This window comes from Dermacentor variabilis, unplaced genomic scaffold, assembly GCF_050947875.1.
Source record: "Dermacentor variabilis isolate Ectoservices unplaced genomic scaffold, ASM5094787v1 scaffold_12, whole genome shotgun sequence".
Taxonomy (NCBI): domain Eukaryota; kingdom Metazoa; phylum Arthropoda; class Arachnida; order Ixodida; family Ixodidae; genus Dermacentor; species Dermacentor variabilis.
This window is the reverse complement of record NW_027460280.1, coordinates 49,253,866-49,317,229: the sequence shown is the minus strand read 5'-3', so window position 1 is coordinate 49,317,229 and position 63,364 is coordinate 49,253,866. Positions and strand designations below refer to the sequence as shown.

Here is a 63,364-nt window from a genome sequence, read left to right as displayed (position 1 = left end):
GCGTTAAAGAAAGGAAACGCGGGCCAGACAGATGACGATTATTGTTGTGGGACAAGATACGCCCCAAAGGGTGTAAGTTTTTCTAAGAGTGTTGTTGTGGGACAAATATACACCTCAAAGGGTGCAACCGTTTTAAGAGTGCAGAACGTGCGCTCCTCACCACTGGTACACTAAGAAAAGTTGACACCCTTTGAGTGGTACACACTAAAACAAAATTACACCCTTTGGGTCGTATCTTGCCACAACGATAAACGTCATCGGTCTTGTCCGCATTTCCTTTCTTTAATGCTGCGAGCCCAGTACTTCCCAGTAACAAACTATGCACGTTATCAGCATGACAGAGCATTCTCGACAGGAAAGTAACGAGCGCAGCGTTTTAAAGAAAGGAAATGCGGGCAAGACAGATTACGATTATCGTTGTGTGGCAAATATACACCCCGAAGGGTGTAAACTTTTCTTAGAGCATTGCCGACAGCAAAGTAGCGGGCGCGGCGTTTTCAAAAAAGGAAATGCAAGCAGTGCAGATGACGGTTATCGTTGTGTGGCAGGTATACACACCAAAAGGTGTAAACTTTTTTCGAGTGTACTCTTAAGCAAATTTACACCCATTTGCCACACAACAATAATCATCTGTCTTGTCCGCGTTTCCTTTCTCTAACGCTGCGAACCCGGTACTTCCCAGTCACGAACGGCATGCGCGTAATCAGTGTGACGCAGCATTCTCGACAGGCAAGTGGCGAGCGCCGAGTTTTCAGGAAAGGAAACGCAAGCAAGGCAGATGACGATTATCGTTGTGGGACAAATATACACCCCAAAGGGTGCAACCGTTTTAAGGGTGTACCCTCTAAAAAACTTGCACCCTTTGGGGTGTGTATCTGCCACACAACGATAATCGTCATCTGCCTTGACGCGTTTCCTTTCTTTAATGCTGCGAGCCCGGTACTTTCCAGTAACGAACGGCATGCGCGTTATCAGCATGACATAGTATTCCCGACAGGAAAGTAGCGGGCATGGCGTTTTCAAGAAAGGAAACGCATCAAGGCAAATTACGATTATCGTTGTGTGGCAGATACACTCCAAAGGCTGCAAACTTTTCTTATCTATACACTCTTAAGCAAAATTACACCCTTTTGCCGCGCAACAATAATCGTCACCTCTATTGTCCGCATTTCCTTTCTTTAACGCGGCGAGCCCGGTACTTCCCAGTAACGAACGGAATGCGCGCTATCAGCATATGACAGCATTCCGGACAGGAAAGTAGCGGGCGCGGCGTTTTCAAGAAAGGAAACGCAAGCAAGGCAGATGACGTTTATCGTTGTGTGGCAGAGATACACCCCAAAGGGTGTAACTTCGCCTAACACTCTTAAAACTGTTGCACCCTTTGGGGTGTAAATTTGTCCCACAACAATAATCGTCATCTGCCTTGCTGGCGTTTCCTTTCCTGAAAACTCGGCGCTCGCTACTTTCCTGTCGAGAATGCTGCGTCACACTGATAACGCGGCGCCGTTCGTGACTGGGAAGTACCGGGCTCGCCGCGTTAGAGAAAGGAAACGCGGGCAAGACGGATGACGATTATCGTTGTGGGACAAGATAAACCCCAAAGGGTGTACATTTTTCTAAGAGTGTAGAAAAAATTACACCCTTTGAGGCGTATCTTGTCCCACAACGATAATCGTCATCCGTGCTGCCCGCGTTTCCTTTCTTTAACGCTGCGAGCCCCGTACTTCCCAGTCACGAACGGCACGCGCGTTATCAGTGTGACGCAGCATTCTCGACAGGAAAGTAGTGGGCGCGGCGTTTTCAAGAAAAGAAATACAAGCAAGGCAGATGACGATTATCGTTGTGTGGCAGATATACATCCCAAAGGGTGTAAACTAATTTTTTAGACTGCAGATGACGATTATCGTTGTGTGGTAAAAGGGGGTAATTTTACTTAAGAGTGTAGCTGCTTTATTTTTTACTGAAAAGGAAAACTGTTTTGCTTTACCAAGTACGTTAGGTACGGTGCCTTCATTTCAGTTTCATAGGCAAAACGTTAAGTTTACGTCACGTTACGAAAGCAAAACAGCCATCAACTCCAAGCGTCGCGCCTGCATCACGCTTCAAAGAAAATGGCGGAATGTCATGGAAATTGAGGAGAGGCCCTACCCCCTCCGCGCGCTAGGAGAAAAGTGTGGAGGAAGGGATGTAGTACGTTCTCTTTTTTGCTGATTTTTTGTTTCTTTGCCGTAGCGGCCACGCCTTTCGGGCCACAATGGCGGCTTTGTTTTGGTTCTGTGCGCTCACACGTGTTGCTCCGTAGGTTTCGTACCGTGGTAAAGGCGCCGTGCGGGCAGGTTTGCGTTGGTCTTCGTGTTTTGTTGCGCTGCATTATCTGGACCGTGCACTCTAAGAACAGTTTACACCCTTTGGCTTGCCCCTTCTGCCACACAAGAATAATCGTCATCTGCCTTGATGCGTTTCCTTTCTTTATCGCTGCAAGCCCGGAACTTTCCAGTGACGAACGGCACGCGCGTTATCAGAAGGGGCACTCCAAAGGGTGTAAACTGTTCTATGCTGATAACGCGCGTGCCATTCGTTACTGGAAAGTTCTGGGCTCGCAGCGATAAAGAAAGGAAACGCATCAAGGCAGATGACGATTATTTTTGTGTGGCAGAAGGGGCAAGCCAAAGGGTGTGAACTGTTCTTAGAGTGTGCTCTCCCGGATGTTGCTGTGGACAGGAGGAACTAAAATTCGTGAAATGAACGCGCATGCAACGCTGTACGCAACGTACCGCGCCACGGCAATGGCTACGGACGAAGGAATATCCGCGGGAAATTTTGCCCTTTTTCGCGGAATCATGCTAACGTGTAGTATTGCAGCGGAGCGCGCGGGTCCGAGCAGCGCGGTGTGTTTTCGCGAGAAATGTAAACAAGAGAGGAGAGCTGGCCCGGTAGGCGGAGCAACGCCATGAGCAACGCCAACTTCGGGCTTCACTTTAGCTTCACAAAGAGTGACGTCAGGGCCTCTACTTAGTTTCCTTTACAGTGTTCTAGAAGTCTAGAACACTGTAGTTTCCTTCCTCCGTGCGGAATATCCAGACTAGAGCCAACGCCACCTTGGCTTTGATAGAGCCCCAAGTTGATCCTGAGACGGAATACTTTCAAAATAGTTTATTATTATTCAGGCATTAAGACGTTGTGGGGATAGGTCGCATGTTTCCAGATCATTTACCTTATAAGCGGTTTTTTATTTTTAAGTTGCAACCATTTATGTTGCAGGTTACAACGTTGAACCAGTTACGAAACTGTCTACAATGTAGAGTTGACTCGTTCAACTTATTTTAGCGCGCCAAGGTTGTGTCACTATGTTGGCTAGAATGTACTAGAGTCTGCTAGAGTTGTAGGTGTTCTGTGTGTCGCAATGGTGTCGTCTGTTGCAAGTACTTTGCGGCCAGTCACGACCTTCTGCTTGTATGTTGCTATAGCGAGTGCCCAGAGTGGAAACGGAGCCCAAACGTGACCTGTTGCAAATAAGAGACTGAAATGCATCTAGTTATCCGTCATCTTCTCGCGATATTCAATATGTTTCGAGACGGAAAAGACAGCGAGCAAGCCTTGCTGGGCTGGAGTATGTTGGATCACGACGACAGTGCCAATGACATCTACGATTTCGACGAGTATTCGAGCTCGTCACGGCGCTTACCTGAAGATGTGCATTCGGATGTCGTTCATGCGTCTCCATCTGCTGATGTGCACTTCTTCGTTGAGAGGAAGCGAGATTTGCAAACCCGTACGGTATCGGCGTTACGATTGTCGGAAGCAAGAGCGGAACCGACTGGCGACCCTGCGACACAACAAAAGCTACCGAGCGACATGCGCCACTTAATTCCGAATACCTTAGCAAGCGCTTCATGGGACACTGGCCTCGAAACTAATACTTGGAGATTGTGTTTCGTAAACGATAGGACGCAAGGCAGCAGTATATACGGCAGATCGGCACGCAGAAGGCGAAAGACCTGCAATTTTCAAGGTAACCAGTGCGTGATTGATGAAAGCAGCAGCGACGATTCCGTAGAAGGCAGCAGTCATAACCAGGATAGGGCTACGCGAGCCCGTATGGCCATCGACGAAATAACCGAAGACGAAATAAACAGCTCAGTTGACGCAGAACCAACAAGACTACAACCGTTGTGCGCAGGATCGCCGATTTCACAAAACGCTGTTCAGTCTGCTTCCAATGTTTGTGATGCACAGTTCAGCAGTATCGAAAGCCCTGCGCCGAGGCAGTTCGCTTTGAAAAATGGATTTGAAGAACGTCTTTTGGTCTCCAGGCAGAAGGAGAGCGCGGACTTGACGCTTTGGAAATTCTACAAGGAAAATGCTAACTTTCCAAAAACATTTTCTCGTGATGCTCCTGAAACAGTTACGGCGAGGATACTTACCTTAGAAAACGTTTATGGTATCGCCTACTGTGCCTGTGAGGTTGACAGCCTCGCACATGACATTTCAAACGTGTGCCTTACACTTCCATTGGAAATAGCCGAGCGCGAAAAGCTTGACCATGGTGCCGTCGTACGTATTTATCCTCCGTGGAGAGAGCACACGGTTTTAACTTATCCCGAAAAAATAATTTCGGGTGTGCAATGTTTCGAAGTTCTGGAAAGACATTAGCTGTACAGTATAGATTTAAAAATGAAAGGTGTTGATGCCATTAATGTATAGTTTTAAGGGGACACGATTATTATTTATGTACCTTTGCAAAAGTTTCTGTAATGCCAAAGTCTCATTGACGACAGGCTTAATACGGCCCTGTTTTAAGTTTGCTTCATTATTACAGAAGAGCTGTTATAACACTGAGCAGTTCTCAATTTTAGAGCAAAGCTTTCTTTGCCTAACACTCCATGTTTTGGTGTATGTTCTGCAAGTAATGTTGCTGACCAACAAGTAGCGAGTCCACCCGTTTTGTGTCATCCAACCTTTAAATAATGAAATAAAATGTATGTATAGTGTTGGCTCATACGTATCTCTAAAGCACACATACCTCTCAATGGAATTGTGCACAATATTAAATGGCTTGTTTGATGTGCTTATATGTAGGCTACCCGTTTGTTAGTCAATTAGGTATGTGCCACCATTACTTCGACCTATATAGCACAAAATTCTGACCGACTAAGTAGTTTGAGCAAGTGCCCTTCTGTGTAATCGCACAATACATCACGACAAAGGCTATGCCATAATCTTGGCTCGTACATACCTCTAAAGCAGCCGCATCTCTTAATGGAATAGCACAATAGTTAATGGCTTCTTTGATTTTCTTGTATTTGGTCTGCCCCACTTTTAGACCACTGGGTATGTGCCACTGTGCCCATTCTTGGAAATCCCCCAGAAAGATTATGGGCCGCTGTGACACAAGGGGTATAGAAGCCTTACTTGAGACGCCTGTCATACTTTTCTCTGGTACTCACCTCTCAGCATTTTTCCCTTCACAGGCACGTTGCATTGTTTTCTTCCTTGCGACACAAGAGTGCTAATATCTACAGGTAACAAGGCTGTGCGTGACCTCCACTAGTGCTACTACCTCACTAACTTAAACAAGCTTTGTGTCAGCTCTTCTTTCAATAGTAGTCTTAACTTTTATATGATGAATAGTTTGCTGTCCACAACCCCATTCTGCAGCACTTGGTTTACACTGTCATTCCAAGCTTACTTCATTTGGATATATCTTATAAAGGAAATAAAAGCACTTGAAAGCCAGAGTTTTAAGGAAAAAAAAAACTTTCAGCTCACGAGTTGATGGGCTAGTTTATTAGACATACTAAGGCAACAGCATAGGAAAGACAAAAGAACACAAGAACGTAAAAGTGATGCCACAAACACTGAACTGAGTTTTATTGCTGGTGAATTAGAATCTGTAAATACAGAACATCTTTGTGGTAAGCATGGAAAAAAAGCAGCATCACAAACAATTATATGTTACGATTGTAATAGTCTATTGCAGCATGCGGCCAATTTCTATAACTGCACAGAAATTCAAGTTTATTGTGTGAAGCAGTATGCAGAATAAACATGAAAATCGGTACAAAAACAGCTTCGTCTGCGTTTTACAAAAGCAAAAAAGCGGCACAGACGCCTTAATCTTGTAGCCTTAAGATTTTTTCGGTTTCTAAAATTTTGCACATAGCTAGTTTTTTGCTAGCTTCTACTCACTATCCTTGTCTTATAAAAATATGGGATACAGCCACAGTCCCTGCAGTGAAAGGCTAAATGCCCTGAAACGGCTCTCATCTCCCCCGATTTGCTTGAGACAACAGCCCGTTTGTCGTACATACTTTTTTTTTTTTTTTTTGCATGACAGTGGAATCGAATAAACTATTTTCACAGCAGTGTTGCTGGGTGCAGCCTTGGGCTAACCTGCTACGGAAAAGAGGACATCCATGCCAGCCCTTCTGCCAGCCTTCTTCAAATTACGGGAGAGGCAATGCATGTACGGGATAACTTTCTTTTTCCTTTTCCTGAAACTTCAGTTTTACAGCTGCCAGTTTTTTCTACACTTCAGGAAGTTGTTTTAATATAAATACAGTATAGAGCATGCTATTTCAGGGCATTGTCTTCCACTGCAGTCACTGTGGCTGAGAGTTTGAAAAGACTGATTGCAAGTGGAAGCCAGAATAAAATTATGCCTGAAACTTTAGAAGCTGCAAAAATCTTGAGGTTACTGGACACTTGTGTCAGCACCCCTCCACCAGTACATTTGCAAAAAACTTAAATTCCCATGCAGTTATAAAATTGATATATTGTAAGGCTATAAAACTTTTTGTATTCATGCTGCTGCTTTGTTTTCCATGCTCGCCACAATGATATTATGTACCTATCACGTCAATTCATCAACAATAAAACTTGGTTGTTAGTTCAGCGCTTTTGGCATCAGTTTTACATTCTTGCGTCCTCTGGCCTTCCTACACTGTTGCCTCAGTACTTTCAGCTCTCTAAATATGTTTTCTGATTGGTGGCATTTTTTTATGCTTCATGCAATGACATAAAAGTCCAAACCACGTTAATGCTTTATTTGCTTTGTATACAGCAACACAAAATTCCATGGGGTTCCAGACCATGAAGAAGGAGTTGTGAAAACGACACTCATAAAAAGTTAATATTTTTTAACCTTGAAGTTAATTTGCTATGCACACAGTTTTGCTAAACACATGCAGCAGCTTTACTTACTACGTAACAACACCTGCCATAACACATTATGGAGACCATGCGATTACCGTATGGAAGCACACTGCAGAGGTTTTGATGGCCATAGGACCCACATTATAGATAATTTAATCATTATAAAATAATTTTACAAACGTACTTGCATAAAGATCTATCCACATAGTAAACATTTTCCATTTTCACGTGATTCCATACAGTAGCAAAAACCACATCACTTCTAATGAATAGACTTTACAATTAATCCTGTGATTTGAACTGACACAGTGCAAAATAACAGTGCGTAAGAAAGGGACAGACAATGGCACTTTGGTTGTTAGTTGGCGCCGTTGTCTGTCCCTTCCTCACATCCTGTTATTTTGCGCAGTCTCCGCTCAAGTCATAAACCAGCGAGCCCAAATGTGTTCGCTTCTGCCATTAATTCCAACTGTTCTGTTCTGCTAGCACAGGTGTATTGTGAAAGTTTTCTTGGTCTCAAAAGCCCTGCAAGTGCGCAGGTAATATGCGACGTTGAATTTTCTAAAGACATTTTTGCTTGTGCGTTTTAGCCTTTCATTAGTTGATAAGTTTACGTAGAAAAATAGATTTTTCCTACAGGAATGCTTCTGAAAGCAGTGCTGCATATTTACATGGTAAATACCCATCATGAAAGTTGGATGGGTCCCTTACAGCAAAATTTTCCTGCAATCATAAGATTTTTTTTTCCTTTATGTGATAAAGTGGGGAGAGGTTCCAACTGGCGTGAGAATCCAGTGCCGCGACAGAACAGAATTAGTGAACAGACGAGGATGCGGAATACAAGAGCCATGGCTAGGGACTACTGGCTCATGCTAATAAGCTGCAACTTCCCCACATTGGCGTTCAAAGGACACAGTTATGCAACGGCACACAGCTTAGACCTGTGGGGGGTCTGCAGCACATGGTGTGCAGCCGACAGACCAGGTAGCATTGACACGCGATGAGTACTTAGGGCCTGGAGCACACAAGTTTTGGGAGTAAGCATGTCTCAATGTCAGCAGCACTAGCAGCGCATGAGTGTTTGAAGCTGAGCTATCTGCTTTTCATTCAATATGGCAAATAACACAGACGATAAGACAGGAGACACAAACAGCTAGTACTGTCATCCCAGAAGTCATTGATGTGGGCATAGGGTGGCAGCCAGCCATAGTGCTATGGGAGGCTCCTGCTCTCCACATAGGGCATGTATGTATATCACATATGCCGCCATGTCAACCTTAGGATCGGCCTTGCCACTTTGTAATCAGTTTTTTCATACCGCAGTGACAGCTGAACTACTAAACTGCTGACCTGCAATCCTGTCGTTTCCCGTGCAAGGAAGTGTGGTTGCTAAAACTTATTCTGTTAAAGATAACAAGTCCCATTCGGAGCCTAGGTCCTACTCGTTACAGGCAGCCTTCTGCATAAAAGGCTTGCCAACCGCAATGGTTGGCTTCTCCCCTTGTAGGCAGCTTCACGTGGCGCGAGTCGCTGCTATGGCCTCTTAGCAGAGTGTCGTTTTTGAGGTGTGCCCTGGTACGCTTTTTGGAAGCCAACCTGCTTGGAGCCTTGAGGACATGGAAGATCTTGGGCGACTTCAATGTAGCCTGCCCTGCTGTCGCCACGTTTGGTGCACAAGCGAGCGAGGTGCTACCTGTTATGGCACTGTACCATTGCCAGATTTTGTCACAGGACAATGCTATTGTCCTTTCAGAAGTGGTTGGTAATCTGGGATCCCAGCAGCAGGATAGACAGCGTATAAAAATCAACAGAAGAGGTCAACGAATGCACTAGCAATTGTTGTGACCAGGTCGCTGGGGCATCAGGGCCCTTTGGCACAAATGTAAAGCTCCGCCTCGCACAACCACACACTGTAAGGCATGGTATACAGATTCAACCTAACTTTGGATGTCTCTTCGCACAAGACATATTAAAAAAAAAAAAAAAAAAGTCTGCACACACATTCATGTGCACGAATCATTCTTCTTCAAACACTTTACAGTAATTTCACATTTGTTTCCATTTTCGACAAAAATGTATCATGCCATGGTGCATGCCTTTACCTACCGTTACATTATTATTTTTTTTTTCAAGACACAATGACATGCTTCACCATGTTAAGTTATTCAGTAGTTGGCAAGCATTGCTACAAATAGCCAAACATAAGTGGGCAGTTGGCTTTCTGCTTTGCTACACCCCAGGAAAAGGGTGATACCTAGTGCAATAAACAATGTTGAAGAGCTGCACTACTCAGCAATGTTTGTAATTTGCCAACACGATTAGCACTTGCCTTCCCAGACCCTCTTCAATTTGAACCTTTGCACAAGAAAAGACCTGTGCCTGCACAGAGGCATGCAATTATTTGAGGTTTAATCATCTTGTGCCTTAATCACACCTTACAATCCCATATCAAAGCACTCAACACAATATCCGATTTTCTTGGAATATTCAGTTATGGCTGAAATATGTTATACTATGATTATTAGATCTTGCCTACGTGGGATACGAGGGAATATGGTGGCTACCTGCTGGCGATTTTGTGTGGCATTTTTTTTTTTCCAGTTGCAGAACTATCATCTACCACAGGCAGCATAGTTGCTCTTCAGACGGCGCACTTACTAAGCAAGCAGGCAGAGCAACTAATTTTTCTTTTTTTGCATTAGCTGCAGTATTCTAATCAAGGATGCATTGTTTTGGGCTGTCTCCAGATTGTTCACCTTGTCTAGCGTAAGTATTATTTTGGTATAGCCCATTATATTAGTCACTCAGGTATTGAACAGTACTATACATAGCTTCACATACTAAGATTCTTATTGTGAGAGTTCGTGATGGTACTGCTGTTTTTGGTTTAATTTCTTACTTGTGTGATCACTTTTGAACATGTATAACCAGCCTGATGTGTTGTCATGGTCTTTTTCTATACTCAAACAAATTGCGGCCTACCATGCCTGACCATTTGCAAGGAGCCCAATAGAATGCACTTGCAAAGAGAATTGCAATGAATATGAATAAAACTCTGACCATTTTACCATATTTTTCTACATTTTGGAAACAGACAAAACGGTTTGGGCATAAATATTTAAGTCTGTACCTTTCAAACATTTGTATTTGATTCTAAAATTTTACTAAAAACCTGTTGTGAAAAATGATGGGAATACAACCAAACAAACTTTTTACTTGGGAGATATACCAGACTCCTTACTTGTTAACACAGTCAATGATTGGCTGGCTTATACATATGGTACTTATTGTATTATGAAAGCTTGCAATTATTTCCATTGGCATATTGAAGCTTATGCTTATTCAGTGAATTTGCTTTACCAAGAAACAGTTGAATCTACAAATTAAGCATGGCTGGATGAGGTTGCAAGTTGCCATCATAGTTTCCATGTTCTTAAAGGAGCATTAAAAAGCCCTATCCTCAGCTTCAGTTATTCAATGTTCAAGAATGGTACTACTCTTGCCATTGGTTTTTATATTGTGCGCATCTGACAATGTTTTACTGCCCATGTGACTCACGTGGGTGGTAATATACATATAAAGCATGTTATTGCTCATCTATTAAAAAAAGTAGTTAAATACACAAAGAAAAACTGTAGGCTAGAAGATAAGGCAAACATGCCAAAGAGGGTTGTTGTCATACCTTACATCTATCAACTATCTTAGAACTCAAGATATATATGAAACTTCTTGGGTATGCAAGCACCGTAATCAGGTCTTAACATTTTGAAACAAGCACAATGCACAGAGCATATGGCTCTAATGATACCTGATACTAAATTGTTGTTCCCCTGTAGAGAGCCTCTTAAAGAAAGTAGAACACCCCAATGCTGGAACCAACATCACTGACAAGTTGAAGTGGTGTTAGCTGCATTTGAGTAACACTTGAATCCTTCACATGCTTATTGACACCAGTGTAGCCAATGAATAAATAAATGAGTGTAGGCTCCTTCATCACAACAGTGCTGGCCGTTGTAGAGCAACACCGTGCCTCCCTGTTGACATGTTTCACTCCAGGAGTTCATATTTCTTCTAGCATTCTTCAGATACACTTAAAAGGTTAAAAAAAAATTAAATTACGGGGTTTTACGTGCCAAAACCACTTCCTGATTATGAGGCACGCCGTAGTGGAGGACTCCGGAAATTTCGACCGCCTGGGGTTCTTTAACGTGCACCTAAATCTAAGTACACGGGTGTTTTCGCATTTCGCCCCCATCGAAATGCGGCCGCCGTGGCCGGGATTCGATCCCGCGACCTCGTGCTCAGCAGCCTAACACCATAGCCACTGAGCAACCACTGCGGGTAAGTGTAGCTGTGTGCAATTACCACATGTACGTCTGCCTCACAATAGAAGCAGCCAGTGCCGCAATGAACAACCTAGCGACGGAAGGGATTTCCGACAAGCAGGGAAACTTTACACAATGCCAATTGCAGGAACAAATAGCCAACACAAGTAGAGCGAGGGTGCAGGCACCAAAATGAAACCTGGCACATTGGGTAAGGGTATACATTGTGGGGAGAATGCAGCAGCAAATTCGCTGCTATGTTAAATTGCTGCAAAACATTGCAATACCTAGGGAAAACATTCACTAATGGATGTTCTGTAGCCACCAGCATATAAATTATTGTGCCAATACGAGTGGCTCAAGGTACCTTTACATGCCCAAAGATTTTGAGGTGGTGTGCTCTGAAATAAATAAATAAATAAAAAAAAAGACTTGTTACAATAGAACTGTGCCCACAAAAGATCAATGACCAGGCACAATGATGCTTCCATTCTCTGTACCAACATTGTGCATGGTGTCCTGCTGTCTTGATGTTTCTATACCAGCTGTTTTGGAAGACTCAATTATTGAACACAATGTGTGGAACATCAGGATACAATTTTTTCAGCAACATGTCATTCACGACGGCAGATGTCGGGATCTGTGAAAAAAAGTTATATTAATAGGCTTAGGTGCACATAGTAATTGCAATACTGAAGCCAGCCAGTGCGCGAAGCACACGCATTTGCTAAAAAACTTGTGCTAGTGCCACTATGAGTTTACACAATATGTGTGGCAAAATGCAAGTTTCCCGCTATGTGGAGTGGTTACCCATAAAATTAACAGACAGGCAATATTTACGGTGAAACCTCGTTAAACTGTAGTTGGCCAGACCTCGGAAAAAGTACATACTAAACGGTAGTACTGCTTAACCGAAATAGCATGAGATCGGCAACTTGCCTGTCAGAAATGGAACTCGGAGAGAGTGCGCTGAAAGGGGAAAAACACATGCAGTATTTATTTCGCGTAACAAAAGTGTTATTTTCGTTTGATGCCGTGGTGGCCTAGCAGCGATGACAGCAGCCTCAAACTTACTGAAGCTACGAGCCAGCTTTTTAGCCAGCCCCTCTTCTCGGCAAACACTCGCATGGCAGATTCCTCATTGGCATTACGTATTCTCCATGCACACACGTGGTAGCGCTGCAGAAGTCATGGGGCACCTTTTTCATTGAGGGGGTACTGTTCTCATTGCGACGATTGCATCCATGAGGCTGACGTAACGCACAGCTTCTACCCCTGTCGGGCCTGAATTGCCCGTGCCGTCACTTTCCGTGCCGTCCTCATCACTGTCGCTAATTGACACTTCGGCAACAGAGGCAACGATGACGAAAAGTTGAATTTCGTAGCCGACATCTCTTCGCGGTCGCAGCAGCGCCACCGAGCAACTTCTTCACATTCCAAATGCCACACACCGTAGTCAACGCAAGATCCCTGTCGCGTGCCAGCTCACACTTCTTCGCGTCACATTCGATAGCATGAACGATTTCTAATTTTTCTTCTATGCTGAGCACCCGGCGTCTTTTTTATTCGAGCTTCAGCATGACATGAGTCCTTGGTTGCACGACGCCACAACGCTCTCTGGCACGGCGCCGAAATGATGTTGATGTGGCTTCATGCACAAACACGCAGGGCACTTGGAGGCCGTTCCAATCTTTGAGGCTTGTTGTTCTGCCGGCCTGCCTGATGGAGACGACGCACTGCCGTGTTTGTGCGACGAAAAGTGAAAGACTGCGTGTTAACCGATACGTACGCAATAAGCCGGTACGGTTTATGTGGATACAAAACACATCATGTTCAATGGCCGCTGAGTCAGGGATTTGACTTTACTACTTTTTAAACAAAACTACTGTTTAAGCGGGTATGGTTTAACGAGGTTTTACTGTATAGCTTTTAGAAAGTATAAACCTCACTCTCAAGTGCATTCTCGTTACTTTTCACACTTTGCAGCCACACCTGTCATTCTAAATAAAGCTACTTGTGCTGAAATCTTCCACGCAATAATCAACCGAGTCAGCAACCTATATGCCACCTTTCTTATATTACTCATTTCTGTTACATTGTGGAGTTGCCATGAAACTATACTCCGTTCCACCGTTACTTGGCAAATGCAGAAGGCTGGAGGCGCTGTAGGCCAACAGTATTGTGGTGGAATGGCATGACTTCTCCCAGTGTGTCGCTCTGCCCACCGCTGCAACGGGCCAAAGTGGGAGCTGTCAGGAGCAGACATTTGCAACACGTGTCCAAACAATGTAATGTGTGCACTGCTTGTGCCTGTGTATTTGGCGACCCTTCCACCTTTTCCGTCAGCCAAACCATCGTATTATTAAACTGAAAAACTAAGCAGGCGATGCCACATGCCAGAAAAAATGTGTTAAGCAAATTTATAATTCATAACGTGCTGATGCACGGTGAGGAGGACAAGAATTTTTTTCGAACAATAACTGCAATAACAGAAAAAAAAAAGAAAACGAAAAACATGCAAACTATGTTTTGTAAACTGTGTTCAGAAGTATATGGCTCTCTTTAGCATAGAGTGTGGAGGTCCCACAGCCTTCGCAATTTGCCAAGTTACAGTGAAGCAGAGTATAATTTCTACTAAATTACTAGAGGCAACCGTCTTTTTTAAAAAAAAAATTATGGGGTTTTACGTGTCAAAACCACTTTCTGAATATGAGGCACACCGTAGTGGAGGACTCCGGAAATTTCGACCACCTGGGGTTCTTAACGTGCAACTAAATCTAAGTACCACGGGTGTTTTCGCATTTCGCCCCCATCGAAATGCAGCAGAGGCAACTTTGGTGCTACAATCGTTCAGCTCAAAGGTGAAAGATGGGTAAAAAACTGTTTTGTTTAATCTTTGTGGTTTTGGCATCACGGTTCTTCCGGCTATATTAATTACACTTTACATACCTTTAGTGACTTAAACTTATGATCCAGTCGAACCTCAATACAACAAATTATCGGATAAATGAAGTAAATATAAACCTTGGTTGGTCACGCTTTCTTTCAATAGAATATTTTCCTGCCATAACGAAACCGTAAATGCGAGATCTGACATGGTATCGGTTATAGAGAAGCAAATTTTTGTTTGGATGAGTCTTAAAATATTTTGGTAGCAAAAAAAATGGAGGACGCTTAAGCTTCGCCTTCAAGAGTGGAACGCGACAGCGTTCCCGTCGACCCGCCAAGGGGTATTGGGCTACGGCGCAGCGACAACGAGCCCCGCATCGGACGCGGTGAGCGTCAAGCAACGCAGCGTTCGGCGCGACAACGAAATGCGCGCCTCAGCAAGCGACGCACGCCTGAGCCTTCTAAGGTAACACCGCGTTCACTAGAGGCGCTTTTGTACCGCTTTGAAGCATCGAACTCGTGGCTCAGTGGTAACGTCTCCGTCTCACACTCCGGAGACCCTGGTTCGATTCCCACCCAGCCCATCTTGGAAGTTGCTTTTTATTTATGAAGTGCCTGCCGTGATTTATCGCTCACGGCCGACGCCGACGCCGACGCCGACGCCGACGACACCGGCTTTTCTGCGACACGAGCTCCTTAACGCTATCGCGTTAAAATGTCAAATACAGTCGCCTACCGATTTTTCAGATTTACCAGCGGCAGTATAACAGCAATAACCAAAATTTCAGATACTACATGGTGTTTCGGGCATAAAATGCGCGCAATGCCGTAAACATGGTGGCCACGAACAAGGTTGCCCCTATGACGACTAGACACGATATCGCAACTTTGGTTGCCGCCTACTGACAAAGCGGCACTGGTTAGCTGGCCCAAAGGCCTAGCATTGCAGCAGGCCGGGTGCCTGATGATAAGCCATCGTTGGAAGCTCGCTGTCAATATGTTTGCATTCGCAGGCCTTATCGATAATTACGTGCAAGATGAGACATGTACAGGCCACATGCAGTCCCCTCCATGTCCAAAATGTCTGATGGCGGCTGCACATTTTAGAGCGCAGCTCTTGCCCATTCCTGCGGTGAGCAACAGCATTCCTCATAACTGAGCAAATGAGCACAGCGAAAATGAAAGGGCAAACGCAGAGCGCATCAGGGATGAAAGATGGCGATAGCAAAGATAATGCGAGGAGGAAAGCGGAAGAGGATGGTATGGCGAAAGCGTGAAAAGTGTATGTGCTTCACAAAACAGGCTCTGTGGCAATGATGGCTATGAGATGGCACGAGAGTAGCTTAAATCATCTGTTCACCAATGACGCCACTGATACCACATACAGGGTGTCCTAACTATCACGCATCAAGATTTTAAAATATGCAAATGCCACGTAGCTGGACAGAACCAAGCTAATGTTGCTTGCCATCGCTTGGAGAGAGAGAGAGAGCGATTTTCAAATCAAGAAGATTTGACTCCGGCGTCTCTTTAGGGGGTCTTGGCACCTGCCGCGGACGCGGTTCCGAGACCTTGTCTCGAAGCGGCTCCCTCGGCTCGCTGGACGACCCACAGTTGTGCCGTCAGGTTCGAGCTGAGCAGTGCAGTCTTCCAGTGCGAGCGGAGACTGGCGGTGGAAGAGACGGAGATACTCAGATCGCTTGGAGATAGATTATTTTTTGCATTCCGCCTAACTACATAATTGGTCTTAACTTCTCAAATATAATGAGATGAAAAGTGTCAATGAGGAAATTGTAGAAAACATGAAAAATTTCTGATACAGCTTTCTGTTGCTTAATATATATATGAAAGTTTTTCCAAGCATGAAAGATGCCCACGAATACATGCAAAGTTCCTCGAGTGGCCAGCCGCGCAGTTCTGTCCAGCTACATGGCATTTGCATATTTTAAAATCTTAGTGCATGATAGTTGGGACACCCTGTATAAAAAAGCGCTGCTTGAGCAGAGGTATGTCTGCGGTGGCTGCTGTGAATTGTACCCACCTCGCGCCACACTTTGCTCTGTTTGCAATGTGCTGCACAAGACAGATTGTCTGAGCCAGCAAATATATCGCAAAATGAAAACATGCATAGAGCTGCGCTCAAATTTCACATTCGGGAGTATCGTAATAGTCTGTGAAAACTTTTTAATGTTTGCAATCGTAGAACTTATCTGTGATTGCGCATGAGATATGACAGCTGTAGTAGGAGCGTACAACTTCACGTGCAGTACCCTCAGTGTCGGAAAAGTCTGTGAGCAGTGTGCACATTTTGGCCAGCAGCTTGGCTTGGTTGGGCTGCAATGGTAACACCAATCGCATGACTGAGTATTGGCAGCGGTGAAGCGCACATGTAATTTATTGTTCTTTCCATGCCTCACATCGACACGGCAAGATGCCGATGGGTTATCAAAATCTGCAGTAGAACCTTTCCTGGTTTGTTGGAGGTACCACACTTTCATTTCTTTCACATAGACTTATGTTTGTTTTTTTGCCAATACCTGTATGCTTATAACAAATACAGCTGAACCTCGCAATAATGAAATCGGCGGAGAACGCGAAAATTCGCTTTCATGAGAATTTCGTTGTTGCCAAATGAGACAGCACAGATAGGTAATGCTTCGCATAACAAAACTTTACTGTCAAAATTCCGTTAGCCTACTTTGCAAGGTTTGCTCGAGGATAAAGGCCGCATTGACAGTACAAAGTGTGCCGCATGCATCGAACAGCAGTGGCAGTACTGTCGTAGCGCAGTATTCTCGGTCAATCGCTTTCGGAGATGCCATCACATTGGCAAGATCTTGCGAAACTCTGCACCGGACGCAGAGCAACAGTGCATGCAGCAGCATTTCTCCAGCGCGTAGCCACCATAGGCACCGCATTGCACGTAGGCACCGGCGTGTCCGGTGCCGAGCGCCAGAGTGGTCGTGCCTCGTGTACCCGAAGGCAAACTATTAGGAAAACACCCTTTTCGCACAAATCTACGGCCGGCACCGAGAATCTGCACGCGATGCCTGTCAGGTGGCACCAGAACCAGTGTTCTTGAAGCAAGGGATGCGTATTCCCGGATGATCACTAAATCATGGCCTGATGCGCAACGCTCCATATGCTGCGACCACCATCTCAAGTGCCGTAAACAATTCCATGTTGGTGGGGCGTGGATTTCCTTGTCCTTGCCGCATTTTTCTCACCGAGGCGCACATTACACAGTGCACTGCCGCGAGCGGCGATTGTTCTTAAAAACGGGTGTTCAGTTTCGCCTCACGCAATTGGCCTAGGCCTCGCTCAGTCGTCAGCCGCAGGGAACGCAAACTGAATGCGCGTTTCGAATAACGATCTACGATGTCGGTAGCAACATGCGCGCCGCTTGAAATGGGCGATCAACAAACAAGATGGTGGCCATGACTTGTTTCCAGCGCACTGACCAGTTCCAGCACGTGTTTTTTTTTTTGTGAACAAAAATGGCGGCACCTACACAAGTGTAATGTGGTGGTATTTTACACAATTTTAGGGCAAAACAATCGCATTTGAACACATTTTGGAGCCTGCTAGCCTTACGTGAGTAGGTAATATGCGGAGTTACGTTCCAGCAAATTTTGTTGACACAGGATTACAGTACAGCGACATTTCATTGCCGAGAGGTTCTAAATGCATTGAATCCTATGGGCGTTCGCACGGGATACTAAAAGGTTTTGTTGTCGCGAGAATTTAATTGTTGCGGGATTTCATTATTGCGTGTTTCGACTGTATCAGATATATAACAAAGCGATTTTGTGTCTGCTGCAACTTCATATAGCGAGGTTCACATGCGCGCGCACACATGCACAGACACAATGAAGGCAAAAAGGTTCTGTGCACATGCATAATCATTAGAAATTCTTTCATTTACAATGCAATCTTTTGTTATATATGATCACTTTGTAAAGTCACAAAGACATTTGAAGCCAAAAGGACAAAGTTTAGGCAACGCCATGTACAACCAATGATTTCCATGCTGGCCATAGTAGCAGCTCCATCTTGTGCAGCTTAGCATACATCAATGGGGAATTCTGGACACACCAAAGCAGCACGCCTACAAAACTGTTTTGTACCTGCAACATACTCTTCCATACAGTAAATGCAAAGCTATGGCCTTAACTTTAGATGAAACTGTCCATCCCATTTGAACATACCAACTAATGAGCTGAAATCTTCAGCACAAAGGCTTGTAGCTACATTGGTCAACACTTTCCGTGAGCTGCATATCTACCATCACTCAACATTAATACCCATGGCACGGAGGCACAAGAAATAACCATTCAATGCTTTGAAATGTAATGCCATTCACTTGGTATCACGCAGACATATTTAATGGCATTAAAACCATGCCACCTGTCATACAGTGCGTTCTCATAAAACTGCTCAGCCATCGAATGCACACTCCCACAACACACTTTTGAAGCAAACTAAAATTTTAAACAAAGTTTGCCTATCAGTGTTCTAGCGGTGCTTCTCGCACCTCTACCAGCAAAATTTTTTTTTATCTCATACAGCATATACCGCTCATAGCGCAAATCGCCGGTGTCGCGAATATCCTCACTATAAGTAGTACCAAAACATTTTTTCAAAGGCTGCACATATGCATAGCATGTAGACCAAGCAGCTGCGCATATCCGAGAATCGATGCATGCAACCGGGATCTTTACATCCGTTTAAATCTACAAACATTGAAAGGTTAATGTCCAAGCACCTGTGGTCTTTGCATGAAGCAGACAAATAATCTTCATTTATAAAGGAAAGTCACCGGCTAATTTTTTTAGGCCATCTCAGTTATTCGAAATGCCCCGCAACACTGCCACCAACTCCACAAATCTAATGCAAAACAGCAACAAATTTCGGACGCAGTACAGTGTCTTGTCCTATTGGTAGGACTGATCGGTGTATGCGCGGTGTCGAAAACATAGCGACCACGGACCAAGTTGCCGCCATTCGAGTGTTGCCCGTGCCAACCCATGCCCTCACTTTCGTTGTCAAGGTAGAAGTTTCCTCTGCTTTCCAAGTACCATACAGCCACGGCAACACATTTTGTTGGCTCTGCACCAAACTGTAACTTTGGTCGCAGACTCCAGACGAGGCGCGCTGGTTAGGTCTAGCCAGCGGAAAAGTTTCCAACAATATCGGCTCCTCACATAGACGCGCATCGCCACGTGTACCCTGAAAACATACTGAAACCGCGTTCAGTGCCGAGTGCACCGCTGGTAAGCACCCAAGCGGTCTTCTCTATCGCCTAGGCAACAACCGCGCCAATCGCATCGCGCTGCCACAATTTTTTATCATTCCTTGTTTGTTCGAGTCTCCTCCATGTCACCCTCATTGCGCTCCTCTACCATCGGCCGGCACATTGGTCAGCGGGATTTTCCAGCAGAAGCCGCATTATAACCGGTATTTTGTCTCGCGCGGCTGTATTGTAAGCAGTATACATATACATGGTTCTATGGGTGGGTAAACGGGAATCGGGAAAAAGCGGCGTTATAGCCTGTTCTGCACTAGAAACAGTTACGTTATAAGCGGTCTAAGCTGTACTGCAATAATGCGCATGTAACAGCAACTTTAGATACAGAAAAGGTGCTAGACGGGGCTAACATTTTCCATGTGGCACAGACATAAGCACAGATTGCTCACACTGTTCTGTGCAGATGGCTTTAGGGAGAAAGGAAATGTTAATCACGTTCTTGAGAATGTAAAAGCCCCTCTTTGTGCAAGCATTAAGCATAGAGCAAAATGCTTCCACATACAGGCATGCTGGTGCATCAGATTGAAGAACAAGCTCCACATCATGGAGCAGACTTCAAAGTGCTTTCCCAACTCTCCAGCATGTGCACTGCCTTTAATAACTTGATATTCTACAATTTAGGAACAGCAGGGGAGGTATTCTGTAGGAGTCCAACTAGTGGACTGTCCATTTTGGCCGCTGCCGAGTGTCGGGGGGCCGCTTGCCTCTTCCTTGCTTGTAGAGTTGCATCCAATCAGCAGCGGCTAAACTGGACAGACAGTCCACTAGGTGGACTCTTACAGAATACCCCCCCCCCCCCCGATTTGCACAAACCTGGGTGGGAAAAATGCATCCATGTTGAGATTGACAGAGTAAAGAAAAAAAAGAAAAAGACTGGACAACTTGAGGACACTGCAGAGTACTGCACCTCTCACTTTTTTCTTCTTACATCCTAAAATCAACTACATGGCTGAAAAAAAAAGTCCCATCTATATGTTAAACTGCTTATAACAAGCAGACCCTACATTTATGAACATTATTGAAAATATATGGATCTGACGAGTCAGTCTTCAAGATAAGGAAAAAATGTACATGGTATGCATGTGAAATGAACAAGTACTATGCTTCGTTTCATACATCAGGTGCAACACTGTGGAGGCTAGAGATACTTTCTGCAATGGCTACGTTAACATTTAGAAATAGTTCCGTGTTTTCTGACCGATTTCTGTGAAAATTTTCTTTAAGCTCAGTTCTGAATGAAAAGAATTTAGCCTTAGGAACGAACAAATCATGTGCTGATATGGCTGCTAGCACGTTTTAGATCAATTTGCTTTTTTTTATTATTATTTGCAGCTCGTTGCAGCAACCTTATGTGAATGCTCACATGAGCAAACGCTGCTGGCGGGCAGCAAAGCAGAAATTAAATGTGCGGAGCGATAAATTTTGGTGACCGTATTTCTTGCGTAGCTTCCACCGCGTTCCACGTGATGTATGAAATGGAGTATAGTACTCGACACAAAAATGCAGAGAGTGAATACAAAATCCAACATGCAATAACTCTGAACAGTCGACTGTACAATTGCAACTAAAGAAAGCCATAATATGGAGTGAGTGAACCGTTTATTCACACACAAAAAGAAAACCAAAGAAATGAAACAATTTCTGAAAAGCAGCATAGTCTACAAAAAGAAACAGAACAGATAACTTGCAAGAAGCTAGGGCCAGCAGGCAAGACAAGTGAACAGTTGCTACAGTAGGCACCAGAGTGAGTTCGAAAGCACAAAAGCAGAGGAAAGTTGATGCAAGAAAAAATTTAAAAAACACGAGCAGCGGGTATCCAACAAGGAACAGTTCAGTGCTGTCACCCACTGCTTGGACCGAGGCAGGCCACATCCTCCAGGAAGCAGGTAATGGTACATGAATGAAAATAAAATAAAACGTAGCCATAATGTACTGGGCACAAGGCCAGACATCAAGAGATACAAGGCAGAAAACGTCACATCAATTCAGGTGAAAACTGAAAGGTAGTCTATTTTACGCTATTTAAATTGACAGTTGAGGTATCCGATGCAAGGTTCAATGTTGGTTTGTTAGACGCTTGCAACTTAGAGCAAATGATTAAAACAATATTTGTCATGCTAAGGACAACTAAAGCAGTGCACAAATGTGCTCTGGTCAAGTTGGTCCAAGTCATTCAAGCTGCACCTGTTATCCTTTTCATTCTTGTACCATCCTGGCTGGATTCATACTCTGGCAACTGCACACCCTCACCATGAGTTAGGGCTAACTGCATTAAGGTCGAAGTTGGTGACAGCAAAGCGCGCTGGCGGCTTTTTCTTGGGTTTCAGCCGACTGCCATCCACCATGGGAACACCCACTGCCGTCAAGTCTGCTGCCACCACGCGCCGTACCAGTGATGGAGAGCTTTGTGGCGTGGCAGAGGGCGTTGTGTGGGCAGATTCACTGCCCGAACCGCTGTCGCGCCCCAGGCTCTGTAAGCTTGATCCATGGTGGCTCAGCACTTGGTGCCGCAAGGCATCCTCGGAGGCCAGTCGAGGCAACTCGCACTTGCTAACACCACTCACCCGGATGGTTGGTGCCCCTGACAACACAAAAATGTAGCTTATGTATTTTCCCATACTGCATAACTTCTTAAACTCCAACTAATAAACAGTGGAGGCAGGGAAGAAAAGCCACTGTGCTTTGGAACAATGCATTTCATTTTCGCCATTGCTATGTTATGCACCAAGTAGTTGGTTTTGGAAATAAGAGTGGTGCTGCAGCATCTGTGCTAATGACAAGGAGTGAAAAGAAAATGTCACCAAACACCAGCCCAAGGAATTTATATTTGTTCCCAGAAAGCTTTCAGAATGGAGCATGAAGTCCACAACTTTTACAACACACATTATGACCTGTGCAGTTATTTTTACATCATTTGAAAAGCAACCCAGGCTTTTCACTTGCTTTGTTCACACTCAAATTATGCAAGCCGAGCCATAGAAAAAAAGAAATTACATTTAGCTGAGCACTAGTGTAATGGAATGTTCACGAAATTAAATTACCCTAAGGCAAGGCCTCAGCACTAACGGGCAAATCCACTTAAAAAAAAAACACTTATGTGCATTGTACAGCAGAGCCACAGAATCAAGGCCTACTATCATAAGAGAGAGTCATAAAAATGAGTAAGCGCATGTTACCGTATAGACTCGTATAAGGGCTGCACTTTTCTCAGTTTTGATGAAGTGCGGCCCTTACACAGGTCCGAACGTTTCCCTCAAAATGGTGCTAACGCAGCCTTCACTTGTGCACACCCCGGATATACCATTGCATCAGAGGCCAACGTGCAGCTCTCCATGTAGTAGCGGTACGCGGAAGTACGCAGCGTGTGAAAATTCGCAGATGCACGTGCGCAGCATCAGGGCACCGAACGCGATCGCTTTTCCGTTGGAAATTTTTTTTCCAAATTTTGGGCTGCTGAGCTGGGGGTGCAGCCCTTGTACAGGTGCTACCCTTACACAAGTCAACACGAAACCTTGAAAGAAATTAAGTGTCTTACATGGTGCAAACTTGCTTGCATTTTTGAACTTGTGGCAAATGGGCCGTCAGACCCTTCATGCGCGAGATTTTTTCATGTTCGGAGTGCTGAACTTGTCTGCAAAAATGCAGGAGAATATGAAACCAATCGCAACGCATACCGTAGACACGCCACTATGGCCTGCCTACATAATTTTGTTTTGATAAATTAACGTGCTCAAACACAAAAAGCTTTCACAAAAACAGTTTCCAAGTTGTTTTACTTTGTTTTCACCGAAGCAAACTGATGCCAAGAATAATGTAGTCTTTCACTAGGTGCTTGCAAATGTGAAAATCGCAGCTACTGCACACGGTGCATGTGAAATGGCAATGCGAAGTTCACATTTGCGGAAATTGTAGCTGCAAGAAATGGATTGTAAAATTGCACCATGTGAAACAGGCTTTATGCTTGCAGTCAGCACCAATGGAACTACTATACGGTGCTTAATGGCCAATAAATATGTGATATGCGGTTTAGGTGGCCTTCCATATGGAATATCGGTAAGAAAAGCACAAGGTCAATTTGGCAAGCGGCAATAAGGTTTCCTGCAACAGTATAAAACCCTTGCGAAATCATGCCTTAGTGGATTAGTGTCTCACATTTAGGCGCCCGACTAAAACGAGCGTTTTATTTCACGTTTTGTTCGAATAGTTCACTAACAGATTGTTAAGGTCCATGCAGTGTACACACCAGCAGGGGTCTGTGAAGCGGGTGTAGTAGTTAAGCGGGAAAGTGGCATGTCGCGGAGAAAGCCCGACTCGGTCTCGGGAGGGGAGCTGCACATGTCATCCAGATTAGCCACCGTGTTGAGTCTGTCCATGTGGCTTTTCATCCAGCCGGGCATCAGGGCCCTGCGGCCCGGAATCTGCTGGCCAGCCTCGGTGCTCATGTTTACCGTGCCGTTAAAGCTGCATAAAAAACACCACGCGAGCGGGTTAAAAGACGGAAACAAGCGTCAAGAGCAATTGATAACACCAGTTGTCAGACCAAGCGCTCACGGTTCGACACGCACTACGTATGGTCAAAAGCGAAGATCAATCAAATTCGCAAGCGGAGTGACAGACGCTAAACAGCGCCAATACAACGTTGCGCAATATGCATGTCACTAGTGTCACATCCGTCAACATGCCCTTGAGCAAGGTTAAGACAGCAAAACAAACAGCCTCGCAACCATCCTTTCTAGCCCTCGCGCATTATAAGGCAGCCAACGACGGAAAAAATAGCAGAAGCGAAAAATATACTGGCTGCATAACTGAGGAATGGATTCCCTTTGACACTGGTCGGATGCAGCACACATTGCAAGAGAGCACTAGTATACACAGTAGGCATTGTCAAACAGCCACTACGAAAACGCTAAACGACGCACTTCGGTATACCCAGCGAAGGTCAAATTTGCACTACGACATAATAGAAGCACAATAGAGCACTGCCAAGATTGCACTGGTTAATTTTGCATGGAAGTTGCATGAAAACCCGCAAAGTCCACCTTTCTTTTTACATCAATGGATGGAGATAACCAAGATTAGGGTTACGGCACTCACTCGAACGTTCATCCTCACCAGCCGCGCGACCGAACAAATATAGTAGCACACATGTACTCACCGAGGTTTGAATGAAGTAATGCATGCTCAACTACCGATAAGGTTTCATAATTTGACGAGGACTTCTAATCAATTTTATGAAGAGCATAGCCAGGAAGTTCACGGAGAGATTTCGATTGCCGATGCGCCTCTAGGGGTCCAAAGTGCGCACAGGTGCGCATGTGCACGAGTCATTTACCAGATTCCGTGCTCCCAATGAAAGACATGCAAAAATAAAACAACTTGCTCTAAATAATTCTATAAATTGTTATTGGCAAATAAGTATAAATATTTTTTTAACGCAGTGAAAATTTTGCAGGGGAAGCGAACCGTGCGTGCCACGACCTACTCGTGGTGCGTGCGCTCGATGCTAGCGGCATCTTTGGGTTCCTCCAGGAGCTTCTCACAAGCGCGTGATTGCTCGCAGTACATTCGGAGCGATCGCGCGCGAGCTGTTATCATGAGCAGTTTATTCAAACTTGCGAACGCGAGTGTCCCGCGGAAATCTTTTCTCATTGGAAGCTGCGTTATTGTGGGTGTGGCGACGTGCTTAACTCTGCGCTACTATTGGAAACGAAGATCTCGAAAGTATTATAGCAGCGTGGAAGAAACGGTAAGGAAACGACGTGTGAATTGGAAACTGCAATAATGAATGAGATGTATTGAGAGTTTCAGGTTTGTTGACCTGTGGTGCCTACAGGAGTGTGACTTGAGAAGTTTAAAGAATAGCTTGTGTTGTTCATTATGGTTGCACCTCAGTTTTTTAGGTGTTTTTCGCAGTGTTCAACGCATGCAGCGTGCTCGCGTATTTCCATATCTCATGTTAGAAAAAGAAGTTCACTAACTTTTCTGAGCGGTTGTCTTAATTCGTTCCTTGATTGTGTACATAAACACTGTTGAGCGGCGTTGAGATTATAGTGCTAAAATACAAAAGCGAAACCGCTGTTGCTTCACTCGTGCAGCCGTTGAATGTGGCCGAAATTCTTTGCTATTAACTTCCCGCTACACTTTTATTTGAAACAACTTCAGTACTGTTTTAAACTTTCAGCTTACCTAATGACCAGTTGCTATGGGCCAGTAGCTGTCGAGGTCGCCGATTCGTTTCCTAGCTGCGAGGCGACTCTGGTAGCCCTGCAGATGTCGGGTCCTATACAGGAACACTAAGATCAAGATCCCTCTATGGGATGTTAAAAATCCCGCCATTTACTCTAACAGGTGAATATTTTCAGTGTGCAGATGGAGGAAAAAGAATCCTTGTCTTGGGACTAGACGATGCTGGTAAAAGTAGCCTCTTGTTGCACTTGTCAAGACCAGACGCGACGTCGACACACCCGCCGCCAACAGAAGGTTTTAACGTAGTTTGCATCAACTCTGAGAACGGTTCATCTCTGAACTTTTGGGAATGTAAGTTTCGAATTTTCGTGCCTATTGATCATAGTTTCTATAGCTTCTGAACTAATAAAGTGCTTGTGATGTCCCAAGCTAAAGAACTTCAGGCTACTAAACTGCATAGTCCACAATGGCATCTGTTAAACAAATGGCTTTACTTTTAGGTGTAAAACCTACTCTGTTGCAAAGGCACTTTCGATCTGCATTGAACCAGATTGCGAACGTGATTGCAACGAGGAAGGTTGGAGTTCAAGCATGCTTGAAAATGACCATGTGGCAGTGCTCAACATGCCCATTTGACAGGGTGTTGCATATATTGCTTATAGTCATTTGGGCCTTGTCATGTTGTTTGTTGATGAAATAGCTCTAGTATAATAGCTCATTTCTCCGCAGTAGCATTGTTTGTTAATAGCACAAAAACGCTGACATTTCTTTTTCTTTTCTCAGTGGGTGGCTCTGAAACAGTGCGACCTTACTGGCCCAACTTTCTTCATGATACTAGTGTTCTTGTGTACATGGTGAACTCTGCCGATACCCAGCGGCTGCGCTCTTCTGCTCACGAGTTCCGCAGAATCTTGCAAGATGAACGCCTACAAAATGTGCCGATTCTTGTGCTTGCCAATAAACAGGTTTGTTTAATGCACCGCATTTATGCCTTGCTTCTTTGTGAGTAGTGCGGTACTTCATAATCAGCCCTTTTGCATAATACGGGAAAACAATCACTAAAAATGAGTGCATGCAGAATTTAACAAATTGTTTAGTGCTGGGGCATTATTTGGAACATACTCAAATTGCATTGCGTGCACCGTATATCGCTTTTCACAGCTTGTTACAGTGCTTGTGAAATGTTAGCAGTGGCAGAACACATGTTATATCCAAGCTCCCAACTTTCCAGATTTTCATAATTATAACAACGAAGCCAGAAAGCATTCATCAATTTGTGAATTATCAGATTGGCTAAACTGTAAAAGCACATGTCATTGGGGGCTTTCAACAAGTGTGGTAAAATGCTATCATTGCAGCGACCGTGGATATCCGTTCCCAAAAGTGCAGCGGTGATGGGCGTTATTTACTTACTGCTTTGAAATCTGCAAAATACAAAAACGTGATATCTAAAAGAATATATTATACAAGCGCTGTTCTTGCCACCCCAAGGAGAGGTCCATCCCTATTCCATGCTATTAAAAGGTCCACTATGGCAGTCTACTGCAAAATCGAGATGCAGCAGGTTAATTGAAACACAGTCTGTGAGAGGTCTTTAAGTTTGAAGATTTCACTTTCTTTTGTAGCAGGAAACAGAAACCTACTATTTTCATAAGAACAATGGTAGCTTGACAATTCATTTACGTTGAACTGTACATACAGTGAGTGAAACTCAAGACAGTTGTTGTTTTGCAGTTCAGAACATTATTATTGCTTATCTGTTGCCCTGGGCATGCTGAAATATACATTAGGTGTCAGAAGGCTTGTACACAGCATCTGAACATTGTTTTTTTTTAAATTTAGCTTTGTATTCTTTTTTGCTGTTTGTTGCACCAATTTAATAAAGAAATATAGTATCCCTTATATAGAATGCTAACAATTCTTTTAGAGTTCCTCACAGTAGCAGATCAGTAATGAAGTGGATTAACAGAACATTATCACTTGCTTTTCCAAAATGAGATTCTGTGGCACTTTTGCTTGCAATCATGATGGCCATAGACAGGCGATGGAAGTTGCCTTAGGTATCACGAGGAAGAGGAGGAAGTAGAGAGAGGAGGCAGGGATGCTAACCAGAAATGTGTCTGGTTGGCTACCCTGCTCTGGAGGATGGGAAAGATAAGAGAGGGAGGGAGGGGAGGGGGAGGAAAACTGTGGTGAGCTCACGCACGCATGCCGAGGGCCTGAGCAAGTCAAAGGATTCACAAAACTTTTGCCTCCACTTGCACAGCTTTACTCCCTTGGCCACACATGGATCATAGTATGTTGTGTGTATCATAGGGTCGTCATGGTAGAGCTAGAAACATTAGCTGTCAGTTAATGTCTCCTCACTTGATCTTGTGCCACACATGGATCATAGTATGTTGTGTGTATCATAGGGTCGTCATGGTAGAGCTAGAAACATTAGCTGTCAGTTAATGTCTCCTCACTTGGTCTTGTGCCACGGTTTTTATCTTTGTCGCCCGATTTAGCAATGACTGATATAATTTTCTTTTAACGCACAGATCAGCACACATGACAAATAACAAGGGCTTAACATAAATTGAGAAACAACATGGCTGCTAGTCAAGCTCCCACCCTGGTTAAAACAAGGGCTTAACATATAAATGGAGAAACAACATGGCTGCTAGTCAAATTTGTGCCCTGCTTGAAAGAAGACATACAATTTTACCTTAATGACTTTCAATTATAGACAGGCTGTTATTTTTCCCTTTGAATTACCCTCCACTCCCCATTTCTTTAACATCTTTAGGATAGAATACACTGATGTTGTTTTAAAAGCAAACACAGAAACATGCACAGATTTATTTCTAAATATAAAGATTTAAAATAAGGAGACCAGAAGCCTAAGAGCTTTGTATGTAAATCATAGTATATCTTCAATGAGAAAAGTTATGTTGCACATCAGGAGTGAGCTTGCTGATCTTCGGTTATATTAAAAATAGTCAGTCTCCAGTGTGAATCATTATCAACCCTATCTCCATTTTTCAATTTTACCTTATTTGATGTGTAGAACATGGCTTTAGATGGATAGTTCACAAGTACCTCACTACACGTACTTGCATGGCGCTCTTTAGCCACAGCTGGCCTTTGCACCACAAATCACTGCCACATCATCATCACAAATACCTTGCTAGATGCCTCAGTTGCTTATTTGTTAGATGATTCACATGATGAAACCTTTATAGAAGTCCTTGTGAACACCCCCTTGAAGTCTCTTGATAGTGCCTTTTTGTCTGTGGACCATGGTTTGAGGAGGGTTGACTTGTTGAATTTAATTTATAGCTAGATATGTACTTCTAGAAGACATGAAGCTAACTGCATTGTGTTGTGCATTTTTCAGGATCTGCCGGGAGCTAAAAGTGTGGAAGACATATCAACCATACTTGGATTGGATGAACTGAAGCAACTCAACTTCAATGTTCACATTCTGCCTCTGCAGATGCCATCAGACTCGAGTTGCCAGAGCACTGTAGCTGAAGCAAAGCGCAAAATTCTGCACTTGTCACGAGGGTGGAGCCCTATCTTGTCACTGTGAAGCATAGCACGTGATTTCCAACATAGCATAACTTATTCTCGCTTACCGGTGGCAGAGAGCACACCACGGCTAGATCTGACCAGATTGGAGTCAGCCCTGCTTAGTTCCACCTGCTGGGGGAGCCTGGGCAGTGCACAGCAGAATTGTGCCACTGGCCAGAATGACGCTTCACTAGAGTACAAATGGTGCAGGTTGCTTCAGGTGATTGAGTAGTGTACTGGTTACACGTTTTACTAGCCATGTACTGTGCAACTTAGGACATACATTGGCCTAGCAATTACAACTGTATGTTAGCACCAGCCATGTAGTCCAGATTATTTTTCTACCATTCCACATCTTGCATACATGCAATTTTTGTTTTAACTTGTATTTACAAACACTAGCTTTACAGAATAATTGAACGTGTTTTGTCCCACTTTCTATATGTTTGTTCTAAGCTTACTTAACTGTGATGAGTACTTTGCTTGTAATAAATATATTGGGTCTGGAGCATGCCCAATGATATGTGTCCATCATTGGGTTCGTGGGTTATGCAACTTCCGTTATTAGTCGAGGCCACGAGGATGGTCATACTATGTGGGCAATGTTGCTGCACCTCTATTTGCCTGGAGGTTATCAGCTATGTGAAGATTGAAGGTGTTGTAATTAGCAATTTTCATTTAAAGAAATTGACACACAGGGCTGTTCTGCAGACATGTATAGTTGCTATCCATTTATTCCAGCTTTATTGCTGCTGTTGCTGTTGCAGCAGCACAAATCTTGTAGCTTTTAAATTGCTGCATATATTAAGGTTAAGCGAAATTAACTGACTTCCGAGAGAGTGTGGCATCTGCACAGTTAGCTTAAAGGGGTAGCACAGACATTTCATCTTGTGCAGCTGCCAACTCTAACCATGGTGTAGGGCCTCAGTTTGAGATGCACACACCAAATTACATACACTCTTACACTCCGCCCTTCATGCATTCAACACAGGATAAGCATCATCCTCTGCTGTTGCTTCTCTCAGTGAGGAGCACTTTTCTGACCCTCTCCCGTATTACCGTATTGAGTGCCTAACAAGTTCAGCTTTCTGCAAGACAATCACGGTATGACCTGCAACCACTGCACTTGGCCATCAAACCAGTGCGTCAGCGGTTTGTAATACCATGCATTCACCACCTCCATTTTTTTATGTGTGTAGAAGTCCTGCTCAACATGCCAAAAGCTGTGCTCCACTTGGTGCACAATTTTGAATCAGTTCTTTTTAAATATGGTATAATTAACCATTTGTTGCACGTTAAAAGAACCGAGGCCTAGCTCATCCCATGATTAGTCTGCTGCTAAATAAAAAGAAAAACAAAAATCTATTGTAGTGATTCCTTCAAACCTTGAGGATAGCAACAGTAATTCCATTAGATCTAGAAATGTGCACTTGAATTTCCTCTGTGCATATAAAATGTTATGTTGAATTTCATGAACTTTGGCCTAATTCTGATAGCCCCTTTGATTACTGCCAAACCTTTCAACCGAGTTTGGGTTGTAGTTGAAGTGCATCAATCCATGTAGCAATAATGGAAATGGGTACTTGAGGCAGATTTATTTCGTGCACCATTGGGCTTGTTTCTTGGTACTGATGTTACCCAGTAGTAGTACTAGACTGCACATGCGTTTTTAATCAAGCTTCCTGCCACATTTCAATATAAATTTTGCTAGCGCTCCTTGTTAGTGATCTCAACAATCATTTGAATGCTGTCTGAACTTTATGCCCATTTAAGATTAATGCCAGTCAATTGCATTCAGATATGAAATATCTCTCAATTGCTCTTAAGACAAGCCAACTCTCCATTCAGCTGTTGGGTCTTTTTACCTGCACAGAGGAGCTCAAGTTTCCAAGACCAAGAGACCACAGGGGCGCTGCCCATATGTTTTAGTGCTGTGCGACCAGGGCATCCACATAAATTCATCGCTGCAAGCAGCCATTTCTATCTGCAGAATTCTCTCATGCCTGGATTGAGACTGGATTTTGCCTGGAAATTGAGGACAACGCAACAAGCTATGGAAAGAAGAATGATGGGTGTAACGTTAAGGGATAAGAAAAGAGCAGATTGGGTGAGGGAACAAACGCAAGTTAATGACATCTTAGTTGAAATCAAGAAAAAGAAATGGGGCATGGGCAGGACATGTAATGAGAAGGGAAGATAACCGATGGTCATTAAGGGTTACGGACTGGATTCCAAGGGAAGGGAAGCGTAGCAGGGGGCGGCAGAAAGGTGGGTGGGCGGATGAGATTAGGAAGTTTGCAGGGACGACATGGCCACACTTAGTACATGACCGGGGTGGTTGGAGAAATATGGGAGAGGCCTTTGCCCTGCAGTGGGCGTAACCAGGCTGATGATGATGATGATGGATTTTATGGCAGCAGCCTTCAATGCCTATTCTGAGTGAATGTGTGACACTGATGTTAGGGTAGGAGATGAACGTTTCAGCACAATAGCAAACAATGACAACTTAGTTCTCAGGTTTGTTTTCCAGCCATGGTGAGGGAGGGTGCAGAATGCAAAAATGCTGTATTTTTTTTTTTAGATTTAAGTGCACATTTAAGCCCTTGTAGATTAATTTTTGAGGGAGTAGTGACGACATTTTCACTTTTTTTTTTTTCTCCAAACTATGAACCAGTTTCGGTATTAGGAGGCTGATGTGCCATGATACTTCTGTGATTGCTGTGGCTGGCACACAAGCACAGCCAATAGGCACGAATGTTATGTTTAGCCATATTGCTGCACAATGTCTCCAAACTTTCCTCTGTGTCACATTGCCACCAGGTACAGCATTGCAATGCCAACTTTAGTGTGAAATTCAAAAATTTTACCATTGCTTTTATACCTTCATACATGCTAAGAGTCATCTTTTTACATGCAAGAAGCATGTGGTGATCTCTACGACTTCAAAAATGTGTCGGCACTTGTTTAAAACCTCAGTGTCACCAGATGTCGAGATGAGCATTGCGGTGGTTGCACATGCAAGTGCAGCTTTCCACTCTGTAGGATTCACAAGTAACTCCAGCCTGCATGCAAACACATTTAAATGGCACATTGTATGGTACACACAGACTTGCAACACATTCATGTGCTGGCAAGAGGGCTTCATCTATCCACTCCTACAGGTACGGCATACTGGGCACATGATGCCACACAGTTTATTGCAATGAAAAGCGCTTCATGAAGACTTTTGATGCATACTGTACATGGTCTCTTGCACAAAAGTACTACACTCCTAGATGTAACACTGATTCAATAAAGTATGAAAAACATTGAACCAGAACACAGTGGTGGCATTGTACCCCTTCATGTACATCTATTGGTTATGGCACCACTGCTGTAAACCTTGTCACATTGTTGAAGTCTTGATTGAATGCAAAAATCTTAGTTGTCTTCTAAAAGTATACAGTGCACAGCAATATGAAGGGCCTTACAACATATATTGAAGGCAATACACATTAGGCACAAGACTGACGTTGGGCAAAACCAGCTTGTCAGATTGTTAAGAAGCTAATATTTTTAGCAAATGTGCTTTCCTTTTGCTCTACCAACTCCTCTGCACTATGTACACTTTTATTACGGCTCCAACACCGCTTATCCAACTTCTTCCTCATCGTCAAGACGTGCATGATCAGTTCATATGAATTAATGTTGGGTCAAAATTTTGCATTGACATTGCCTTTACTTGAAACATTTTGTGATGGTAGTCTGTACTTGCATGCTGAAGGGGCCACTGTGCAGGCAACAGCACTAGAGTGCCAATATACACACAGATACATTGCCTTACATGCGACAGTGGAGATCTGTCATGCTACCAATACACTCCAGCTTAGACTGCCACAATCATGCAGATTCTACCAGTGGCTCTAAATTGGTTAGTGTGCAGGCTAGCTCCTGTCACCACTGCCTTCTTGCGTATCTCTTTGCATGTGCATGCAGCTTCTGGTCATGGCTTCACTTCTTTCACAAATACATTTGTATGGGATGTTCTTGCAGCCCCACACTCTCAATCCCTTTCCAATTGTACTGCCATCCCTGTGATTTACTCATGCCACTTCACATCATGCACATGGCAGGTGGCACATTTGCAGCATCAGTATTGCTGGCCCCTGAACTTAGATAATCACTAAGCGTCTTTAGTGTGATGGCTAGTGCCCATACTCATCACTGAGTGTCTACTTCGAACACAGTTGAAATAGCTTTTTCTTCCAAAAAGAATGGGCAAGTTCTAAGCTTTTTGAACACAGCCAGCATGACAGATAAGTGAATGTAAACATGAGTCAACTGCATGTGCTAAAGAACATGTATCCACGCACAATGAAGTTTTGGGAGAAAAAGAAGGCAAATGCCATATTTTCTTATTTCATTTTTCATTCATTCTGCCGTTCATCGCTGGAGCAGAGCTGTGCCACTGTTATCACCGGGATTCGTCATTCAGTGTCATAAGCAAGAAAAGAATGGAAAACAAAATGGATTGCTTCAAAATATAACTATAAAATTTGATGAACAAATAGCATAAATGTCGAAAGAAAACTGCCTACGGCAGTTCCAATTCCGCTTCATTATGAAGTTGTACAAGCTTGCGCACTTACTTTTCTAAGCAATTAGTCTAATCAGCCAGTGTGTCACAGCTGAAAGGATGCACTTTTCTGCAACGTTACAGCCCATGCAAGAGTTCCACCCATGTACTCTTTTTAAGCTTATGCTACAAGTGCCACTATGCTTAGCCACATTCTTGGTAGTTTGACAGTGTTCACTGCAACTGTTTTGAGACTGCTGTACAGTGCCATTAAGAATTTTGGCTGCAACATCCAAAACTGCTGCATTATGCTATTAGCTTTCTGTTAGAGTGTTGCCATGCAGTTGAATTAGCATAACTAGAAAGTGTAGCATGCCTTAGTGCTATTTTGTTTGTACCGAATAAGGTGGGTGAAAAATGATTCTATTTTTATGCTAGTCGCCTTTTTTTTGGTAAGAATGGTGCAAGTAGCCAACTTGCCAGCAAAATAATGTGAGAGACATTTGCCTGACCTGATTAAGTGAAAAATGACACTGCAGGTTGTTGGCCAGCCAACTGCATTTGCTGTACAAATAACACACAGATGCAAATAAGTGGGCAAGCTGAAAGCAACTCTCAGACCTGCTGAGCATAGATCTTGCATGCACGCGCACATACACACACACACACAATTTCCTTTGGGGCCACAGTAGACATGTGTTCTGGCATGTTTGCTGTCCTTTTTCAAGTTAACCCTTCAACTCCCATACTCTTGCCAGAAATATGTAAAGCTTCAAAATTTCTCCCACAAACATTTTGCACATGATGTTCCGATCTGAAATTAAATCAAGCTCATTTATACTGAAATTGACTTTTATTGGCCAAGTAAAAAAAAACTTATGAAGATCTCATGTAAAAATATAACATTTCATGAACATGATCATTCTGCTGCTGCCGGTCTGGTTTTAAACTATTTTATAATTCCCATGGAATTCAATATGTCCATGCTTGACTGTTCCACAAAATTTGTCAAACGCTTCCTCTGAAAATTGAGCGTCCCCGTTTTAAATAGCCTTCAGGACATATATGATACAAAGAATGAGCATGTATTGGCCGTGAGGTTGAACAGAGTAACCACCTGGCAAACACTGGCTGAACTACAGATTTTGTGGATCACCTCGCATTGTATGTTAACCACTAAATGTTCACATATGCACATATGGTGTGCATATGCTCTAAGCATTTGTTTGTTCTGTGGTAGTAGTACAGTCGCAATAGGTGGTATGGATTTTTCAATGATGTGCAGGAGCATTTAGCAACAGCATGTGTCAAGCACATGACATGCGATCGTCGCACCATCCATGTGCCACAATCATTTAATTCTGCTGCCACTTTGTGTTTCAAGCACACCACAAAAAGCATTGCACATTGTTTTAAAAAAATGAAGTGGTTGCAGTAAAACATAAATGTAGTGCTTTAGTGACTCCATGTCACTGTGTGTCGTGACACCACAAAGCAAGAATGAGGTAGCGTGAAGGTCACTTGGCAGTAGAAAAACATGTAGATCCCACACACTGTGAGGCAGTCTAAGCGAAGCTGTTGTTAGCTGGCAAGATGAAGCAGCGTACCTTGTCAAGAGATGTGCACTGGAGTTCATTGACGAGACTAATGTGCCCCATAACGATAAACCCATGAAGCAGACACTCGACACAGTGCCACCACCAACCACAGCATCTAAACCTTAAGACACCACAAAGCTCTTGTGCATGCACATCAAATAGCTATACTCCGTCTCAACAACTCAGTGCAATGCAGCCAAAGCTATAAGAGCCTTGTAAGCCAATCAGGGAAGCGAACATACAGCCACATGGTAACCTTCAGTGGCATGACGATCCAACACCGTGTCGTCTGCTTCCACCAGCAGACGACGTACACATGCATTTGCAAAGTCTGCTGGATGACATACGATCATAACTGGTTTACTTGTTTATGTATATTATTGTTTTTTACGGATGTCATTTTCAGCACACTTTAAGTTGTGCATTGGCCATGACAAGAACACTCCTCGGAGGCAAATGCTGTCGCAGTTTTTCCACCAACCACTTTGTGCAGCGTTGCCTGCCCATTTCCTCCATCTCACCGTTTATGCCTTTCAAACATGTCTTCATTTACTTCCACAGTGTGTTACAGTCAAACCCGTTAATAACGAATTCGATAGTTCTGCAAAAAGTGGTCGTATCAGTAGTTCGTTATATATGAAATCTCCCTTAAAGACACTAAAAAGTTAGCGGCACTGAAGCTGATGTCAGCAATAAAAATTCGGTGGCACTTTAGTCCGAAATCCAGATTTCCAGTGTCATTCTTGTCCTCTGTGCATTCCCACACCTAGCTGCAAATTTCCATTAGAAATGCGTGTCTAAAGAACAAAATGTGGTGTTGTATAGCTCTCCCAAGAGGGCACCTCGTTCCAATCTTCCATTTCAAAACTGCGAGTGCAGCTGTCATTTTTTATTTGAGAGCTTGAGGTATATTTTACTACCAATGGGATATGGCTGTATTTTGCACATGAGAGCAAAGAATTCTAGTTTGCAAGAAGCGTAAACTACGCAAACCACTGTGGCATGCCACCATTCTGTGAAGGTTTCACCATTATGACTGCGTGTCAGTCACACAAGAGCGATAAAGTTATGTAATCTATGTCGCTTCAGGTGAAAAAAGTGCAATGTGTGAAAGGTAAAATGCCACTGCGAAACATTATCGGCAATCGGCAACGCGTAAATGAACTGCTGCCGAAACGTGATCTCCTGATAATGACGCAGTAACCGCTGATCCTTGCCATTGCATGCTCTACATCATGCTCTTCATGCTGCACACCTCCTTCCTGGAGGCTTGCCTTGAAAGTGCGTGACCTTCTTCGTGGCTTTCGAAATCCGCCGTTGTACTTTCGCCGATCTCGAAGGCCATATCATCACCATTGGACTGGAGCAAGGCGCGCACTGCCGTGCGCCCAGTTTGGTTGAACTTCCATCCTTTCGGTAATTCGCAGGTACCCTCTTCTTACCGGGACAGGGTTCGAAGCATTTGTTGTAACAGTACGGAAATTTAAAGAATGTTTGTTATCTGGAAGCAATTTAAAGAGGCAGGGTCAAAAAATCGTAAATGCACTGAAACGGGGTCATTATATCTGGGATCGTTATAAGTGAGTTAGACTGTACTACCAAGTGCCTGCTTTTACTGGTAGTATTGAGGTGCCAATTCAAATTTAAACCAAATCTTTTCATCGCTTGCTGTAATGTTGCCGCTCAAGAAGTAATGTGCGACTCTGAAGATGATCCAAGTCAAAGTTTAACCTTGTGTCGGTCATACAGTTCATGCCTTCTGTGGACTGGCATCCAAAGCGACTTCACCTTGCCCACACACTCGATCTCCTTCGTCCACTTGCAGAATATTTGCTTGGTGATGCACATGAGAGCAGCAGCCTTGTTGTAGACGACAGCAATTCTAAAAATATCTCCAAGATCATTCTTCAGAGTAGAGACCATGCTCATCGCTGTCTAGTTGACCAAACTGAGCTCAGAAACAACAAGCCTCTGAATGCCATGACAAAAAGTCCGTCACCCTTTTCTTTTTCTAGGTGGTTTGTGTGATGCGATCTTTATGAAGACTTTAATAGCTTTGTCGCAAAATATTTTAACCCACATCTTGAATGAATAATCGGTTTCTGGGGAGACATGAGGCTTTTGTTTTCCCACATATTTTATTTGTCGTCACTCGAACGCAGAAAACCACGGGACCCTTCTATCTTTGCCAGATGTTTTTCTCTCCTGCTCTCTGGCTCGAGCGCACGAAGCTGTGGAGGCACAACTTCGTCATCGTCGTCCAAACACTGAGAGCTCGCCATAGGGCCCCCTCTCTAGCAAGAAAGCCAGGATGGGAAGGAGCAATGTCTAAGAGCCGGCGGTGATCCCTCAGTGGCAAAGAGTGTGCGCCTGGCATTTGTAGATCGCTTGTCCTTGAGGATGGAGTCGGTTTCAAGGAAGACGGGCTTAATGTGGTTGATGGATGTCCTCGCATCCATGCAGCAGCAAGACAAAGCGTTTGGGGCAGCGCTTGATTTGAAGGGTCTATCGTATGGTGGTTGTGTTGGTCGGACTGCGTTTTGTCACACGAAGATGTGTGTGCAATCATGGAGAGTACGACTAATGAAAGATGGTGGTGAATGTTGGTGGGATTTTGAATAGCTGACAAGTCTCCCATGGCAACCTTGAGGCAACTGGCATAATCGGCGACGTCAGACGTTGGTGCCGCTGAAAGGTCGCAAATTTGTCCAGGAAGCCTTAAAATAGTGCCGAAAACGAACTCAGCTGATGAGCAAGACGTGCCAGTCTCCATCGCACTGCAAAGAGCAATAAGGACAAGTGGGAGATGCTCCATCCAGGGTATCAATGGTCGTGATGCCACGAGCAAGGCTTTGAGCTGGCGGTGGAGTGCCTCAACCATGCTGTTAGAGATGGAGTGGTAAGGCCGTTGTCTTGATGTGGCTGACACCAAGTAATCAGGATAAATTGTGGAAAAGCGTGGAGTCGACCACCTCAATCTGTTGTAAAGATCATGGGAGCTCTGTAATCGCTGGTCCACACGGCGATAAAACGCGGGCAACTGACTCTGCTGTGATATCACTGAGCAGTAATTCCTTAGGCCATCGCATGAACCAGTCTATGCATGTCAATATATACCGGCTGTTCTTAGATATGGGCAAAGGGCCGACTAGGTCAATGTGCATGTGACTGAAGCGGGAATCAGGAGGCCTGAAGGTACCAAGCGGACTTACCATGTGGCATTGAACTTTGGTTTGCTGGCACTTGAGACAAGTGTGCATCCAGTGGCGGACATCAACGTTCATGCGTGGCCACAGGTATCGCATAGTGACGAGGTGTTGAGTCGCACAGATGCCAGGGTGCGACAAGGAATACAAGGCATCGTAGGCGCTGCAGCAAGGTGACGGTAGAACATAGGGACAAGGGCAACCGATATATTGAAAACCAAGGGTATAGCGCAGCCTGAAAGTTGCACTTCTTTGAATTCAGGAGAGTTGTCTTTCAGTCGTAGGGCCTGAAGATTGTTGTCCTCTTGCTGTGCTGTGGCCATGGCTGAAATCCACTGGTGGGCGCTCATCAACAGTTGCATTGACTTCTACTCGGGATGGTGCGTCAGCAACGGGGTTGTCCTTACCACTTATGTATGTCAGACGTCACTCGTGAATTCCAAAATATAGGCAAGCTGGTGGATCTCGCACGGAGTCTGGGCAGAGTTGGTAGTAGTCGAAGCGTACGTGAGTGGCTTGTGGTCAGAGAGAATGTTGAACTCCCGACCTTCGAGGAAGTGGTGGAAGTGTTTCACAGCTCAGTACACTGCCGGCAGCTTGCGACCGAAAGTGCTGTAATGGCGCTCGGATTGTGAGAGCTTCCTCGAAAAGAACCCAACCAGCCGTCACACTCCATCGACGAACTGCTGCAGTACTGCTCCAACGGTGACGTCCGAAGCATCCGGACTTTGGATGCGCAAGGAGTGTCACGTTGTCGAGAGCTTCCTTGATGGTGCTGAAAGCTGTCTCAGCATCATCTGTCCAGGAGATGCAAGCGTTCAGTTTCATTTGACTGGACAGGAGTGTGTTGAGCAGCTGTAAGATGGCAGCGCAGTGAGGAATGAACCGGCGGTAATAATTGGCAAGGACAAGGAATCTACACTGTTTTTTTCATGGTCAATGGTCGTGGAAATTGTATTACGGCTTCCACACAAGCCGCAGGAGGTGAGATCCCACAGGAATCTACGTGACGACCAAGGAAGTCTAATGCAGAAACACCAAACTCGCTAGTCCTTCTTTTCGGAATTGCACAAGAACCTGACGCAAGTGTAGCTCGTGACGTTCTTCTGACGTGCTGAAGGCAAGGATATCGTCGATGTGCGAAACAGCTGGTCAAACCACAAAGAACATCCTCAACAAACCGTTTAAACATTTGTGCAACATTTCATTGACCGAATGACATACGTAGGTATTCAAACATGCCAAAGGGTGTTATAACGGCAGGCTTCGGTACATGGGAAGGCTCGACAGGTATTTGGTGGTATGCTTTGACTAAGTCTATTTTGCTGAATATGGCGCAACCATGCAGCAATGCGGTAAAGTCCTGGACACGTGGTATGCGATAGCGGTCCGCTACTGTCACTTTGGTAAGAGCACGGTAGTCACTGCACGGTCTCCAGTCAGCTGATGGCTTGGGAGCCATGTGTAGCGGTGATGACCAGGGACCAGATGAGGGTCGAACGTACCCGAGCTCAAGGGTATGCTCCAATTCTTGCCATGCAATCTTGTAGCGGGCAGGAGCAAGGTGATGAGGACGTGCAAAAACTGGCGCTCCCACAGTCACAATGTGATGACTGACATACTGACATACCGAGTCTTCGAGAGAAGGAGCTCGGAACAGATAAGAAAATTCTTTGCACAGACCACGGTGGGGAGAATTTGGCATGAGCTTGCACCAGACGCAAGGGTGGTAAACACAATGTTACACCGTGAACTGTTAGGTGCATCTCGGAATCCAGGAGACAGCTGTATTCGAGGTCTTCCACAAGCTTGAAATGCCAAAGAATATCCACACCTATAATTGCCACGTGTACATCGGCGATTAAAAAAATCTACCCAAACGTGCGTCTCAAGCCAATCTCAAGTGTGACAGACTGCTGTCTATAGGTCTGTATGGCCGAACTATTAACAGTAGTGACAGGTGGTGCGGTGTGCAGTCGTCGATGGTCCTCCAGCGTAGGAGGAATAATGAACACTTCAGCACCAGTGTTGATGAGATATCAGACCTATGTGACACGGTCGGTGATGTGGAATGAGCGGCTTGATGTCGGGCCTAAAGCACTGGCTGCCTTCAGTGCGTGGCCTGAGCGCATGCCCCGTATCGGTGGTGGTAACAAAACACGTTGTGAGAAAGACTCGGCAACCTGTCACAGCTGCAACTGTGGCATTGATGTGGTGACACGCTGCGTCGTCGGTAAACTTGTAGCAAGTGGAGCTCGGCAGTCAGCTGGTGTACTCTGCGGATGAGTCGCTTGTTAGCGTCAAGAAGGTGGTCCAAGTGGTCATCATGGACTGGCACTTCATATGATCAAGCATGTGGTCTCTCGATGGCAGATAGCATGGGGGCGCTGACATCCATGATTTTATCGACCATATGTGCCAAGGAGTCGAGGGATTCGAAAGAGGACACACTCAAGATCATCTGCACCTGCTGAGGCAGTCGCTGCAGGAAGTATTCGTGTAGAATCGATGCGTCCAGTGCAGCAGAGCGATCGCCGATGAGATTACCCATACTACACAGAAGCTGAGTTCCTTCACGGCGAGCAGCTGCTGCAGGCAACACTGTTCTGACTCAGTTGTTTGCCGTATGAGTTCCCTCGTAAGAGTGTCAGACGGGTTTTCAGGAGGCAGAGAGCGCAGAATGTCCCTGAAGATGGCAATGACAGCAGGCAATGACAGCAGGCAGTAGAGCACCTATGACGTGGTCGTACACTGCTGTTTGTGACGTGACACGGTGTCATCAGAAAAATGACTTGACGCTCAGAAACCAGAGTTGCGAGTCGGATTGCCAGAACTCTGGTAACTTGATAGTGGCGATGACGGTTTGTTGCCACGGCATTCAGCATCGCATCGTTGAGGAGTAATATGCCCATGATCTGCCGAAATGGACCGTACACAAGGCTTTTGTTGTCGTCACCCGGAAAGCGATGAGCAGGTGGCGTGTTGCTGTCTGGTGTCCGGATCACCACTTCTGGGGTGATGCGAGGCGTTTGTCCCATCATCATCAGCCTGATTACGCCCACTGCAGGGCAAAGGCCTTTCCCATACTTCTCCAACTACCCCGGTCATGTACTAATTGTGGCCATGTTGTCCCTGCAAACTTCTTAATCTCATCCGCCCACCTAATTTTCTGCTGCCCTCTGCTACACTTCCCTTCCCTTGGAATCCAGTCCGTAACCCTTAATGACCATCGGTTATCTTCCCTCCTCATTACATGACCAGCCCATGCCCCCATTTCTTTTTCTTGATTTCAACTAAAATATCAGTAACTCGCGTTTGTTCCCTCACCCAATCTGCTCTTTCCTTATCCCTTAACGTTACACTTATCATTCTTCTTTCCATAGCTCGTTGTGTCGTCCTCAATTTAAGTAGAACCCTTTTCGCAAGCCTCCAGGTTTCCGCCCCGTACGTGAGTACTGGTAAGACACAGCTGGTTATATACTTTTCATTTGAGGGATAATGGCAACCTGCTGTTCATGATCTGAGAATGCCTGCCAAACGCACCCCAGCCCATTCTTATTCTTCTGATTATTTCAGTCTCATGATCCGGATCTGCAGTCACTACCTGTCCTAAGTAGATGTATTCTCTTACCACTTCCAGTGCCTCACTACCTATCATAAACTGCTGTTCTCTTCCGAGACTATCAAACATTACTTTAGTTTTCTGCAGATTAATTTTTAGACCCACCCTTCGGCTTTGCCTCTCCAGGTCAGTGAGCATGCATTGCAGTTGGTCCCCTGAGTTACTAAGCAAGGCGATATCATCAGCGAATCGCAAGTTACTAAGGTATTCTCCATTAACTCTTATCCCCAATTCTTCCCAATCCAGGTCTCTGAATACCTCCTGTAAACACGCTGTGAATAGCATTGGAGAGATCGTATCTCCCTGCCTGATGCCTTTCTTTATTGGGATTTTGTTGCTTTCTTTATGGAGGACTACAGTGGCTGTGGAGCCGCTATAGATATCGTTCAGTATTTTTACATATGGCTCGTCTATACCCTGATTCCGCAATGCCTCCATGACTGCTGAGGTTTCGACTGAATCAAACGCTTTCTCGTAATCAATGAATGCTATATATATATAAGGGCTGGTTATATTCCGCACATTTCTCTATCACCTGATTGATAGTGTGAATATGGTCTATTGTTGAGTAGCCTTTACGGAATCCTGCCTGGTCCTTTGGTTGATGGAAGTCTAAGGTGTTCCTGATTCTATTTGCAATTACCTTAGTGAATACTTTGTAGGCAACGGACAGTAAGCTGATCGGTCTATAATTTTTCAAGTCTTTGGCGTCTCCTTTCTTATTATCACTTAAACATAGACAACCACGGGACCATTCGATCTTGCCCAGATGTTGTTCTCTCTGGCTCGAGCATGCGGAGGCACAACTTCGTCATCATCCAAACGCTGACAGCTCACCATAGGTTACTTTCATAGGGGACTATATTCTTGACCCAAAGAGATTATCATTAGGGGTGGGTGAATATTCGAAGTTTCAAATACAAATTGAATATTTCACACTAACTATTTGTATTTGAAAATGAACTATTCTGTATTTTCGAATATCGAAACTAACCCAATATTAACAACAAGGCTGTTAGTCAGATCTCAGTATGCTAAACAATGTATCGCAAATTATCAGAAGTAAGACAACAACAAAAGTTTTTGAAGCAATACAGAAACAAAGTGGGTAACGCAAGCCTTGTTTTCGGTTTCGCGGCAGAAGACTAGCTGCATGACAACCTGCGATTTTTGCTCGTAGTCTGTCATTTAGTGTTTGTTACAGTCCAGTCATGTATAGTCACGTTTTCCTTGCAACGGGCCCTTTTCCATGTATCTGCAGCTCACAAGTCCTTCAGAACTTAGGCACCCCTTCCTGTGTTTCGTGGCGGCAGCGGCCCTCACCGTAACTGAGCAAAGGATGAAAGAGCAAATGTAGAGCACAGAGGGGGTTGAAAGATGGTGATAGCAAAGCGAGTGCGAGAAGGAAAGTGAAGAAGGATGGTGCAGTGGAATCATGAGGCGGAAAGTAAAGGAGGAGTGTATAGCACAAGCGTAGTGCCATGCAAGACAGGCTCTGCAGTGACGACTGCTACGAGATGGTGCCAGAGTAGCGTGCCATCGTACGTTCACCAATGGCATGCGTCGAGCATGTCCGCCGACACCATACATGGAAACAAAGCGCTGCATGAGTGGAGGTCTGTCTGCGGCGGCTGCTGCGACTCGCGCCCACACGTCACCCACACACTGCCTCTTGCAGTCTCACAATTAGAGAGGCAGTTGCGCCACACTTGACTCCATTTGCAATGTGACGCGTGAGACAATATCCACGCCAGCCAGTATATCGCAAAATGAAAACACATATAGAGCTGCACTCAAATTTCACATTAGGGAGTATCATAATCGTTGATGAATTTTTCTTTTCTGTTTCCACAACTTCTGAACTCTTTTTCAACAACCATTCATTTAGAGTTTCTGGAAAGCTAGTCATACAGTAGCCACTCATTCTTGAAAAGCTTGTTTGCAATCAGGCTCTAAAGATGTTGATAAGCAGTTTCTGCAGTTCATTTAATGACAGTTAGTAGCTTTGTGTTTAAAGCTGATCCTGATTGTCCTTAAAAGTTAGCTGTCTTTTTTCACTAGTAAGTACAAGTGTGGGACCTGATTATACCAAAATAAATATTCCTGCTGTAAGCATATGTATCTGGGTGTGATAATTCAATGAAATTCAATACTTGCTATTCATATTTGAAAAAAGTTGATATTTGCCTGCCTCTAATTATCATCTGCATTCATATAGTAAGTTTCAAAGCACTTCTTTAGAATGTAACAAAACACCCAAACATCTCCGGTCAGTTTAGTTATGCTAAAACAAATATGTGGCACAGGCAATGTCCCAATGATGGAACTACATATTGTTGTGCTCTTCCAGCTGCCATGGCACACCCCCTAGCTTCCACTCTACTGCAGAGTCTGTGAGACGGAGTGTAGTTGGCATTTGGCGGCGTACACATTCTGCAACTTGGTTGTGTGAGAGCATGTTCCTTTTGCATTGGGCAGACAAAGTTCGGTTGCCGACCATGAAATAGGACGAAAGAGGCAAAGAAGTTTATTTGCTTTAAAAAGAATTGTAATGACTCATATCACGCTGCGGAACACACTTGATCTTAGGTGTTTAATTGCATGAGTGTTGCTTAGTTATGTAACGAGCCTTATCTGTGCCTGAAGTGTCCTTTTATTATGTGGTTCTAATCTAGCTAAGGAGGAATCATTTTGCATTACAAATGGAATATTGGCACTTTGGTACTTTCTCTGCTACAAAGGAAAACAACAGTAGAGCACTACATGAAGATCATGTGTGACACGGCAGTCACTAGACGCAGCAAATCGTAACAACAAGTTGCCAGCAGCTATTATAATTCGCTCTCTAGTGTGGCATTGATACCTTGACAGAAGGTAGCCGCCATTATTTCGGCACATAATTTCAGACCATGAAATAATTTGAACTTTTTCGCATCATTGTCCTGCACGTAACCATGCAAAGACTGTTCTGTGTTTAAATGCTATGTTTTTACTGTTACTGCAGTAAAAATAACTGCATGTGAAGCAACATGGCAATCATGCTAATGTGCTACAAGTCACATGTAGCTTGTTTAACTGAAATCAGTAGCCTATTTGCATTTCACAGAAGCGAAATTGAAAAAAAAAATTCAGATAGGTATGCATACAAGCAGTGAAGTTTATTTCATGTGTAATACAGAACATGAGTGAGAGAAAAGGCTGCTTTTAGGCAGCTTGACGAAGCTCTCACCCCATCATGGTAGAGTGCAAAATTTGCTACTTTGACTTCATTGTACTGAAATACATGCTTTTTTATTGTGACAGCAATTATATGGACACTCCAGGCGCATTACCGTCGCTGGCGTCACCGTTATGTTTCGTATAAAATCCAAGTGTGATAACATCGTCGCTGTGCACTGCATGCTGTATGTGCGAGTGAAAGCATGCAAGGGTGAGCTGACAATGGTGGCTCACTCTCGTGCGCGCAAGGCACCGGGTGAAGGGGGGGGGGGGTTCTACTCCAGCAGCAGCTGCGCGACCTTATCTTGAAAACGATCTGCAATGGGGACAGAGTGCACCGAGTGCTGATAGCGTCGTGTGCACTGCATTCTCGCAAATTAGTTTGTATTGAAGCAAAAGGCAGCACGAAGGTCAATTCCCTCTCTGCTGCGGCCACGCTTTCTCACTCGCGAGTGTGTGCGGTAATCGAGTGAGATATATTTATGTTTGCTTGTGTGTGCCTGACACCATGTTTGTTAATTTAGTCAGTAAGTGAATGTTTACAAGTTTATATGGCCAATAAAACTGCTATTCTTACTTCGTATAGCTGTCCACTAATTTGCTATTGCAATTTGCTATTGCCTTTCCAGTAAAACTGTGACTTGTATAACTAATGCAGGATTACCAGAAAATGTTGTATTAGTTGAGCTGTGCAACAGCAATGCCAACATTGTAGGCAGAACGCAAGCCAAACACATGCAGAAAGTACCAAGGGAGTGCCAAAACACACTATGTGGCTAGGTGCCAGTCTTCCACTAAATTAAAAGGAGCGTAAACTGTCATTCAATACGAAAGCTCTGCTTTTTTTTTCTGCAAAATTGTTGCACTAGAGGGCAACATATTATTTCAACAGTGATCACTTTTCATTAACAAGCAATTGGCGCAAACTGTTCACAACGATGCGCTGCTGTGTACATTTCGATGCATGCCACACACCACCTATTCACACTAACAAGGCAGTGTTACCACATATAGCTCAATCTCACGGCCAATACAATTACACGCACTGAAATCAGCTGAACAGGGTGTTTCATTTCCAGCAATCAAAAGAACTGCGGCCTTGAAACCGGGGCTCATTTTTGGAAACACTTGTAGAAACTGCTAAGACAAGTGCACAGTTCAGGCATGAGTTAAAAGGTTAACAGATAACCCTGTACACAAACCTTGTAGCAGAGGTGACGGCTGTGCACTGTTAATCACCGGTCAGATTAGACACAACCTTTGAACTGCATATCTATAAACAGCTTAAAATAGCTTGGTATGGTTGTGACTGACAAAATGTCGAGCCCTTTGTATCCCCTCATCCTTCTCATCTTGAAAGACGCAGCAAACTTGTTTTTCAAATGTGTTGAATATAGTAGTTATTACTCATGTGCAGAATCATTGGCCCAGCGAAACGTGTTGCCACAGCTTAGTCAACTAGTCCACAAATGCAGAAAAATATTTTTCAGGCTAATGGTAGTCATTACTCACGTGCAGAACCATTGGCCCAGCAAAATATGCCACCACAGCTTTGTCAGCTAATCTGCAAATGCAGAACAATTTTCTTCAGGTGAGAGAATGAGATCCCCTCACACATGACAGCTAGTGGAGATTGCATCGCTAGACAGATTGGATAGGGCATCACACGCTTCAGGGTCACATAAGCTGCTTCGCAGCTCAAACGAAAGTCTTGCAATGACATGCACACTGAAAGCGTCCAACACTGGGCTAATCAAAGCCTTGCCAGTCGCTGTGGTCCGACTCTTCCTCCATTTCGATGCCAATGCAGTGGATTCCAGTTTTGAGAAATGGTGTGCCTTTTCCTTTCCCTAGGCAGCAAGAAGGATAAAAATCAACATAGCTAATGACACTAAATGGAAGAAGCACGACATTGAACAGCACAACTGACAAATGCGAATGCAACAGTCATCATTACATAGCCAAGCGAGTTCTACATTGGCAAGATTTTGAGTTACTGCTGCATAATACAAGGTTGACTAGATTGACAAATGGCAAAGCAGTTTAACAAGACAAAAAGCATTTACTTCCTCTTAAGAGGTATCGTCAGTACCACCACAACACAAGTTAGGTATGTGAGTCACCAATTAAACGTATCTTCTGGGCCTTGTGCCATTTTGTTGTTACAGGGAAAGCCATGTCAGCAGGCACTTTCGTTGAGCAGTGCCTTGTGACTATAATTTCTTCAAAGTTTCAAAAGCGTGTGAAATGCTCCTAGTACTTATAAAAAGCATAATCTAGAAGTCTGCCTTAGAGCAAGAAAGTGAATGATTGAAAAATGAAGTGCACGTCCATGAGAGTTTTAGAGAACAGTGCATAATCTATTTAAGGGTGTATTCAAAAACCTGTCGTAGTTATTCTGTGCACTCACTGTATCTTAAAAGTTGCAGCCTCAATGCTCTTACCACAATTACAGTAGTTCAATGTATCTGCGACATTGTCCTATATTTACAGCAATGAGCAGATGCAACAACTGCCTACACATAAACCCCCTTTCTCCTTCTTTCTTTTTTTTTTTGTTAACACCTTCCCATTACGTCAACAAGCAAGATTTGATTGTGCTTATGGTATGTCTCAACTGTACCTCATCTGCAGCTACCAGTTGCTTGGCTTCTAGGTTAGACAAAGATGACCATGGAATGAAAAAGACTTATAGCACGGGGAATGGGTACTTTATTTTCCAGCTAAACCATGCACACAATGGTGTAGTCTTGTCACCTGGACTACTTCTCTGCGAGAAAAACCAAGGTTATTAGAGTCAATTTAGTTTCACACCTCTGTCACCTTCAGCGGGGTAGTGTGCCGCAACTCCTAAGTGATCGTCATAAGCATTAGCAGTGCTGTAGTCATTACGCTATTACGGTAGCTGTGTTGTCTGCCGATTGTGAGAGGACAGCATGGGCAGAGTCGCATTTGATTTGCTGTTGTCGACCAACAAACCCATAGACACTAAGCCACAACATTAATTTCACTATAACAGAAGTTAACAAAATGTGTATGTGCAGTACTTCCTAAAGTGGAAGACTGGGCAAGCTGATATCACATATTTGCTAGTGGAAAGCGCACTGAATGTGCTTTCCACTAGCAAGTGCACAGTACGTGCTGGCAGTCGCCTCCCAGGTACCACAACTGCTCAATGCTGTGCATTTTGTATGTAATGAAAGGAGACTGTAAACTACACACTGCAGTTGCACACTGTAAAGAGATTTTGCATGTTCCGTTTTTCAAGACATTTCTTTTTCCCCTTTCATGTCATCTTTCAGCATAGGTTTTAAGTAACCAGGGCCCATATTCTGCAATGTTCGCCTTCCGTGAAACTATCGCCTTGGCCACGCCTTTGCCCACGGCGTGCGCTGATTGGCGGTTTTACAAAAACCGGAAAATAAACAGCGCCTGCTAGTAGTTCCGGCCTATGTCATTTTAACGTCATGGTGTCCATGGGTGCTCTCGACATATATTGAATAAACGAACATGTCTTTTGGCGTCTTTTGGCATCTTTCGCCGTTCAGTTGCCGGTAGAGTGTAGTAGAGATAAGATATTTGTTGATTCATTTAAAATAAAACATTTCGCACTTCCTTATTCAATTTATTTTACCTAAAGCGGCCGTAACCAACCGTAGTCAGTGTGCAGAACCCTTACTGCAGCCACTACATTCGAAAACAACACACCTGAGCCACTCTGCACTCGCACGGTGCGCTCTCTCATGCGATGTGAAGTGTTCGACAGCGTGTGTTGGTAGTGCACGCTGACGTCACGGGTAAGCAGTTGCTTGATTTATTGAGCGTGACTTTCACAGCGGCGAAACTATCGCGGAAGGCAAACATTTCAGAATACAGCCCAGGAACAGGTCGTTTTGTCAGCATAAAACGGTTCTTGTGGCATCTTCTATAACCACATGTATTCAGAGCGCTCTCCCCTTCATACAGTTTTTTTTAATCTCACAACTATAAAGAACATCTTGCGCGTGGCGCTTTATTTTCACTCAAATTTCACAACAATAATGCATGTTTTGGTCCACATGGACCAATAAAGCACTTGGCATTGCTGTTCATCTGGTTTACCCGGGCTTACAAATGCCGACTGGCAGTAAACACAGTCCATGTTTCTGCAGCAGCTCACTTCTCTTATGGTGAGGTATGCATAAAATGGTCATTTTTCATTTCTTCCAGGCAAATCAGACAAGGAAAGGTTCCACATGAAGTGCGTTATGTGGAACCTTTCCTTGTGTGATTTGCCTGGACAATTCCAACCAAAATATATGACTTGGTTGTGAAAAGCAAGAAGGCGGCAGCAGTAGGGACAAAATCTTTTTTTCAAGTTGTGAGAATAAAAATGCAGGTTACTGTATGCTATTCACAAATTTCAACATATTTTTAACATCAGCACTGTTTTTCTATTTTATAAAAGCATCTTTGTTTGGAATTACCTGAATCCAAGGTAAAACACAGTGAAACGGTGGTTTCGTCAGTTAAATGAGCTAGATTTATCTTGTGTTTTTGTACTTCAAATACATTTATGAGCAGACGCTTCCGAACAAAAAAGGTATGTGTTTACACTTGTGAGCTGCAATGAGCATTGTATGACATCATAGGCCAGCCCTACTCCAAATCACACAAAACGCTGTTAATCTGGACACGAATTTGCAAACCCCTTAAATGCATATGTGCAGCAGTTTACGATGCCAGCGGCTAGGTTTTAGCCTACAAGCCATGCACTGAAGTGTTGCCATTTCATTCCGAAATTTGGCGTGACAGTACAAGGCACTCAATGTCTCAATAAAGGTGCAGCTTGTTGCGTGCAGAGAGTGTGGGAGTGGCAGCAGCAGAGTGCAGAAGTAGAGTGGCTGCCAGCTTGTGGGAGTTTTGAACTGTCACATCAGGCAAGTTGCCACCAATTCGCATGACTACAGATTTTGGTCTAATCAATAGAAAATGACCATTATCTTCATTATGACCTAAAAATGGTTTGTTATACTGATTTAGAGAATATTTTGGCTTTGTGAAAGGGGGACACAGCGCAAAAAATTGAACTTTTCTTCGAAAAAATTATGCAGAAACTAAGTTGTCTAAGTATGCATAAACAGTGCGCCACTCATCTTGACGCCCAGCACAGTGTCATTACCAATCTTGTCAAACTTGATCCAGCCAGTATAAACCCTTATCAGTCATTATCAACCTTATCAGATTCGATCCAGCCATTATCAACTCTTATCAGACATTATCAACCTTATCGCAATCGATCAGATCCATATAAACCCTTATCTGTCCTTATCAACCTTATTGGACACGATCTGACCCTCACCAATCCTTATTGGACTTGATCCGACCCTTATCAGTCCTATCAACCTTGTCATAATTGCTTGGACCATTATAAGCCCGTCCTTTTTGCTCTTTAGCACCTTATCTATCCGCTTCAGACCATTATTAACTATGATGAGATCCATAAGACCCCTCATCATTCTTTGTCATCCTTATCATTCACTGACCATGCGAAGTGCATGGTCCATTAGAGATCGGTGGCATTTCGGTCAGTGAAGGAATGCCCCAACGGAAGGCACATCCCGCAGCCACCGAAACGCATCTGGAATGTGGCATGTCTGGCATTAAATTTTGGCAAAACTGAAATTTTCCTAATGTCTACAAGACTCTCTACATGTGGCCCTAAAGATGGCTTTTATTCCACCATCATCAAATCTTTCAACAAAGCCTTCGCAGCAACTGTTCTCCCTTGACTTTCAATAGATGAAGCGCCAATAGTGACGGCACACAGGAAGGAACACAGACAGGACAAGGCGCTTCCTGTTCAGGAAGCGCCTTGTCCTGTGTGTGTTCCTTCCTGTGTGCTGTCACTATTGGCGCTTCATCTATTGAAAGCTATGCACCAACTAGCCACACAAGTGTTTTACTGCACTCCCTTGACATTTTTTTTTTGTACCACCTATACAACACATTCATATGGTTCAGACATATTCACCTGCTAAAAGCGTCGGCTTCTGAGCATGGGGTCGTATGTTTGAAACTCACCACCGCCAACATTTTTCCTTTTGAAGTTCTTTTTTTTTTTATGGAGCCCATTGTGTTACGCGTAGCAGACTGACAAATTTCCTGGGTGAGTCGCCTAAGAAAGCTTACGCATTAAAAATCCGCTTAGAGCTTTGGGCTCAACTGATGGCACCTTGGATAAAGCAAATGTGCCCATGACCACTGCTTTGGAAGTGCTCTCACGTCGTGAGGAAAAGGCTTAGCATGAAATGGTTAGTATCATTGTAAAGGTCTTAAACATTGGCATCAAAGGTGTGATCAGATGTGCACAAAGGCTGATGTATGAAGTCAAAAGCAACAAATTTTGGGCAGTAACTGTAAAAGAAGCAAAACACACAGCATTATTGGCATATAATGACTGCAATTTACCACCACATGAGGCTTCGTGCAGTCACCCAATTTCCTGGAACATGCAGATTCATGCATACAAACGGATTTCCATCGCAGCTTTTGGTGCATCTTGTGCTCCATGGCCCCTTTGCCATTTCTAGTGTGCAAATCTGCATCTGTAAATGGCATCGTTTCACAAAGCCAAGTGGTACAGCCTGCAGTGGGTGAGCGATCACCTGCCAAAGTGGCTTGCCCTTTGGGCTTTCTACACCACCACGAAAGATCAACGCAGTTTTCTTCCTGCAAAGCTAAACGCGTCTGTTCAGCAAGCTCTGGTGTTTCACATGGCCATAGCCCTGGCAGTCATAATATTAGATGCCGGACAAAAAGGATTCACAGAATGCTTGAGAAGTTGGGCACTGTTTGTGGCACACAAACAGCACACCATTTGAAAAAGAATGCACATCAAGGGCGGCAGCGAATGCAGCGGTGTGTGCAAAAGTGGCCGAAGTGAAGATCGAAGCCATTCTCACAAGATGGCAGAATACAAGAAGGCCCCACATTTGTCCCAAAGGGGTTTCAGGGGCTACATGTGAAGTAGCCCCTAAACGTTCAACATTACAGACATTGTTTTAGAGAGTTTTCCTAGTTAAATTTAATGCAAAATCCTACAGCAGACTCAGATTCATAAGTTCTGTCTTCCTTCTTATAGAAAAATTGAAATTTTGAATGCAAGATAGAAGTGCAATTGTAGTGGTGCCAATGTATGCTTTCTTTTTTCTGTGGAAGCTACTGAAATATAAAAAATGGCTCCACAGTAGCATAGATTGGGCCTTCCTAATATAATGTAAGGGACAGAAATGCTGAATTTGTCATTTAGGAAAAGTAGTTGTGACTAACCATAGTCCTTTGCCCGGGCTGTGCTGCCCACCCCTAGCAATATGTTCAGTCACCAACTCGCCCAGCTTGCTGTGTTAACCACAGTCACTTAAACTTTCAATTTGCACATTTCTCAGGATGAGAAACACAGCATGTGCCCAAGTGACAGAAATGAATGCCATGCTCAAGCTGCCCATTAGTAGCTCAGTAACAGTCAAAGGAAGTATTGTTTTAGTAATTAAAGTTTTACCACTCAATTTCAGATCACACTGGCATTGTAGGAAAAGCATGTTTATGCAGACCCCACTCATTGCTACCCTCACATTGCGACAGATGACTTGCCAGATGTAAAGCAAGACAACTACAGTGCCACTAATTATCACAACCAATACTCGGGTCCGCTATTCTGGTACATGAAACAGTTGGTTCTAGTAATCTTGGACAGAATGAAGCTCACCACCAAATTTCATTGATTTTAGATTCCCTTTATCCTTAAGTTTTTCTTGTTTCTTGGCTGTTCGTTTCGCAGATGATTTTTATTTTATTTTATTTTTTGTAAACCAAACCAGACATTTAGTTCTCGTAACACTGGTCTTGTGCTTCCAAATGTGGTGTGGCTTGTATCAGCCACTGTGTACAATTTGTCTCTAATTTGATTCTGTGCTTACATGGGCAAGACTACTTACCAAGGACTCTGGCATTGAGCATGAGTGTCAGTGTGAGCAGTGGGTTGTTGCAGGACTGTAGCAGAAGTTGTTCTCGAAGTAGTTTCTCTTTATAGGCAAGCAATTCCAGAACGACTTCATACCTGGGCCCTGCACAGAAGGTGTGGCACAGAGAAAGAACATTGCACGACTGGTGCCCCAGTAGGTTAACGAATAATGCGTTTCAAAACACTGAGTTTCATACTATAGTCAATTAAGCTCTAGAAGTGTCAATTTGTATAGCGCAATGCACCTGTATAAAATGCAACATAAAGATGACAGATGTTATGTTAATTGCAAGCAAGACTAGCCCTCCCGTGTTACAGTTTGTTTTCCTCACAAGCCTCGTGTATGGTTATATCACTTTTGACATATGAACATCAAGTACACATGAACACAAACTTTTCAGGGCCATACAGCCATTAAATAGTGAAATTAGTTCATGTTCCCATTTCACACCCAAAGAAACAGGAATTGAGAATTGTAATCTGCTGGTCGCACAGAGTAGTACACACAACACTTCTGATAAGTTCTAAGGCAAACTCACTTGCTGCAAGGGTTTTTTGTTCACAGTTCCTGTGCTTCAATAACCTGTGACAGATGTGGCACATGCTGCACACACAACAGCAGCCCATCCAAGCACTTTCTGCTATTACTGCAGCAGTGGTGCAGAATTTGCTTGACTCTGCTTTCCTTTGCCTTATCACCTCATAAATGGTGAATGACTAGCAAAGCAGTAAGATTGTACTACACAGTAAAGACTATAGAACCCTAAAAGACCTCGGACCCTAGAAAACCAATGAAACTACATAGCTTTATTGGCACATTATGTGCTTTACACAAACTTTCTTCTATGGACCACAAAAAAAAGTTATGGGGTTTTACGTGCCCAAACCACGATCTGATTATGAGGCACACCGTAGTGGGGGACACCAGAATAATTTGGACCACCAGGGGTTCTTTAACGTGCACCTAAATCTAAGCACACGGGTGTTATCACATTTTGTACCCATCGAAATGCAGCCGCCATGGCCGGGATTCGATACTGCAACTTCACGCTTAGCATCCAAACACCATTGTATGGACCATATTTTGTCAACAAGGCAACAATGAATTACTTTTATTTAGCTGCCTGTCAGATGCCACAAAGCCGTGCCATTATAATGGTGATTTGTCTGGGCAAGGACAAAAGTTCTGTTTACCTTTCATGGTCCATAAATGGTTTTTGAAAAATTGAAAACATTTTGATATCCTGCTGCTCGAATTAAAAAAAAAAAAGATATATGCAAATTCAATGCACATCTAGGAATCTATGTGAAGTGAGGCTTTCGTGAAGTGGTTAATCAAATGCTATAAATTTGCCCGTTTCATTCCTGCATCCTTGGCGTAAAGGATACTGGTGTGCATGTACGTGCTCTCATGCACCTGTGCCACAAGCAATGTGACACACAAAGCAATTATCTCAAAGAGCTCGTTGGCGTTGGCACGATAGAAGTATACATGCTATTGTGGCCTAATCTTTAGACCATCAATCCACTGCGCTGGAGGACCAAAGTTCAATCCCACCATCGAGAACGTAATTCAATTCTTTTAAGTGTGAGCTATTCGGCAAGACAGCAGCAGCATCCAGCACCCACAGTTAGGAAACTCTGGGAGGGTTCGCAAAGAAAGCTTCGCTTTAAATAATTAATTGTAAGGGTTTGAATAACTACTATCTGATGGTTTATACTAGAACACAAAAATCAAGAGAATCTCACAGCAGGCTACAATGACTAACAGAAGTATCAAATGTGCAGAAAGATTGCAGCATAAGTGTGAAAAACACAATGTTCAGAGAAGGCATACTCATGTTCAATGTTCATGTTCAGAGAAGGCATGCTGGCAGTTGTGCTACTGCTCATTGATACTGCTACACAATCTCGGTAAGCATTTTAATAATGATCCAAGAAAATGCACAAAAATTAGAGGCAGTCCATAGACATGAGTGTAAAACGACGTGAATGAAAGCAGGCTCACCTGAAGAGATCACTGGCTTCAGTTCCAGCACCCTAAGGTTGAGGTTTGGGGGGTCCTGTGTCCTTACTGAAAGACTACCTAGATGTGGAGGGCTGTCAAACTGGAAGCGCACTTCGTATCTATGGTTCACCTGAAAAATTTAAGCATATGACTGCGGCTGGTCTTCGAGGTTCCAAACTAACCAAACCACAGAAAACTATTACCTTACAACAAATAGTCATGGACTGTGAATGCAACGCTTACACAGCAAAATGTGAATGCGACATTTACGATAAACCTTCCAGACTGCAAATAAACAACTGCAAAGAAGTTTGGTGGTGCAAGTATTCGAAACATTGGAATAATGAATCCAATATGCTGCTATCTGTTTCAGTCCTTGAATCATAGATATTTACAATTGCAAATATGTTTGTCCAATACTGTTAAATGGTTCACAATAATGTGCAAATAACTGAAAAGCAAATCTGAAGCAGAGGTGTACTGAACTGCAAGAGGGTGGAAGAAACACGCTCGTCCAATTGGCCAAGTTTTTAAGTAGTGTACTTCTAGCAAAAACATACACAAGAACAATCATTTTTGCTGAACACGTCTAAGACGAACCTTACATACGTGAATTAGTTTTGGAGCAGCTGAAGCTGAGTGTGCCTTCTGCTATTCTCAATTGCTCACCATAGAAAAGTATGTTTTGCAAATTGCAATGTAAAGCATTGTAAGCCACGAACAAAAACGACAAATTCTCACATCAAACAGTGGTAAATGAAAGATATTAAAAGCTAGCACCTGTAGCAAACAAGTATCTTAATTTTGCAGCTACACTGACACCAACCAAGCATGTTTATTTCAACTACACTCTTCTCAACAAAACAAAAGGCCAGCAATCAAGATTCATCACAAATTCAGAAAAGCTTGGTTAGTATTCCAAAACCATTCTAAAACCTTATTACTCATACGTTCTGATGATCTGCCATCATGATTATATTCGGTGTCAGAAGTTCGTCAGCTTCTACACGAAAAAGCAAAAGCTGACCCCATCACGGCTACATTATAATCGCGAACACCCTTTCAGCATCAAGTTATCGAGAAATCCGCAGAGTACAATAAGCCTCTGTATATGGCTTTCATAGATTACGAAAAAGCATTTGATTCAGTAGAGATACCAGCAGTCATAGAGGCATTGCGTGATCAAGGAGTACAGACCACTTACGTAAATATCCTGGAAAATATCTACAGAGATTCCACAACCACCTTAATTCTACAAAAGTAGGAAGGTACCTATAAAAAAAGGGGTCAGACAAGGAGACACAACCTCTCCAATGCTATTCACTGCGTGCTTGGAAGAAGTGTTCAAGCTATTAAACTGCGAAGGTTTAGGAGTAAGGATCAACAATGAATACCTCAGCAACCTTTGGTTTGCCGATGACATTGTTCTATTCAGCAACACTGCAGACAAGTTACAACAAATGATTGAGGACCTTGACAGGGAGAGTGTAAGAGTGGAATTGATGATTAGTATGCAGAAGACAAAGATAATGATGAACAACCAAGCAACGGAACAAGAGTTCAGGATCGCAAGTCAGCCTCTTGAGTCTGTGAAAGAGTACATTTACCTAGGTCAACTAATCACAGGGAACCCCGACCATGAGAAGGAAATTCACAGAATAATAATGGGTTGGATCGCATACGGCAGACATCGTGAGCTCCTGACTCAAAGCTTACCATTATCACTGAAAAGGAAGGTATACAATCAGTGCATTTTACCTGTGCTGACATATGGGGCAGAGACTTGGAGTCTGACAAAGAAGCTTGAGAACAAGTTAAGGACTGCGCAAAGAGCGATGGAACGAAGAATGCTAGGCATAACTTTAAGAGACAGAAAGAGAGCGGTTTGGATCAGAGAGCGAACGGGTATAGATATTCTAATTGACATTAAGAGAAAGAAATGGCACTGGGCAGGTCGTGTAGATTAGATAATCGTTGGACGATTAGGGTGACAGAATGGGTACCAAGCGAAGGGACATGCAGTAGAGGACGGCATAAGACTAGGTGGTTTCGACGAAATTAGGAAATTTGCAGGTGCTTGTTGGAATCGGTTGGCACAGGACAGGGGTAATTGGAGATCGCAGGGAGATGCCTTCGTCCTGCGGTGGACACAAAATGGGCGGATGATGATGATGATGATGAAACAATTTCACATATAACTTCGATGAATCGAAACAGCCGCTCTTACTTGAATAAATCCAAGGTGAACGTTGATGTGGACTTCGTTAAGTGGCTGTACCAGTATGCTGGAGTCGTGCCCGAACGCATCCAAGGACTCCGGAAAGTGCACCTTGTGAACTGGAACATGCATCAACATGTTTGGGTGCTTGCACACATGTACGGCTTCAATGCGTTAAACAGTTGCAAAAGCGCGCCTCTGGGTCATGCATCAACGTCTTTGGGAGCCTGCACGCATGCAGTGCGGCTTCTACTAGTTAAACAGTTGCAAAAGCGTGCCAATGACCAGTTACGTTCGTCAGCTAGTCCGCGACTCTCATTGGCGATCGATCTAAATTGAGAAGCGCAAATTTTAAGAAGCGAGTAGCCTAAATTGTGAACAACAGTGGTTGAGAGGCGCAAACTTTAGCAGACTGAATTGTCTTACCTGTAGTGGTGCTATCGATTTCCATCGCGGTTTCCTGAAACGAGAAGCAGAAAAACAGCATACGGAGATCACGGTAGGGAGATATTGCGACGGCGCAAGTTATCTGCGAGTGCTGGACGTGAGGTAGCAAAGCGTAATTACGTTATTGCGAGATTGCTCCAAGCTGCGTCGCCTAAATAGCGCTTTCTTTTTTTCTTGTTTGTTCGTAGATTTCAATCTTTTCGCGAGCCTAATTACACGCAGATCTACTGCTTCAAGCACCGCTCGTTTGTAACGGAGATCAGAAAACAAAACATAAAGAAGGTTACAATATATATGCAGACCTCTGGACAGCTGCGTTAAATGTGAAATGTTAACGGTGTTTACAGCTGAAGCTTGGGCTACGTGCGCAGAGGCGTATTGCCCAAACACTACTTTACTCACTTCGTTGGGCAGCTGCTCACAGCGCTAAACAGCTGGCGGGGGATATTTGTCTACTAGTCATCTTTAAGTACGGTCTTACACATTATGCCACAGTCGTCACTGCGATAAATGTAAGAGACCCCGTCTAGCACAGTGCGTGCCAGGTAGCCGCGCGCGCCTGCCGCTAGTGCTGCAGACCGTTTTCTTCTTGTTTTCAGTTTGGGCTTGTTTACTACGAACGTAATTTCAATTTACTTTAGTAAGATCTGCACACAGCTTTCTTCCACCAAACGTTTGTGTAAATTGATGGGTATTAAATATATAACCTGTAATCAGCGGTTCCTTAACCACATACGTTTTTTTTTTTTTTTCGTGTTTGTAAACAAAGATGGCACTGCGACCTGGCGCGCGCTGCGCGCGCGGCGCGCGCCGTTGCTACGTTTTAAATTTTCGACGCCAATAGCGTCTGTAAGGTCTGCCTGTCCCTCGATCGTATTTCACACGTGGTGATATCAATAAAATGTTCTTCGAAGTTGCGTTGTATCGCGGGTCCCAATGGCACAAAAGTGCTTGGCACAACGTTGGCCCGAGGAGGAGGAGGAGGAGGAGGAAAAACGTTTATTGAGCTCTAGAAAGCTTTATGAATTTCCCGGAGTCAGATGGTGTCTTCCATCTTCTTGGCAATGGCCGTCTGCCCCTAGTCCAGGGCTCCGCTTGATGCCGCTGCCAGCTGGGCCCGTAGGATCAGCCCTAGTTGGACGTCCTGACGGTCGCTGGAGAGCATTCCTTCCCATTGCTCCGCACTCGGGTTTGGTATTATTGGCGCCGCATTTGTTTTCTGGCAGGCCCACGTTATATGGTAGAGCGTGGGTGTTTCCTGGCACCATGGGCATTTGTCAGTGTACTGTGTGGGTTGTATTTTGCTGAGGGTGTTTAAGTTCGGATAAGCACCCGTCTGTAGCAGCCTCCAATTAAGCTACGGAGTCCTCTCTAGTGAGAGAGCTATGCGGCGAGGGGTAACGCTTCCTGCTGCCCTTATTGGCGGCGAGGAGTTACGGAGTCGCCATCTATCGGAAGCGCCTCGCTGGCGTAGTATGAGGGATCATGCGGCGCGCTCCTCATAGGTTTTGCTGTCAGCGCTCACTGAAAACACCACGCGCGAGCTCCCCCGGACATTTCTATAAGTATTTTCGAAACGAGAGAAGTTTCTTACTGTCTAAACAATAATCTTGGGCAAACTGAAAGCACACAATCGTTTACAGACGCTATCTCCTTACCGAATACGTACAGTGAATGCCACTGCGCGCGGTCGCCGCGATGGAGTCTCCCGAACCGGCTTCTTGCGTGAAAGGTAGGTAAACGCTGAGAGCAAACTATGTGAAATATGTTCTTATAGTGTTTGTATAACTAAATGGAGCGTAATAGAACGAAGCCTCAATTCAGCTATCGCGCAGATTCGCAGCGACCGACTGCGCGTCTGCATGCTTGTCCGCGCACTGTTTCGCTTTCTCCGCGCGCGTGTTTTCGCACCGTGTCATGAGCTTTAGGCCGCACAATATGAGCATTTGACAGTATACAAGCAACCATTGTTGCGTGGGCGCTATCAGAGCTGTTCAAAAATAATTTCATTGTAGAGACTTCGACGCCTACGGGGACTGTGATGTCCCGTCGCGACGATTCAATCTTTTTTTTCTTCTAAATTCTTTGACCTTTCAATATTATTTCTCGAGTTGCGTCGCACTGTATGTTTATCGGTGTTCTCAGCGTGCAATTTCCCGCTGCTCCTTTTTTGTAATCGAGTGCATTAATTCATAACACAAACATGACCATATGCCATGCTTTTTTTAAATGTGCTTCTTACCGCTGCCTTTCCACTCCACTGAACTTGCGAGTATCTATAGCATCGACAAGTTCATAGACCAAACCGTCATGACATTAGTCGGGCAGCGGACTCGGGCGAGCGTCTCAGTGCGCGTTTTCAGAACATCGCAGACCGGGCGACGTAGCAGAAATCTTCCTCGCGTCTGTGCTTCCTGCATACCCGAGTTGTAGCCGATGACTGTTTGCCGGTTTTATGTTTCGCGAGCCAAGCTTCACGCAGCTTCTTGTCCTGCGGCTACGTGTGAATAAGGCTGACACCGGCCTCCGTTAAGTGCGTCCGGCCCTGCGGAACCGAGCAGTAGCCTACCATGTTGCGCGCCTTCAAAGGCAGCCACTACCTATTGTAGTGCTTTGAAGCGTTGTAATGGAGACACTCGAAGCGGGAAAATTTCGCCACTAAATTAGGACCGCAGCGTACGAGGGAATTTAAACTCGTTTTCAGCTCGCACCGGCGCGCCCGAAGCAGCCGACGTGGCCGCTATGTCCACGTGATCCCTCCTAGCACGTCACGCCGACGGTGGCGCCAGCTTTTCCAGTGGTGGAGCTCGAGGCCAATAGTGGTTTAGGATAGCCGAGTATTTTCTGGGGACTGGCTCGGTTTCCTCGAGGTCATTGGCAGAGGGTGCTCGGTATGCAGTGTATCCTCGAGCTACCCTGTCGACCTCACGGTTGCCTTCCACGTCCGTGTGACCCGGCGTCCACATTATCGTGTGTCTAATTGGTTGTTCTTTTTCTGGGTTTTGTGTGTGGGGATCTTCAGAGCGGAGTATGCGGAGCGCTCTGTGACCTATTCTACCGAACATGTAGCTTCGGCATGCTGTTTGGGAGTCGGTTAGGATTGTTAAGGACCGCCTAGTCCGATAGCCCTCCGCTGCCGCTAGAGCGACGGCCGCTTCTTCAGCCTCGACTACCGTGCAGTCCCGTAGAGATCCGCTGACGATTTCTCGCATATCCGAGTTTATCACCACCGCTACTGCGTTGGGGTTGGTCTGTCTCGCCCTTCTGGTGTATGTGGCTGCGTCCACGTATACCGTTGTTGCCTGGGAAGCTAGTGACTTTTGGATGTATTCGGCTCTCGCCTTCCTGCGTTCTTCGTGTAGGTTGGGGTCCATGTTCTTGGGAATGGGAGCCACCTTGATTGTGTTTCGTATTTTGTCCGGGATAGTCGCGGTTCTTTGGGTTTCTTGCATCTGTTCGCTGCATCCCAACTTCTGCAGAAGCTCCCTGCCAGACGGAGTCTGTTGTAGTCTGCGCAGCTGAGCAACATGTTGTGCCTAGCTCTGAGTTCTTCGAAAGTGTTATGAAGTCCTTATAGTGCCAAGAGCTTCATCGTGGATGTGCATTGTGGTAGGTGGAGCGCGGTTTTGTATGCCTTGCGTATGATCGCGTCTATCTGCTGTACCTCGAGCGCTCTTGATTGGGTTGTAGTACGAGAGACTGTAGGTAACCCGGCTGATCACCAGACTCCTAACCAGCTTTAGCGTGTCTTCCTCTCGCATGCCTGAGCGTCTGTGGGAGATGCGCGTTATCATGCGAGCGACTTGTAGAGTTGATGTCTTGAGTAGAGCGAAAATGTGAGCAGCGTTGATTCGACTGTATCCACATGCCCAAAATTCTTATGAGCGTTTTCTCCGGTATTAGTTTTCCCTCGAGGTAGACGCCTTAAGCTTGAGCTCGTCGCTAGCCGCGGGACCGTACGTGCGATTCTGTTTCCCTCTCCAGACTCTGAGCAGCTCAGATTTCTCGGTGGAGCAGGCTATAGCCCTCTTGCCCTCACGTAGTTCTCTACGCAGTTCGCAGCCTCTTATAGTCTTTCTTCTTTTTCTTTAAATGATCCCGTGTTGGTCCAAATGGTTATGTCGTCGGCATACATGGCATGGTGTATGCCCTCGATCTTTGAGTTGTTTCGCAAGGCCGATCATTGCTATGTTAAATAGCGTTGGTGAAATGACCGATCCCTGGGGGGTTCCTTTGTTGGGGGTATGGAACTTCTCCGAGCGGAGTTCTCCTAGTCACTTTCCGACCTGGCCTAACCTGGCCCATGGTCAGCTGTCGAGCGCGGCCCACATTTGGGGCCATAGCCATAGAAGGACCAGAGTGCAGGAGGTGGTAAAAACTTTAATTCGTCAAAAGACAATGATTTATAATATTACATGTGGGAAGTCATCATGGTTTCGTGAGGTGGCCGTCAGACGTGTCTTACGGCGACTTCCAAGTCACGGCACGCAGTTGAACCGCGGGTTCCGAGCTGGTCACCGCAGCCTCCCACTGCTCTCAATTGGATAACTGCAATTCGGCTCTAGGTTTGAGCTCAGGGCATTCGTGCAAGATGTGTTCAGAGATGTGACCAGAGTGTAAAAAAAAATACGGTTGAGCGGAACGAGCCATAGAGTTTCCTACAATTTTGTAGGAAACTCTATGGAACGAGCAGCAGGGGCCGGCAACGAAAAATACTGTGGTGGCGCTGCTATCGAAGCGGATATTGGGCCGCACATAGAGTTTCTCACTATAACACCTAGAGGGTAATCTGGCGCCACCGTCTATGGCATAGAGTTTCTACAATTCTTGTAGGAAACTCTATGGTCTATGGGAGTTTCTTAAGGGGGCACCGTGCCGTCATGGGAATGACGGTATATGTATAGTGTACTAGAATAATGTGTTCGTTACTGGAAAGTTTTGGGCTCGCAGCGATAAAGAAAGGAAACGCATCAAGGCAGATGACGATTATTTTTGTGGCAGAAGGGGCAAGCCAAAGGGTGTAAACGGTTCTTAGAGTGCACTCTAAGAACCGTTTACACCCTTTGGCTTG

General features: G+C 44.4%; 4 protein-coding genes across 13 annotated transcripts; 2 read left to right on the top strand and 2 right to left on the bottom strand.

Annotated features, from left to right (window-relative positions):
• Nucleotides 1-3,080: 3,080 nt before the first annotated feature.
• Nucleotides 3,081-4,994, top strand: LOC142566092 (uncharacterized). Its single transcript, XM_075676858.1, has one exon. It carries the CDS (start codon nucleotides 3,526-3,528, stop codon nucleotides 4,651-4,653), a length of 1,128 nt encoding a protein of 375 aa, XP_075532973.1. The 5' UTR covers nucleotides 3,081-3,525; the 3' UTR covers nucleotides 4,654-4,994.
• Nucleotides 4,995-21,259: 16,265 nt separating this feature from the next.
• On the bottom strand, nucleotides 21,260-24,987 carry LOC142565939 (uncharacterized). The gene is made up of 3 exons (XM_075676561.1): nucleotides 24,833-24,987; nucleotides 23,921-24,138; nucleotides 21,260-22,258 (listed from the first exon to the last, which is right to left on the bottom strand). The coding sequence occupies exons 2-3, from the start codon at nucleotides 24,117-24,119 to the stop codon at nucleotides 21,924-21,926; spliced, it is 534 nt and encodes a 177-aa protein (XP_075532676.1). The 5' UTR covers nucleotides 24,120-24,138; nucleotides 24,833-24,987; the 3' UTR covers nucleotides 21,260-21,923.
• A 178-nt stretch (nucleotides 24,988-25,165) lies between these two features.
• Nucleotides 25,166-29,931, top strand: LOC142565938 (uncharacterized). Its single transcript, XM_075676559.1, has 4 exons — nucleotides 25,166-25,423; nucleotides 26,040-26,214; nucleotides 26,647-26,828; nucleotides 29,243-29,931. The coding sequence occupies exons 1-4, from the start codon at nucleotides 25,178-25,180 to the stop codon at nucleotides 29,435-29,437; spliced, it is 798 nt and encodes a 265-aa protein (XP_075532674.1). The 5' UTR covers nucleotides 25,166-25,177; the 3' UTR covers nucleotides 29,438-29,931.
• A 1,067-nt stretch (nucleotides 29,932-30,998) lies between these two features.
• On the bottom strand, nucleotides 30,999-58,912 carry LOC142565940 (adipose-secreted signaling protein). Of its 10 annotated transcripts, none has more exons than XR_012824923.1 (8): nucleotides 58,696-58,904; nucleotides 58,273-58,306; nucleotides 57,856-57,965; nucleotides 55,629-55,758; nucleotides 53,595-53,723; nucleotides 47,384-47,468; nucleotides 47,131-47,182; nucleotides 30,999-31,443 (listed from the first exon to the last, which is right to left on the bottom strand). XR_012824923.1 is itself a non-coding variant. In XM_075676567.1 (7 exons), the coding sequence occupies exons 2-6, from the start codon at nucleotides 58,295-58,297 to the stop codon at nucleotides 47,178-47,180; spliced, it is 399 nt and encodes a 132-aa protein (XP_075532682.1). In that variant the 5' UTR covers nucleotides 58,298-58,306; nucleotides 58,696-58,910; the 3' UTR covers nucleotides 31,485-32,480; nucleotides 47,131-47,177. The 10 variants fall into 10 exon arrangements, 6 of the variants coding, with proteins under 6 accessions (XP_075532682.1, XP_075532680.1, XP_075532679.1 ...); XR_012824922.1 differs by lacking the exon at nucleotides 30,999-31,443 and adding an exon at nucleotides 31,488-32,480; XR_012824921.1 differs by having other exon boundaries at nucleotides 47,131-47,468; nucleotides 58,696-58,901.
• Between the last annotated feature and the right edge of the window lie 4,452 nt (nucleotides 58,913-63,364).

Coding starts and splice junctions, on each gene's coding strand:
- LOC142566092 (XM_075676858.1), top strand. CDS start 3,526: ATGCATCTAGTTATCCGTCATCTTCTCGCGATATTCAATATGTTTCGA.
- LOC142565939 (XM_075676561.1), bottom strand. CDS start 24,119: ATGAGCACCGAGGCTGGCCAGCAGATTCCGGGCCGCAGGGCCCTGATG. Junction 22,259..23,920: donor CGCTTCACAGACCCCTGCTG/GTGTGTACACTG, acceptor TTGTGTTGTCAG/GGGCACCAACCATCCGGGTG.
- LOC142565938 (XM_075676559.1), top strand. CDS start 25,178: ATGCTAGCGGCATCTTTGGGTTCCTCCAGGAGCTTCTCACAAGCGCGT. Junction 25,424..26,039: donor ATAGCAGCGTGGAAGAAACG/GTAAGGAAACGA, acceptor GAATATTTTCAG/TGTGCAGATGGAGGAAAAAG. Junction 26,215..26,646: donor ATCTCTGAACTTTTGGGAAT/GTAAGTTTCGAA, acceptor TTCTTTTCTCAG/TGGGTGGCTCTGAAACAGTG.
- LOC142565940 (XM_075676562.1), bottom strand. CDS start 58,297: ATGGAAATCGATAGCACCACTACAG. Junction 53,724..55,628: donor GAAGCCAGTGATCTCTTCAG/GTGAGCCTGCTT, acceptor CCTTCTGTGCAG/GGCCCAGGTATGAAGTCGTT. Junction 47,469..53,594: donor GCTCAATGCCAGAGTCCTTG/GTAAGTAGTCTT, acceptor CTTGCTGCCTAG/GGAAAGGAAAAGGCACACCA.